This window comes from Dipodomys merriami, unplaced genomic scaffold (genome assembly GCF_024711535.1).
Source record: "Dipodomys merriami isolate MVZ:Mamm:240054 unplaced genomic scaffold, mDipMer1.0.p SCAF_372, whole genome shotgun sequence".
Classification (NCBI taxonomy): domain Eukaryota; kingdom Metazoa; phylum Chordata; class Mammalia; order Rodentia; family Heteromyidae; genus Dipodomys; species Dipodomys merriami.
Window position 1 is genome coordinate 471,363 of NW_027205293.1, and position 72,089 is coordinate 543,451.

General features: G+C 38.5%; 1 protein-coding gene across 1 annotated transcript; it reads right to left on the bottom strand.

Moving 5' to 3' along the window:
• Positions 1 to 42,860: 42,860 nt before the first annotated feature.
• On the bottom strand, positions 42,861 to 48,295 carry LOC138804771 (5-hydroxytryptamine receptor 1A). The gene has a single exon (XM_069989197.1). It carries the CDS (start codon positions 48,073 to 48,075, stop codon positions 46,807 to 46,809), a length of 1,269 nt encoding a protein of 422 aa, XP_069845298.1. The 5' UTR covers positions 48,076 to 48,295; the 3' UTR covers positions 42,861 to 46,806.
• Between the last annotated feature and the right edge of the window lie 23,794 nt (positions 48,296 to 72,089).

The following is a 72,089-nucleotide window of genomic DNA, read 5'->3' on the forward strand; positions in this document are numbered from 1 at the left end:
TGGTCTTAGAAGGGGCATCAATGTCACATAAGAGAGCTTCTCACTGCAGTCCCAGATTTGAACCAACTGCAACACAGACCCCAAAAATTACCTCCATGAGAAACACAAAGATAAATTTTACATACTTGGGGTTTATATCTGATTTCTCAATCCAACCACTTGAAAAGTTTGTCTTAATTTGTCCCTCCCAAGCCAGTACAGTAGACAAGCTAGTGAATCTAGATAAATGAATAATTACCTTTTCAACACATATCTAACTTGAACTCCCCAACTTCTCAGTGCTTTCCCTAGGGGCTTGCTTGCTCAGATTTGCTATCTCAGTACCCCAACTTTAGGCATACATCCCTTATGAGCAGCACACACAAGACTTTTTAGTGTCTACCTGGTGCCATCCTCACCTCTATTTTGACTATAAAAAGAACCATGTGGCTGGTAGTGATCAGCAATGAGAGCCTGTGTTTCTTACTGATTTCCATCCCAGTCCTCTGGCTCCATTACCTCCCGCTTGTAATCACATAGCTGACAGTTTCAGAGGGAAGGGAGATGGATTAGCCTGCCTAACAAGGGTATCGCTGGGCAGAAAAATGAATTTTTTGTGTAATGCCCAACACTTGCAATTCAGTAATAACAATTAGTAAGGCTTCATGGTACTTCATAGTAAACAAATTGACTGGTGTTTCTGTATTTCTTCTGTATTTCTTACATTTATTTCACTTTGTGAAGACCTCAGGTTTCAGAGGAGGGAATATGTTATAGTCGTGAGGAGAATAATCATAAATTCTTATTCTACTCCTTCTATTGTTGATCACCTATCAGTAGTACCAATGTCTTTCAGATTCTTAATTAGGTATCAGTAATGTTGAGACCAAGAGTACGTACGCACAACCTAGTCTAGCATTTTGAACTTACAATTTTTCAGTAAGAGCAAAAGCAACTAAGGAAATGTAGATAATTGTGCATCTTCAATCTTGTACAGGTGATGAAGTGTCATGATATATCTACATTAGTCATAAAATTCAATGTATATCCTACAATATTAAGAAAATTGAGGGAAGAGGTCAGGATGGGAGGGATGGGGAAGAATTTTGAAAGGGATAACATGGATCACGATGAATTGTATTCATAAACTGCTTTGTTGTATGGCAATGCCTTGGTACAACTACTTAAAGATAAATTTTTAGGAAAAAAACTTTGTTTTCAATGGATAATGAATATCCCAATGATGTGGGATCTTCAATCTATAAAATTTATCTCCTTGGCTCTTAGGGAGAATTAAAGTTGACCATCTCTTAATACTGTATGATTTAAAAAGAGATTTTTGGATTTTTGTTTTAACTGATAAGCATCTAACAAGCTTTAAACATTTTAGACAGCCTCTGCATTGTGGATGGCTAGGAGGCTGCACTGCCCAGAACTCTCTTCAAAAGAACCTGCTGGGAGGAGTGAAATGGCTGAGGGCCTCCAGCATTCGCATCTTTGGATCCACTGAAACATTCAGGCCTATGAACTCTTCCCCCATGGGCTGTTCCCAGGCAAAGAATAAGCACGGCTGAATTCTGGAGACAGAACTTTTCTGATTAGCACAGAGTTCTGCTAACAGGAAGTCTTTTTGTATACTACTGGCCACAAGTTTTTCAGAAGTACAGCAGCTCTTCCCACTCTGTCCTCTTTACTTTCACAGATGTCAATACCACATTGGGGTCACTGAAGGTTGTCCAGTACCACTGTCTTCTTGCTACGCCTGTCTCTCAAAACCTCACTAGTGTTTCTTCAATACATCCATAGACCTAATCTGGTTGACTTCTTAGAGAAGAGCCAAACTGACATTGGCAAGAATTAGTAGTTTTTGTTCTGTTTTATCTAAATTGCCACTATTTCCATGTTTAAATCTGCTACTGTTGAATTTTGTTTTACTTCTCACTGGGACATACTTGAAACTATTTTTGAGTCTCAGGCTAGAATTTCTTCTCTTAGCAGAGTATATTTTGGGTTGGTAATCAATCAAGTGTTACAAAAAGGAACAGAAGATTCTGTTCTGTAGACCTATTCCTTCCAGTTAGTATTGGTATTTGTTCTTAATCCTCTGTGGGCACTTTTGCTTAGGCTTACAATTCATTAAGGTCTGAATCCTCTTTAAGAATAGGAGAATATATTTTTTCATAATTCAGTCCTTGCTGTTCTATGTGTAAGATAATAGAGAAAGAGTGAGATCACAACCTCTAGAAAATGGGAAAACAGTCCTCTGTTGCTATCCTCCTACAGCCTTTAAAAACTACTGACCATAAAAATTGGTAAGCAAACACTTAATCTTGTTCCTCATACAAAGGAAAACAAATATCCTTTATAATCTCTACCTGTGAAACTTTTTTAAAAATTTTTATTGTGAAAATACCGTACAGAGGAGTTACAATTACATGGGCAAGATAATGAGTACATTTCTTATCAAGCATTTGGATGTTTTAAGGAATATTTATGTGTTATTTAAGGCTATTTCTTTTGTATTTTCTATCCACTTATTGGATATAAGCTCTACAGACATAAGATATCTGAAGGGGGACCCCCATTTCCTAACTCAGTAAACTTTATATTCATTCATAAGCAACTGCAGATAATTCATGGCCTACTTTCTATTACCATACACTAGATTTCTTCTTTCTGGAATATTATGTAAATGGAATGACACCACATGCACTATTGTTTCTGGATTCTGGGCTTCTTGTAGGTTTTTTTGGGACAGTCGTGGGGCTTGAACTCTGGGCCTGGTCCCTGTCCCTGAGCTCTTCAACTCAAGCCAACCACTGTACCACTTGAGTCACTTCTGGTTTTCTGAATCTCCATTCTCAGATCTCAAACACCTGAATAGCTAAGATTATAGGCATGAGCCACCAGCACCCTGCTCATGTAGTGCTTTTGAGATTCATTCAGATTGTAGCATGTATCAGGACATTGCTCCTTTTTAATTTCTGAGCAGAATTTTATTCTGTGAATATTCTATTACCTCTTCACCTACTGATGAACATGTAGCTATTATATTTTTCAAAGCTGCCCTGAACATTGGTGTATAAAACATTTTGTGCAGTGTACCTTCATTTATAGCAATTAAATTGCTGGGCTTAGACTAAGTTTTGGCTTTCTTGTTTTGTTTTCTTTGTTTTGTTTGACAACCAAATACACCAAGTTATTTACTTTCATGGCCATCCAAGATCATGCTAAAAGTACTTTTCTGGCAATTATAATACTCCCTCTAAATAAATTCCAAAGAAGTTATTTTGCACAATCAGTCTTCTGAGGAGCATTACAGCTATGTGTTATTTTATTATGCCTTCACACTTTAATGATATTTTCTTTGATATAAATTTCTAAATTCAAAGTTGTTTTCTCAGCATTTTAAAATTATCACACTATGGCACTTTATGATCATTATTGAAAAGACAGACAGCAATTTAGTTTTTATTTGTTTTAAAGGTAGTATTTCTAAAATTGTCTAGTAGGTTTTTTTTGTCCTTAAGTTTTGCTGTTTGGAGCAATCATGTGTTTTGCTGTAGTGTTTTTATTCCTCTCCTGTTATAGATTGTAATATTTTTCCATTTCTTTTTCATTCTTCTAGAGATTTTTTGTAAATATTCCCTCTCCTAATTCTTCCCAGATGTTTTTTCAAAGAGTTTCTCAATCGTTTCCATTCTGCTATTCTATTAATCTTTTGAATTCTTCATTTTTACTTTCCCCATTTTATTTGTCAGCTCTCTGCTTCCTCTTGTCTCATCCTTAAATACTTATTTCTCATTTACTTTACCATTCCATCATAATGAGTACAGTCACCTCTCCTAAATATATTGACTGTACTCATTATACACCTGTAATTTACGTCATCTCAAGGATCTATAATGAATATAGTCAAAGTACTAAAAGACATGAAAGCAGCTGTGTTGCTCAAGGGTTATTTGGCTAGTTGGTTTGGTTTGGTTCAGTTTTGTCTGAGGGACCTCCACCTTGCACTGCTCTACGAGGTGGTCATTATGCCACCATCGTCTCTATCAAAGGGTCAATCTAATTAAAATACTATATGCATGTGGAAGATGCCACAGTGAAAGCCCTTTGAACAATTAACATTATGTAAAAATGAAGGGAATGTAGAACAGTGTTGTCTGGGATGGAAGCCCTAGTGGGAGAAGGGAGGGTGAATGGAGAAGGTAAAGGAAGATGCATATGGTCAGAATACTTCATGTACATATATGAAAATGGAACAATGAAGCTTTCTTTGAGATTAATTTGGAAAGGGGACAAGGGGGAATGATAAGATGACAGAAGGGGTAAGTCTTATCAAGGTATACTGTATGCATATTGACATCAAAATGAAATGCCTTTCTCCAACTAATTGATGCTAATGAAAAGTGTTGAAAAATATTTTCATGGACTCTCCAACCAGTGGTACTATGGGGTACAACAGAATGTAGGCACTTTTTCTTAATTCTTTCTGCTGTCTCCTCTATGTCTTTGTAGTGAAGACTATAACACAAACCAGAATGTTTGTGAAATGTCCAAAATCCCTAAAGTGATCTACAGCTACAGCATAATTCCTATCAAATTTCCAATAGTATTTTTCACATAAGTAGGAAATTATGACCCCCAAATTTGTGTGCATCCACAAAAGGCTCTCCATAGTCAAAAGAAAAGGATCTTGAGCAACCACAAAAGTCTCATTCTCTTATTTATAACTATATTGCAATGCTAACATCATCAAAAGACTAACTGAGCATGGTAGCACACCCAGCTACTCAGAGGCAGAAAGACTGAGTTTGAGACCACACCAAGTAAATATTTCAAGAGAGCCTGTCTCAAATTTGGAACAAAGATTTCTATAAGCCAGACCTATCCAAGGCTGAGCTTACAATAAGCAGGCTTTCACTTGTGATTTTTTTTTAAAGTATTTATATCTCGAAAAGAGATCAAAAGTCCACAAATGTCCTTAGGGGAGGGAAGTAGCATAATTTATCTAAGCTGTGTTGTCAGGAGGAGGGGGAAACCCTAAATTTCCTAAGATCTATTTAGTATTTGGACATAAAATTATTAGTTATTTTAGCAAAAGCAGACTTTGGAGGTCATCCAGTCTAATTTCCTCATGTAAAACAAGCTCAGAGGATCCACATATTGTACAGACTATCTGTGCATTGGAGCACAGTCACCTAACTCCAGGCCTGTGTGCTTATCTCTAACCTACACATCTTCTCCAGGACGTGACTCATTGTCTAATCTGTAGAACCCATCACAAAAGACATAGGAAGCTGGTACATTCATTTCCTACTGACTGTGTGTTCCCAGCAAAGCTAGTATCACTTTAACAAGATGAAAAGGGCATTGCTGCAATGGTGCCTTCCTTGGCTAGCTTACTCTGTCAGCATTTCCAAATGTCCAAGTGTACTTTAAAAAAAAATAATAGAGTATATTATTGATCCATGGTTAGAGTTTAGCTTAGTGGTTTTCACAGGGAGCAGGTTTGCCCTCAAAGAGCAGTTGGAAATTTCCCAACCACAATGGGAGGTAGAGATAAGAGGTCTGTGATTCAAGGCTAGCTTCATGTTTCCCTCAAAGACAGAAGCTTCCAAATTATGAATGAAGATTGGTTGATTCCTGACATCATATATTGTTAATAGGCATGAGTTCAGACAAGGCCCAGTTCATTTTGCACCTGTTTGACAATAAACAACAACAACAACACAAATTAATCTACCAACTCAAATAAATCTCAGTTTATCTAAATCAGTTGAGAATAATAAAATTTCAGAAGTTACAATGCTTTGCAAGCAAGGCTTGTCAAGTCTTGTCAAAAGCAAGGCTTTTTCTTCACAAAGATCCTAGGGTGATAATGTTTTTCAAAGGGAATCTCCAAAGCAGTACAAGCTCTGCCATGCATGTGATGTGTTCTGTGAAGTTCTCTGAGTTCTGGGTGGGTAAGGAATTTACCTGAACTTCACAGAGTGGAGATCTGGCAGCCCAAACCCAATAACAAGACCATTTGATTCTAATGGAAGACACTACAACTTCCTATCTTACTCCATCCCAGGCATACAGAGTAACATCAGAAAATTCATGGCGGGGCTGGGGGTTTAGCCCAGTGGAAGGGCACCCGCCTGGCGTGTGCAAGGCTCTGGGTTCGGTCCTCAGCCCTGGAAAAAAAAAAGACAGAAAATACATGGCTCAAGAGGCTAAGATTCAAATGTACATTTCTCCCAATTTGGGAAAGAAAAATGGAAGATCCAAGAGGAACCATAAAAGTCTGCATCTCCCTCTGAGTGCCACTCTCCGCTGTTTGTCACTTCATTATAGTACCAGATGACTTCGTCTACTTTCTTATAGTGACAAAAGAACAAAAAAGTACAGCCACAGAAACAGCAGGACAAAGCATGAACTAATGCAACAATGATACTCACTAGACACTGTGTTGAAAATGAAGGAATGAAGAGGGGAAAATGGGAGGAAATGGAGAGAGCAACAGTATTCAAAAAGAAATGTACTCATTACCTTACCTATGTGATTGTAATCCCCCTGTTCATCACCTTCACAAGTGCACCCACACCAGTACTCAGGGCTCTTTCACTAGGCTTCTTGCTCACAGTTGGTGTTCTACCATTTGAGCCACATTTGTTCCTCTGACCTTTTGCTTGTTAACTGGAGATTGAGTCTCATAAACTGCTGTAGCTTGCTTTAAGTGGCAGTCTTCTAAGTCTCAGTCTCCTGAGCAGCCTTCTAAGTCTCAGTCTCCTGAGTAGCAAGAAATGCCGGTATGGGTGAAGTAAGCAAGACCCAAAGAAACATAGGTTCCATAGTTTCCCTTATTTGCAATAATTAGTATATGTCTGGGATAATCTTAGCAGATGAGCAAAATAGCTCAATAGCTATGTACATATGACCATATTAGAAGATGCTAAGCAAAATGAACTCCAAGATATGGACACAACAGGTTTTTCTTTATTGTTGTTTTAATGTACTATGTGATTTCTTGTTCCTTTTGTGTCTTGTTCCCCCTATGGTTTATCCCCTGTTGTCACTATATTTGATTTTGGCACCTTGATATTGTATATACATTCATCTGAATTAGGGAAGGGAATGGGAACAAAAGAATGGTGAGAGAAAGGACAAGGGGCGAGCCAGTGCAACAGCAATACTCACAAGACAATATGTTGGAAATGATCTGTACAACTTGGTGGAGGGGAATTGGGGGGAAGGGAAGAGGGAGAAAAATGAGGGAAGGGGTAGCAAGTTTGACAAGAAATGTACTTTATTACCTTACTTATGTAACTGTGACTCCTCTGTATACAACCTTGACAATAAAAAAAGAATTTCAGGTATGAGACATCAACAGAGGGATAAAGACATAAGCTTTAATTCCCCATCATTGGAACAAAATAAAAAGTGTCATATTCCAAGGCAATAATTCAAGTACCAAATCTTTTCAACATATGTTTGAAGATTCATGTTTCTTAATTCCAGATTTTTTTTCAAACTCATTGCAAGACGTATTTTCTGGAAATCAAAATGTTCTCAGTAGTTTGGATATATGACTTAGGTAGTGAGTCATGATTAAAGTTTCTCCAATCATAAGCAAAACTGAGTAAGATGCACAAAATTTTATTAGAAGATAGGCTACAGCATATGCTCTGAATTACCACACCATGTTAATTTCATGGTGTATGACTTCGCTCTTTGGTCTAATTAGTTATTTGGTCTATGCAAATATTTTGTGTCTAGACAGCATGAAAGTGTCATTATTTTTGGTATCTTAGTCATGTTGGGTAGCCCTGATTAGAGGAGATGTTTGTGATGATAAATAATGATAATCATCCATTGGGAAGAATATAAAGAGAATGAACAATAGCTAATAGTTCACCAGTATGTGAAATTGGAAGACACCATTATATAGCAAGGTTATTAGACTATGGGTACTAAGGTTCTCTCCTTGAAGGCTCAGTCATTTCTTTTTGGCCTTTATAGACTCCTGTAAGAGTTTCAGGTGTAAAATTGTTACTATTGTTACTATTTCATACTATTTAAGTATGAAACAAAATAAATTATACATTAAAATGAACATTATTGAATATTTGGTCTTTTCATGGTCTACTAAATTTAATTTGCTCTTGGATAAGTCCTACAAAATTTGATATTAAACCAGTTAGTCATTTGTCAGCTATTTCCCCTCAGTTTGGCTCATCTTACACTTTCAAGAATCAAACACCAAAGATCTTGAAAATCACCCTGTTAAAAATCTGAGTGTGAAATAATTTTCAAAAGTGCCTTACCTTCTGGTGACTGAATATACTTCACTAAATTAATTAAGCACATTTCTGTGTTGAACAACTGTTTCAAATAGGAAAAGTCTAATTATCCATGTAAGGTGATTAATATTTTAATAACTATAATACCACATTAACTGCTTGCAAAAGTGAAAACTCTAGTAAAAAAAAATGCAGTCATTCCACATTATCCCCAGCCACAAGATTTTGTTTCTAAAACTTCATTTGTCCTACCAAAAGCCCAATAGCCATTAATGAATTATCTTAATTAGAATAGAATGCCAGGCAATTATATTGTAGAGCAAGTCACACAGAGTAGTTTGAATAAATGGGACAAATGAGAATTGATTTCAGTAAGTAAAATAGTTTTCACAGTTTGCAATGCAATGATGCAAAATAATCAATGATTTCAATATTTTATGTTTTAGACTACATTATTTGGGAGGATTTTTTGAGTGTGTAGAGATAAAATAAACAAAAAAGATTCTCAAAGTAAAGTAAAATTTTAAAAGATAGTATTTCTTGCCTTCTTGTTGCTTTATTTATCTTCTACCTATACTGTGACTGATTAAAAAATGAATTTGTTAGGGAAAGCTGAAGTTAAACTCTCCCTCTTTGCAGATGACATAATCTTGTACTGAAAGAACCCCACAGACTACACTCCCAAATTATATCAGCTGATTTGAAACTTTGGCAAAGTAGCAGGGTATAAAATAAACCCTCAAAAATCAATGGCTTTTCTATTTGCCAACAAAGAGAAGAGCATGGCTGAAATCAGGAAAACAACTCCTTTTGTAACAGCCCCACAGAAAAAAATAAAATACCTAGGAATTAACTTAACCCAAGAAGTGAAGGACCTCTATGATGAAAACTTTAAAAACCTGAAACAGGAAATCAAAACAGACTTAGGAAGTAGCAAAACCTCTCATGCTCCAGGATTGGAAGATCAACATCATGAAAATGGCAATACTTCCCAAGGCTATCTACAAATTCAATGTGATACCCTCAATATTCCAATATCATTCTTCAAGGAAATAGAAGAAGAAATCCAAAAATTCGTATAGAACAATAAAAGACCCGAATAGAAAAAATGATCCTTAACATAAAGAATAGTGCTGGAGAAATATCAATACCAAATTTCAAACTCTACTACAAGGCCATAGTAATCAAAACACCTTGGTACTGGCACAAGAAAAGACCTCAAGATCAATGGAATACAATTGAAAACCCAGAAATGGAGGCTGTTTACAGACAAAAGGGAGATACAGGATTCTTCCCACCCCTCCCAAAAAAATCAAAAAAAAAAAAAATCAAAGAACTTTTTTTTTCTTCTTCCTCTTCTTTTCTTTTTTTTTTCTCTTTTTTTCTTTTTTTTTGGTACCTTATATATATATATATATATATATATATATATATATAATTTTTTTCCTTTTCTAAAAATTTTATTAATCTTTAATTTTTGCCTTTTTTGAAAAAATAATTGTTTTCCAGTAACTTTTTTTCCTCTTATAATTTTTATTTTAGGAATACAAGAATGTGCGTTTTCCTTTCTTTTCTTCTCTTCTTTCTCTTTTTCTTTCTTTCTTAACAATCTTTTTGTTTTCTTGTCTAGCTCTACTGAACTTCTGATCTTTTTTTCTCCCTTTCTAATCCTTTTCACCTTTTCCTCTCTTTTGATCTTCTTTATGTGACTTAACTCTTGTCCTGCACATCCTCAGATAAACCCGTAGTTAACTAGTAGACCCTATCCTACATTGTGTACACACTTAATCCACAAATTTATTACTCAATTCAAAACCTCTGAGACTTAAATTCCTTAATAGCAGTACTACCTCTTTATACCTATATAATATTTTAAGCATTTTCTTAAGTTTTTCACTTCTCCTCTATGTCCCTACCCTTCTATTAATATACTCACATTCCTCTCTAAATAGATGGTCTTTTAATCTCCATAATAATATTAATTTTTACGTTTCTATTTTTTTCTGGTCTCTTTTCATTTCCCTTTCCCTTTCTTCTTTTTCTCTCTCTCTCTACTTGCATCCTACCCAACCTATTTCCTGCATTGAGATTAGGACATAGTTAACTCTCCCTGTGCCTCCCCACACCAATCTATTCCTATTTTTTACCCACATCTCTCCCTAACCCTAAAAATTTCTGATTTTCCAAATTCTTCTCTGCGGTTCAAAGCCCATTAACATATAGTTTTTTGATGTTGAATAGATGTATCTGTTGAACTAGATTGTATCTGTAGACTATTGACTGTATAAATGCAAACGTTGGTTGATGGTTGCCTTAAGATAGTGTTCTTGCACAAAACTGGTGCTATTTTCATCTCAAATGGGCAGAGTAAGCCAGAAAAACACAATAAAAATGGCAAATTCGGGTATCTCAATTCCCAATCTTGATAATCAGGGGTCAGATCAGATAATGAACAACCCAGAGGAGAGTTCCCAAATAGTTCTACAAACACTGGTGGCAAACATGATGAATGAGAAGTTTGACAACTTACAAAGGACTCTGTATGAGCGTGATAGGGAGAGAGAGGAGGCATCCCAAAAGTTTATACAGGAATATCATAAGCGTGAGGAAGCTACTCAAAAACTGATACAGGATTTGCATGAACAACTTGAGAATACTCAAAGAGAAAGGGAGGAATGGCACGAACAGGCTGAGAACACTCAAAGAGAACTGCAGGAATCCCACGAATGGGAAGGAAGAGAACTGCAGGAATCCCACAAACCGGAGGAAGCTAATCAAAGAGTAATTCAGGAATTGAGAGACCAGGTAGAGAATACACAAAGATCACTAAAGGCATTCATGGAATCCATTAACAAAGAGCTGAAGGAAGTCAGGGAGACCACAAAAGGAATGCTGAATAGAACCCAACAGAAGGAATGGGAGTCCAAAGAAACCATAACCAATCAACTAAGTGATTTGAGAACAAACACTGAACACCAAATTAAGGAAGTAAAGAGATTCATACAAGACCTAAAACAGAGCTTCAACAAAGAACTTGAATCCATCAAAGCTGACCAATTAGAAGGAAAAGAGATAAAAAACAAAGTAGAGAGTCTTGACAGCAGGTTAGACCATGCAGAAGATCGAATCTCAGGGATTGAAGACAGCCTAGATATTATAGAGAAAGAACATACAACCATCCAAGACAAGTCCAAGAAATATGATAGATCTATCCAACACCCATTATCTAAGGATAATGGGTGTAGAGGAGCACCTAGAAACAGAAGTTAATGGTCTAGGAAATTTGTTTAACAGGATCCTAGCAGAGAACTTCCCAAACATACAAAAAGATAGGCCTATTCAGATACAAGAAGCTTTTAGAACCCCAAATAGACCAGACCAGAATAGGACATCCCACCATCACATTATAATCCACACAGGATCAACTCAGACCAAGGAAAAGATCCTGAAAGCTGTCAAGGAGAAAAGGTTAATCACCTATAAAGGGAAACCAATTAGAATCACCTCAGATTTCTCAGCAGAGACAATCAAAGCAAGAAGAGCCTGGAATGATGTATGCCATGCCCTAAAAACAAACAACTATCAACCAAGAATACTGTACCCAGCTAAACTCTCCTTCATAAATGAAGGCCAAATAAAAACCTTCCATAGCAAAGAAAAATTGAAACAATACATCTCCACCAAACCAGCCCTACAAAAGATTCTTAAAGATGTCCTACACATAGAAAACCAACAAGACCGCAACAAAGGCCAAGAAACTTCACCCAAACTGAGAATCCAAGAACCATAGCAAGAACCCAGTTTTCGCAGCCCCCAAGAAGGTGGATAACATGGCAGGAACTCCCAAATACCTCTCAGTCCTATCTCTTAACGTTAATGGACTGAACTCTCCAATTAAGCGACATAGACTGTCTAGTTGGATTAAAAAACAAGACCCTTCTATCTGCTGCCTGCAGGAGTCACATCTTGCCCGTAAAAACAAACACATTTTCAATGTTAAAGGCTGGAACAAAATCTACCAAGCAAACGGCCCTCATAAACAGGCGGGAGTTGCAATCCTAATATCAGAAAAAATAGACTTCGAATTAAAATTCATGAGAAGAGATAAAGAAGGTCGCTACATACTAATTAAAGGATCTCTCCTTCAGGAGGATATTACAATTCTAAATATCTATTCGCCAAACAATGGAGCACCCAAATTTATCAAAGAAACACTACATTCCCTCAAATCCCATATAGATCCAAAGACATTAATTGTTGGGGATTTTAACACACCACTCTCCCCACTAGATAGATCAACTCGGCAAAAACTCAACAGAGAAACCGCAGATCTAAACAGCTGCATAGATCAACTAGCCTTAACGGACATTTACCGAACACTTCACCCAGCAGCATCAGAATACACGTTTTTCTCAGCAGCACATGGAACGTTTTCTAAAATAGACCACATTTTAGGCCACAAAGCAAACTTGTCTAAATTCAGAAACATTGAAGTTATACCTTGCATTCTCTCTGACCACAAGGGAATAAAATTGGAACTCAACACCAAAAGCCACCAAAGAAAGTCTGGTATCACATGGAGGTTGAACAACACACTGCTGAATCAAGAGTGGGTCATGGAAGAGATTAGAAAGGAAATTCAAATGTTCATGCTATTCAACAAAAATGAACACACAAATTACCAGCTCCTCTGGGACACAGCAAAGGCAGTACTCAGAGGCAAGTTTATAGCTCTGAGCTCCTACATCAACAAATTGGAGAGATCTGAAACCAACAATTTAATGACACATCTAAACCTCCTTGAAAAAGAGCAGCAAGATAAACCCCAATCCAGTAGATGGAAAGAAATAATCAAAATTAAATCAGAATTAAATGAATTAGAATCCAAAAAAACTATAGAAAGAATCGACAAAACAAAGAGTTGGTTCTTCAAAAAACTTAACAAAATGGACAGACCCTTAGCAAATCTTATCAGAAAAAGAAGCGAACACACCCAAATTAATAAACTCAGAGATGAGAATGGAAACATCACCACGGAAACAACCAAGATTCAGAATATTATAAGGGAATACTTCTTAAAACTTTATGCTAATAAGTTTGATTACTTGACAGAAATGGACCTTTTCCTAGCAAATATTGACATGGCAAAACTAAACCAAGATGAGTTAAACCAGCTCAACAGGCCCATATCAAGCATTGAAATAGAAACAGCAATAAGAGACCTCCCAGCTAAGAAAAGTCCAGGACCAGATGGTTTTACAGCAGAATTTTACAAAGCCTTCAAAGCAGAACTCACACCAATACTCCTCCAACTCTTCAATGAAATTGAAAGAGAAAGCTCACTACCGAACACATTCTATGAAGCCATCATAACCCTCATCCCAAAACCAGGCAGGGACTCATCAAAGAAAGAGAACTATAGACCCATTTCTTTGATGAACATTGATGCAAAACTTCTCAACAAAATTTTGGCCAATCGACTTCAACAATTCATCCAAAAAATCATACACCATGATCAAACAGGATTCATTTCAGGGATGCAAAGCTGGTTCAATATACGCAAATCAATTAATATTATTCATCACATCAACAGGAGCAAGAATAAGAACCACATGGTTGGGGGAGGGGGGAGGCTGGGAAGGGATGTGAAGGGTAAACACAGGAGGAGGCTGCAATGCTTGGTAAGAAATATACGCATTATCCTGCCCATGTAATTGTAATTCCTCTGTACAGTATGTTCACAAATAAAATAAAATTAAATTAAATTTTAAAAAATGAACCACATGGTTATCTCAATAGATGCAGAAAAAGCATTTGACAAGATCCAACACCCCTTTATGATGAAGGTTTTGGAAAAATTAGGAATCCATGGAACATTCCTCAATACAATAAAGGCTGTATATGGCAAACCTACAGCCAGCATTATACTCAATGGTGAAAAACTTAAGCCATTTCCTCTTAACTCAGGAACAAGACAAGGATGCCCACTCTCTCCACTTCTCTTCAATCTAGTGTTAGAATGCCTAGCTACAGCAATAAGACAAGATGCAGACGTAAAGGGAATCCAAATAGGGAAAGAAGAAATAAAACTCTCCCTCTTTGCAGATGACATGATCTTGTATTTAAAGAATCCCATAGACTCCACTCCCAAATTACTCAAGCTGATTCAAAACTTTGGCAAAGTAGCAGGTTATAAAATTAACCCCCCAAAATCAATGGCTTTTCTGTATGCCAACAATGAGAAAAGTGTGGCTGAAATTAGGAAAGCAACTCCATTTGTAATAGCCCCACAAAAAATAAAATACCTAGGAATTAACTTAACTAAAGAAGTGAAGGACCTCTATGATGAAAACTTTAAAATCTTAAAAAAGGAAATCAACACAGAACTTAAAAAATGGCAAAACCTCCCATGCTCCTGGATTGGAAAGATTAACATTGTGAAAATGGTAATTCTTCCCAAGGCTATCTACAAATTCAACGCAATACCTATCAAAATTCCAACCTCATTCTTCAAGGAAATAGAAGAGGCAATCCAAAAATTCATATGGAACAATAAAAGACCCCGAATAGCAAAAACTCTCCTCAATGGAAAGAACACTGCTGGAGGAATATCAATACCAAACTTCAAACTCTACTATAAAGCCATAGTAATCGAAACAGCTTGGTATTTGCATAAGAACAGACCTCAGGACCAATGGAATAGAATTGAAAACCCAGAAATGAACCTACAGACCTATAGCCATCTAATCTTCAATAAGGGAGCTAAAACAATAGAATGGAAGAAAGACAACCTCTTCAGTAAATGGTGCTGGCAAAATTGGTTAACTACATGTAGAAAACTTAAGCTAGATCCTTATATATCACCTTGCACCAGAATCAACTCCAAATGGATCAAAGACCTTGAACTCAAAGCAGACACTCTGAAAACATTACAGGATGGAATAGGACAAACCCTAGGTCTCCTTGGCTCAGGCCAAAATTTTCTGAATAGAGACCCAGAAACACAACAAATCAAAGAAAGGTTGGACAAATGGGATTGCATAAAGTTGCAGAGCTTCTGCAGGACAAATGACATAGCTAGCAAGATCAATAGAAAACCCACGGATTGGGAGAAGATCTTTACTAGCCAAACAACATACAAGGGTCTCATATCTAAAATATACTTGGAACTCAAAAAATTAAACCACCCAACAACAAATCCTCAAAGAAACAACTGCCCAATAAATAAGTGGGCGAAAGACTTAAAGAGAAACTTCTCTGAAGAAGAAAGAAGGATGGCCAATAGACACATGAAGAAATGTTCAACATCCCTAGCCATAAAAGAAATGCAAATCAAAACAACATTGAGATATCACCTCACTCCAGTTAGAACAGCAAAAATCAAGAACTCTAACAACAACAGATGCTGGAGGGGATGTGGACAGAAAGGAACTTTACTTCATTGTTGGTGGGAATGTAAACTTGTTCAACCACTTTGGAAAGCAGTATGGAGGTTCCTCAAAAGACTTCACATAGAACTGCCCTATGACCCAACAATCCCACTTTTGGGCATTTACCCAAATGTTTACAAACCAGACCACACTAAAGCTACCAGCACAACTATGTTTATTGCAGCATTATTTACCATAGCTAAGATATGGAACCAACCCAGATGCCCCTCAGTAGATGAATGGATCAAGAAAATGTGGTATATATACACAATGGAATTCTATGCCTCCATCAGAAAGAATGACATTGCCCCATTTGTTAGGAAATGGAAAAACTTGGAAAAAATTATATTAAGTGAAGTAAGCCAGGCCCAAAGAAACATAGGTCCCATGGTTTCCCTTATTTGTAATATCTAGTATATGTATGAGTCAAGCGGAAAAGGTCAGATAATGTGATGTCAGGAAAATGAACCCTTAGATATGTATTTTAATGTTTTTTTTTCTTTCATGCATGTGTTTCTAACGCATTTATAAGATTATCTCTTTGTTGCTTTGTATGTTCCTCCCCCACAGTATAACCCCTGCTTTCACTATATTTGATGTCAGTATAATTTGTGGAGGAGATGGGGAAAAACCAGTTGTTTAAGGATACAGGTGGACCTGTTGCAACAATGAGAAGTACAAGTTGTCATGTCCAAAACGAGCTTTACAACGTCGGTGCACGGGGGGGGGGGGGGGGGGGGGGGGGAAGGATTGGGAGAGGGGGAGTGGGGAGGCTGGGAAGGGATGTGAAGGGTAAACAAAGGAGGAGGCTGCAATGCTTGGTAAGAAATGTACCCATTATCCTGCCCATGTAATTGTAACTCCTCTGTACAGTATGTTCACAAATAAAATTAAATTTAATTTTAAAAAAAAGGAAATAACAGAAAAAAAAGAAAACCCAGAAATGAACCTACAGACATATAGCCACCATCTTTGATCTGAGAGCTAAAAAAAATAGAATGGAAGAAAGACAGCCTCTTCAGTAAATTGTGCTGGCAAAATTGGTTAATCACCTGTAGAAAATTAAAGCTAGATCCTTATATATCACGCTGCACCAGAATCAACTCCAAATGGATCAAAGACCTCGAAGTCAAAGCAGCCACCTTGAAAACATTACAGGATGGAATAGGAGAAATCCTAGGATCTCCTTGGCACAGGCCGAAATTTTCTTAATATAGACACAGAAACACAACAAATCAAAGAAAGTTTCGACAAATGGGACTGCGTGAAGCTGCAGAGCTTCTGCATGGCAAAGGACATAGCTAGCAAGATCAATAGAAAGCACATGGATTGGGAGAAGATCTTCACTAGCCATACAATGGACAAGGGTCTCATATCTAAAATATACCTTGAACTCAAAAAATTAAGAAATGTACGCATTATCCTGCCCACGTAATTGTAACTCCTCTGTACAGTATGTTCACAAATAAAATTAAATTAAATTAAAAAAAATAAAAAATAAAATAAATTAAATTAAATCCTCCAACAACAAATCCTCAAAGAAACAACTGCCCAATAAATAAGTGGGCTAAAGACTTAAAGAGAAACTTCTCTGAAGAGGAAAGAAGGATGGCCAATAGACACATGAAGAAATGCTCAATCGCCCTAGCCATACAAGAGATGCAAATCAAAATAACATTGAGATTCCACCTCACCCAGTTAGAATGTCTATAATCAAGAACTCTAATAACAACAAATGCTGTAGGTGATGTGGCCAGAAAGGACCCCTACTACATTGTTGGTGGGAGTTTAAACTTGTTCAACCACTTTGGAAACCAGTATGGAGGTTCCTCAAAAGACTCCACATAGAGCTCCCCTATGATCCAGCAATCACACTTTTGTGCATTTACCCAAATGATCACAAACAAGACCACACTAAAGCTACCAGCACAACTATGTTTATTGCAGCATTATTCAACATAGCTAACATATGGAACCAACCCAGATGCCCCTCAGTAGATGAATGGATCAAAAAAATGTGGTATGTGCATATATATGTATATATGTCATTCTTTCTGATGGAGGCATAGAATTTCATTGTATATACATATATGTATATATATATGAGAACATTTCCTATCAAACTTTGTTACCTCCTCCTTTGTTTTTCCCCTACCATCCTTTCCCTCCCACCTCTACAACTAACCTCTCCCAACCCCCCTGTACCTCGACTATATTGTAAAGTTCATTTTTCAACATAGTGTCTTGTATATATTGTATATTGTATATATTGTATATACATATATATGTATATATATGTATATATATATACAATGGAATTCTATGCCTCCATCAGAAAGAATGACATTGCCCCATTTGTTAGGAAATAGAAAGACTTGGAAAAAAATTATATTAAGTGAAGTAAGCCAGGCCCAAAGAAACATAGGTCCTATGGTTTCCCTTATTTGAAATAACTAGTATGTCTGGGACAAGTAGAAAAGGTCAAAAGCTATATATGTATGACTAGATAAGATGATGTTAAGTGAAATGAACCCCAAGATAGGAACACAAGTGTTTTTTTTCCCTTGCTTGCTATTGTTTCTAACATATTTATAATGTACCATGTGATTTCTTTTTGTTTCTTTGTATGTTCCGTCCCTATGGTATAACCCCTGTTTACACTGCATTTGATGTCAGTGCCCTTCATCTTGTATATACACTTCTCTAATTTGGGGAGGGGAAGGCAAAAACAAAATGCTTAAATAGGGATACAGGTTGACCCATTGTAACAATGAGATGTACAAGATGCTATGTTGAAAAATGAACTTTACACTATAGTCGAGGTGCTGGAGGATGGGGGGAGGTTAGTTGTGGAGGTGGGAGGGAAAGGATGGTAGGGGAAAAACAAAGGAGGATGTAACAAAGTTTGATAGGAAATGTACTCATTACCTTTGTCATGTAACTGTAACCCCTCTGTACAGTATTGTTACAATAAAAAAACATTAAAAATAATTTGTCTGTGTCCTTGTGTATAACGGAATAAACAATTTTTAAAGTCTTGAGTCCAAGAATTGGATAAATGAAAAAAATCAGGAAAAAATGTAGGAAAAATAATAAAGCTAAGAAGTAAAGTTTACTGCTTAGATGCTTACTATGAATTAAGGTCTGACCTTTCTATCAACGAGAACAACAAGGAAAAAATTATTTATTATGTGACCTATTGTTTTCATAGATTTTTTTGAAGTCATCCACATACATAGGAATATTTCTAAAACTAAGGCCTGAGGGAAATTCCTCCCATGAGTCTTCATGTAGAAGATTGTAAGAAATGCAAGGAGTCGCATTCTCAACCACATCCCTGTAGGAAATACAAAGTAAAGAGACACTCAAGCCCACATGTCAATACAGGACAATAAAAACACAATGAAAAACTAAACAAAAAATTCACTTGAGTAAAAGCCCTTGGGATAAAATGTTGTTAGGATGATGTGATACAAGTAAGCAACTCTTCCTGCCTGGCAATCCATACGTCCACTTAATAGAGTTAACAAAATTGCATATATTTCAAGAAACACTTAACAAACTTTTGATAAATATGTAGTGGTAGTAAATTTAAGGTATCAACAATCCAATGTCTCTTAATATATATTTGTCTAGTTTCACTTATTTTTCTAAAGCTTCCCTAGAGATAATTACTATTCTTCTTAAGGGTTATGAGAAGAGCTTCCTCAAATATTCACCTCCTTTTCTTTCCTCTCTGTGTTAGAGAACTAAATATCCATGACATAGACAATTTAAGGGAAGAAAGCATGATTTGGGCTTATGGGTTCATAAGTTTCAGTCCATCATGGTAGGAAGAGCATGAGAGAGAAAACAGTTCATATCATGGTTGCCAGAAAACACACACACAGAGAGAAAGAAAGACACAGACACAGACACACAGACACTACACACACACACACACAAACATACACACACACAAACACACACACCACAAATAGATCAGCCATCACACCATCCTGCACATTGAGAAGATAAAACTATTTTAAAGAGTAATAGAAAATGAACAGTGCTATACTATTAAACCTGCCATCATTTTTTAACCCATAAATTAAAAGTAAAGCAACACCACAGACTAGAGTGTTCATCTCTGCTGTTCCTACTCCTTCAGCTATTTGGTATCAAACCTGCCACGTATCACAGTTCACAAAGCTCGTGGGACATAGGTAAGGGCACACACAAGATGTTTTGCAAATCCCCAGAAAATAACTAGAATTAACTTGGCATTCAACAGGCTGCACAACACTTCTTCTGCCTATAATCAATTATAGACAGGAGGGGCTGGGAGGTTGGCTCAGTGGTAGAGTGATTGCCTTGCATGAGGCCCTGGGATCTATTCCTCGGCACCACATAAGCAGAAAAGAGCCAGATGTTGCACTGTGGCTCAAGTGGTAGAGCACTAGCCTTGAGCTAAAAAGCTGAGGGACAGTGCCAGGGCCCAGAGTTCAGCCCGAATGACCGACAAAAAAAAAAAAAAGTGACCAGGGACTAATACCTTGGTAGTCGATTATAGACAGGACCACTACTATTTGTTACATTTTCATTCTGACCTAAGTTCAGCTCCTAATTTGACCCAGAACCGGCAATTAGACGTAAACTCACTGGGAAACTATTACTTTTATAATGAGCAGTAGAATGGAGGCTTAAACTCACTGGGCAAGTATTACTTTTATAATAAGCAGTAGAGTGGCTATTTTGGTTTGGTTGTTTTTGTAATCTATGTCCTTTCCCCTCTCATCAAGCTCAGGGTAACCAGGTTTAACAAGTTAACACTTTACTCTTGGAAAATGAGATCGAATTGGTTCAAAAACTTTCATCAAGTTTCTACTTAATGTCAAAATCTAAAAAGAGCCATAAAATAAGAGTAGTTTTAGAAGTTGATATGCCCAACCTTTGAGCCCCGTATTTGGAAACAAAAGCTTAGTGATTTATCACTTAGTGTCTTGGAAGGAAACAGAAGACACCTTCTGCTGATATTCTGAAGTTAAATTAAAAAGAGATTGTTTACAGAAGTAAGGCAAAGGTTAAGAGGACCAACAGAGAATGCTCAAGCTCTCAGGGATGAATTGTCAGGACACTGTTTCCACCTTCAGGTCTGAAAGATGCAAAATGAGAAAAAGGGCCTAAGTAATGTCCAGAGGTAGAATCTTAACAGGAAAAAAAAACGCTTTAAGAAGCAATACACAGAGGCCAAAGGAAAGTGGAGGCAGCCTAGCACTACCAGGACCTCCTCTTCACCTGGCTTTTTCATCTGCTGCAAAACCTCCCATTGGCTGAATCTAAAGAGTTAAGGCATAGTAGAGTCCAGCAGAAAGGAAAATAGCAGGAGGGTCAAGAATAATTGACATTCTGAACTTGCAAAAACTGGCACTTCCAGTGAGTCCATAATTAATGACAGTCTTGCAAGTCAAGGAGACTGAATTCTTGGGGCATCCACATAACTGGAATTTGCTACACACAGGCATCTGTGAGATACTCTCATGGTTTCATTCTCTCTCTCTGAAGAATGAAGAGACACCCTTATGCTGTCAAATAGTTTCAATTATGTTTCTTAACTAATTGTTCATCGAACCTCATTTCCAAAGGCAAGATTTTAACTTTTTAAATTTACCTTCTAGAATGATAAAACAGTATAAGAAACTATTAGAGGGGTAGGAATATCCGAAATGTGTTCCTTGTGGAACAGGAGAGAATAAAACAAACTTAATGAGGATCTGTAGCACTCTCCATTATGGACTCGGTTTCAACTCCTTCATAATCAACAATGCGCAGATAATTCCGTGCAATTATCAGGGAGTGAGGGAGGAACAAAAATAAAAGAAAGCAAATCTGCACGGAAGTGAGCTATCAAAAACTCTTCACCTATATACCACTGCTCTCCCAACTGAAATGTAATTTGCACATATTCAAGATAGCAATTTAAAGTAAATTAAGCTTAACCTAAGCAGCTGGACTAGAACAAAAACTGGGCTTTTGAAGTTAAATGTAAAGCTTGGAAGAATATTTCCTCAAACACCCCCACAGACAGCACATTGTTAGTGAAGATTCTGTCTGGCAATGGCAGTGGTAACAGCTTAGCATACATTAGCCTACACAGGAACAGGAAACTCAGGTCAACAACAATCATTTCAAATAATTAAAGCCTCAGAATTCATCCAGAAATCTTGGCATTCCTGGAATGACAATTGGACTGGAAACTGATATGTACCCCTTGCCATAGATGGCTGATTCAATGAGCATTCCCTGTGGATCTGTGTAAAGATTCATAACCTTGGAAAGTGCTGGTGGATGTGGCAACAGGAAATAAAACCTTAATTATATGGGTGTGGATTGCCACGGAACAGACAAAGCCATGTCGAGTACATCCTTTACATTTTTTAAAAAAATTACTCAGAAGGCACTCAAGTCTTCTCCCACTAAATTGGTATCCCAATCAGCAAGAAAACAAAGGACGCCACAAGTACTAAGCCAAATTATAGGAGTGTTTATTGTTGCCTCCACAGACCGGCAGCTGCACAGGGGTATAGGCATCCCAAACTGTGCAGCACCAAAACAGCTCAGAGTTAGTCAAAATCCACATCTGTTTTGGCAGGCAATATATAGGGCTTTTTAGTTTTGCAAAGCATACACAAAAGCAAAACTAATTATTATCAGTAAATTTAGATTTACTTCCTAAAATATTGAGCAGCTGGAATATTTGGGGTGGGGGAATTTTTTGTAGAACCTGCTGAGCAAACAACAGTTCTGGGGTCAGGGGCCTGTTTCCTTGGGAGGCAAAATGCTGTTACTTCTGCCATGCTTCAGTCTTAAGGATAGAACCTCCTTCAGTAGATGAATGACAACAGAGCCTGTAGCCTTCTAGATCTCAAGAAGGGCAGGGCCTCAGTCTGACTGCCACCTCTGCCATTTGCTTTTTGAGGAAAAATCATGCCACTGTGAACTTCATGCCTCTCACCATCTGTCAAGCTCATGTGCCATCTATAGCCCAAGCCAACAGATTGGTTTTGATGGATTTATCTACCCCAGCAGCCACACTTGAGTCTGTCTTCATAGACATCCTCTCAGGCTCCTGATCTTCAGAGCAGCAACATCTATGCGAGTTCAACTTCTACTCACAAGAGACCCACAACCCTTTTTCCTTCTTAGTCCTCCTTAGTTCGCTCTTTTTCACATACTAAAGCAAATTTGTTCTTTCTTTTTCTTGTTCTTTTTTGAGAAAATTAGATCTAATTGATCTGTTTACTCTTATAAACCAGTCACATGAGATTTTTTAATGTCCTTTTCTATTTCAGAAATCTCATACCAATCTGCTTGTGTCAGTAAAATGGGAGACCCTCTATGCATATGAAGGATTCAGATATTAGGAATCCCAAAGTCTGAATACCCTATTGAGAGAGGACAAACCAATTTCCTTCCCAATCAGTTTGCTGCAAGGAAAAACAGTGCATAATAATTTCTCAGAAGGTGACCCACAACACTAAATTAATAATAAACCTACTTGCTCACTCATTAACTTGAAATCTACTTATTGATTTCTAACTGTCTCAAGCAGTAGAAAACACATAGATAGAATAGTGCGAAAACAGGGTTGACCTGTCCATAGGAAGTTTACAGTCTTATTCTGAACAACGAATAACAAACTACCATAAAGCAAAATCACTGGGCTTCTCCCTGGAAAACAGAAAGAGTATCAGATACTAGCACTGTATTTAACAAATGTTTAAAACTAGCTAAGATAGTATGTATGACTATATAAAATTGTTAAACATTATGCTAAAAAAATAAACAAGTACAAATGGTAGCTTGCATACACAATACTAAATCTAACTGAATGGGGCTGGGGGAATGAGAAATAACTTCAAGAGGGGGAAGTAGAGCCAGAACCTAGGGAAGGTGGAAGACATTAGCAAATAGAAGAGAAAGAAGAAATTCCCAGCTACATCAGAGAAAATGCCTGCTAATTGAAGGAACATTTATGAAGAACAAAGCCATCAATTTAGCTTCTTTTATAGAAACCATCATTTCACTCCTGTAGAACTCTTGGCTGTGTTTTCATCTATCAGACATTTCATTTGCTAGAAAAATGGTGTCTGTCTGCTTGTTCACTCCTCTAGCTTCTTGCAATAGGATGAAGACTGACATAGAGAACCTTTCCTTCCTGAGCAGACACTTTGTATAATCCCAAGGGAAGACTAGATGGACATGAACCCTCTGAAAGGTAATTAGGCAATAAATATCAAAAGTCCAACACTAGAAAAGCCATCTGGCCTGATTGTATGTACTTCTAGGAATTTATCTAGAGAAGTCACCAGAACATTTCACAAAATGATGAGGAACGTTTACTGTTATATTTGCAACAGAAAAATAAATTTAAGACAACTTAAATATCTAAAGTTGTGGAAAGAGCTAAATAAGTTATATGTGTATAAAAGAATCCCTAGCTACCTGAAAAGTTAAGAATGAAAGAATGGTTTGAGGCCATCCCAGGCCGAAAAGTTTGTGAGATCCTGTCTCAACCCGTAGCTCAATACAGCAGCGTATGCCTCTTATCACAACCTATTTAGGAGGCTAAAATTGGAAGGATTATGGTTCCAGGCAGTCCAAGCAGAAAAGTCTGCAAGACTCTATCTTCACAGATGGGAAGCAGGACCCAGGGACCAGTGCCTGTGATTTCAGCAACATTAGGAAGCCTAAAACTAGTACAAGGCTGATGCTGGAGTGGGAAGCAAGATCTCACTCCCAAAATAACCAGTGGAAAATGGGGCTGGGGCATGGCTCAGTGGTAGAAACCAATCCAGCAAGTGCTTAGTACTAAGTTCAAACCCTCCGTACCACCAAATAAATTAAAAAGAATTATCCTGGGGGCTGGGAAGATGGCTCAGTGGTAGAGTGCTTGCCTTGTATGCATGAGGCCCTGGGTTTGATTCCTCAGCACCACATAAACAGAAACAGCTGGAAGTGGTGCTGTGATTCAAGTGGTAGAGTGCTAGCCTTGAGCTGAAGAGCTGAGGGACAGTGCCAGGCCCAGAGTTCAGGCCCCACCACTGACAAAAAAATAAAAAAGGTCTTGGTTCAGGTGATAGCACACTTTCCTAGCACAAGGCTTGGGGCTTAATCTCCAGTATTTCAAAAGAAGAGGGAGGGGAGATGATCGTCACAATATTTAAGGATGAAAGAAAATTCTCACCGGTAAAAAAAAAAATCATGCTGCAAACAGTGAATGCATGATACCATCTAGATATATGCAATATATTATGGTCATACAGAAAAGGACATTGAAAGGTTCGCATCTATTATTTGTTAATAGGAACATTACAAATGAAATATATCCCATTCCTAAAGTGTTGCAGTTTCTTCAAAGAAAATTCTAGTCTGAAAGAGATCAAATCCTTTGTGTTTTGAATCAGCTGGAAAACATCATTAAACACTGAACCTGTTTAGTAGTCAACTTTACACTTAGAGACATTAACCCCTTTCAATAACCCTTTTGTTTTATCATCCATTTGTCTAAATGGCATAGAAGGTAAGCTCTATGCCCTGAATGACAAAAAGAAAAGCTGGCTTTCACCAACAATATAGCTTTTCTTTCCTATCCTTCTGTTTTTCTTTCCTATCAGAAAAGCTGGCTTTCACCAGCAATATAGCTTTGCTTTCCTATCCTTCTGTCTTACTCAGCCACTAACCACCCACATTTCAGACACAGAAGCCCATTTCAACTTAATATACTCTTTTTAAGTCCTATATTCTCTCCTCACTTCTAAGCACAGCACTGACTTTCACCTTCAAGAGCCTACATCTATTGTCCAAGCCAAAATCAGATGGGTACTGACTTCCTTGCTCTCCTACTACACTATAACTTTGAGCTATCCTATTTGAGATCCAACACAGAAAGCAGCTGGCACTGGAAAGAGACACTTCCCAATTCTATGAGGAGATGGACAGAGGTCGAAAAATTACCATTCTCACATTAAACAATAGCAACAAAAACTAGGGCAAACTGTAAAATGGATGACCTCTCCTGAATCCAGGGTTGAAGTCACAGGGCAGAAAAATAGGTGAAAATTTGAAGAAACATTTTCCTAAGAGAAGAGACAGGGTGTAAGCATTCTTTTTCACCTAGAGCAGCTGTAGTCATCTATGGGAGCTGAAATAGTTAATGAACTACTAGAGACAAAGTATGAACTGACGAGAGTTTGTAGAACTCAGAGACACAGACAGGAGGGTTTTGCACCATATTGCTGCCTGCAGGGACTCTGACTCAGCCCCTCCCACTCATAGCCTGGCCTCCCATTACTTTCTTTGAAATCTAGGTGGAATTCTCCATGAACCCCCCACCTCATGCACTCTGCCTGCCTGCAAAATCAGCATCTCATGGAGAATGACAAGGTGTACTGCCAGTATAAGCAGTATCTAGTCCTTCTTGGACCACAGCTATAGCTGTTTTTGTATGCCTGGGTGGTGAGCACAGTAAGTCATCCTGGAGAAAAACGCATAGGCAGTCCTATGAGAGCCAGGCACTCAAAAGATTCTCAGAGCAAGTAATTTCAAATAAATTTACACTTTTTTTTCCTTTTACATCCTTGAACTTATGATGGGAAGGGCCTAACAAATTCCTGAGAAATCCTCAAGACACCTTTCCTATTGATCTGGTATAAAGTATTAGGCTTCTTTGAAAAGCACCTGCTCTCTTCAGCAATCATATCTTCCAAGGCTACGACTTTAGACATACTCCTTTTCTGGTCAACAGAAAGTTTTTTCACATACTTAAGCTATGATTTTTACTGGTTCTGACTGTCAATAAAGATAAAAGAATCCAGCAATATCCATGCCACTGCCTGAATGCTGTGCTGTGTTATAAATTCCTCTGACCAAATAATTAATGCATCCCCCTTAAACTCATCACAATGTCTCAGGGCATAAACAAATATTGACATTGACAAAATGTTGACAATGTCTTTGCTTAAACATGACATGTATGGTATCTAGTACAATTATTGACAGGCTTTTCATTTGCATCCTAAAATTTATGACTGGTCTTTATAGTTCACGATCCTATGAGCATCCTGGCCTTCTGAGTTCTCTTAAGAATCTCTCAGTAATCTCTCCCTATGGCTTTCTAAGCTTTATACACTTTTCTCTATTCTTCCCATAAGCCTGTTCCACAGTTTTGGAATGACTTCTTAATATGAGTAATCTGTTTGTCCTATTTTACTTCAAATCCAGAGACACACTCTAATACCAAAACTAAAGAGTACAAAACCAAAACTGGAAATAATATCTTTCATGAACATAGGTCCAAAATCTTCAACAATATAGGAATTAATTAAAATTAGAAATCTATTTAAAAGTAAAACCTCAAGACTAAATAGAATCTGTTCCATTAATATTTATCTGGCTTTTTGTATTAAAAATGAAATAGTGTAATTTATCATATTATTAGAATAAGAAGAAAAACACCATATGTGTACCTTAATAGATGTAGGGAAAGAATGGTAATGTTTGGCACCAGTTTGTGAAAAGGTACTCTGCAGCATTAATAATTAGGACAATGCAAATTAAAATCAAGATGAACTATAATTGCACGTTTATTAAAGTTGTTAAAACACAAAAATTCCTGATTATGTAAGTTCAATGAGAACAGGAAGAATGAGGAACAATGACAATTGAGTTGTTCAGGATTGACTCCAGTACCACAAAATCCATGCTGAAATTTGGCAATGGAGAAGTCTCCTGGGACCATTCTATTTTTGTGTGGCATATTAAGTACTGCTAATACAACCTTTGCATGTTCTAGCCTGGGCCATCATATTGGTCTCTGTTTTTCTCATTGCCCATCTTTTCATTTAATTCCTTAAACATAGAATAAATTTTCTAAAATGCTTCTTGTGCCAGGAGCCTTTGGCTCATGCTTTTTTGTTGTTGTTGTTGTTGTTTTGGTTGGTCTTGGGGCCTGAATTCTTGGCCTGTGCACTGTCCCTCAACTCTTCACTCTACCACTTGAGCCACAGCAACACTTACAGCTTTTATGTGGTGCTTAAGAATCGAACCCAGGGCCTCATGCATGCAAGGCAAGCACTCTGCAACTTGAGCCACCTTCCCATCCCTGGCTCTTGCTTTTAATCCTAGCTCTTCAAGAGACTATGATCTGAGAATCTCAGTTAGAAGCCAGTCAGGACAGGATGGTCTATGAGACTCTTATCTCCAGTTAACCAGTAAAAAATGAGAAGTGGAGGTATGGCTGTGCCAGCACAAGCCAGAAAGCCAAGGGAGAACAGAATGTAAGACCCAGAGTTTAAGCCTTGTTTCTGGAACACACAAAAAAATAATAATAAAACCAAACTTAAAAGAAAATAAAATGCTACTTATATCTGACTCATGTCTCTCCTGAAGCAATCAATTCCTGACTCTTATTCTATTGTAGATGTATACTGGAATTTGTGGGGTCTCTTTAGCTTACCATTTCTCTAACCTGTATCTTTTCTAACATGTAAACATCTGATTATACCAGCTGCTTCACTTCTTCTGTCATGAATCATTAATCTTTGCATACAAGCAACTCTTTTCCTGTGCTGAATCTGTTCCTACAAGCCTTAAAACCCAAGAAGGCAGAGTGAGTTAGTTGCCAGCCCCATTCACTTCTCCCCATGAGGATCTGCTCATGAGAACTGCACCACCTCCATCCCCCTAGAGGAGATTATTGATTTTTCATTTCATGCCATCTAATTGTGTCCTAGGTGTACCATCATCTCCACAACTAACATTATGGAAATAAAATTTTCATGGATTAAAACTGCATATGAAATGCATCCCATAAGCAAAAACACATTTGCTTCAGATTCTCAAAAGCTAAAACACACATAGTATGAATTTTCTACAGAAATATTTTATACAGGCTATTAAATTTTTCATTATTTTTGTCACACAAGTTATTAAAACTCCAGAGAGAATATTTTACAAAAGAAAATATTCTTATTCCCCCAAAGAGAGATCATTAACATTGTTAACAGATAAGTATTTAAGACTTTATCTTCTTCATATGGACAAATATTTCTTCACATACAAATGTTTTTAACTTGCTTTCCTTGTTAGCCAATATTATTTATATACCATATTACCCATATATATATATATATATATATATATTAGCATTCAAACACAGCACACATGAGCTTATACATCGTTTTGAAATACTGCATAGTCTTCATTGTATGGATTCCACAATTAATTTACCCCCAAATCCACTATTCAATTAACAACTTCCCAGTTTCTCTATGATTATCAAGAGTTAATCAGCAAGACTGTTCACTGCATTTCTATGAACAAATAATTGACCAGTGCTGTGAATTTCTACAGAATTGTTTAAAAGGAGAATTATCAAACCAAAGATATCCCCATTTATAAGGCCATAATAGATAATCACTGATTTTCCTCAAGGAAAATTTCCTTTGGGACAATTTATACCAATTTACATTGTATCAATGCTATACATGAGATTTCTTCCATCACATTTCCACTAAGGAGAAATGTTTCCCTCATTTTTTTTAATCCTCTTAAGGCTGGGAGCTGGTGGCTGGCATGTGTAATCCTGGCAATCTCAGGAAGCTGAGATCTGAAGGCAGCAAATGCAGAAAAGTCCTTGAGACTCTTGTCTCCAATTAATCACACACACACACACACACACACACACACACACACACACACACACACACACCAGTATTGGAGGTGTGCTCAGTGCAAGAGTACTAACCCTTAAGCAAACAAACCAAAGGTCCTGAATTCAAGAGTTCAAGACCCAGGAACCATCCCCCCCCCACACACACACACAAGTTTCATTAGATTTTTAATGTCTTGATTTCCTTCACTGGTGCTCTTTTCAAAGTCTGTAGCAGGGATATGACCGGCTTCTGCTCATTGCCTGCTTTGTACTCAAGCCTTCAAAGTGACTTCTAAGAATATTTTTTAGAGAACATGTTCAGATTAGCTTTTGTTTGCACAGAGACTCTATATGAATCAGTTTTTTCCAATGCTGTGACAAGTACCTAATAAAACAACTTGAGACTAGGGGTGGTGGCTCACATCTTTAACCTCAGATATTTAGAAGGTTCTGATGAGGAAAAAAATGAGAGAAAGAAAGAAAGAAAGAAAGAAAGAAAGAAAGAAAGAAAGAAAGAAAGAAAGAAAGAAAGAAAGAAAGAAAGAAAGAAAGAAAGAAAGAAAGAAAGGAAAGAAAGAAAGGAAGGAAGGAAGGAAGGAAGGAAGGAAGAGAAAAAGAGAAAGAGAAAGAAAGAGAAAAGGAGAAAGAAAGAAAGAAAGAAAGAAAGAAAGAGAAAGAAAGAAAGAAAGAAAGAAAGAAAAGAAAGGAAGGAAGGGAGAGAAAGACAGGAAGGAAGGAAGGAAGGAAGGAAGGAAGGAAGGAAGGAAGGAAGGAAGGAAGGACGAAAGAAAGGAAGGAAGGGAGGGAGGGAGGGAGAGAGGGAGGGAAAGGAAGAAAGGAAGGAAGGAAGGAAGGAAGAAAGAAAAAAAGAAAGAAAGAAAGAAGGAAAGAAAGAAAAAAGAAAGAAAGAAAGAAAGAAAGGAAGAAAGAAAGAAAGAAAGAAAGAAAGAAAGAAAGAAAGAAAGAAAGAAAGAAAGAAAGAGGGGGAGGAATGGAAGAAGGGAGAAAGAAGAGAGAGAAAGAAGGAAGGCGAGAAAAGGAGAGCGAGCGAGACAGAAAGACAGAGAGACAGAGACCTTCAAGCCAATGAATAAGACAGGCATGGTAACATCTTTCTAACCCCATACAAGAGGCATAGACAGGAGGATCTTAGTCCAACTCTATCTAAAAAGACTGAAGGATTAGGCTCAAATCATAGAGAGCCTGCCTAGCATGTGCAAAGGCCCTAACTTCAAACTCTAGTCTTGTTGGAAAAAGACAGACAAACAACAAAACTCAAGAGATTTCAGTGTGTGGTTGGATGGCGCCATGAGTTGGTCTGTAGGGACTGTGCCTCATGGCAGAGAGGACATAACAGAGAAGGGCTGCTCATTTCTTGATGGCTGGGAGGCAGAGAGGAGGAGGAAGCAGTCAGGGACAACATGCAGTTCCCAAACTCAGGTCACTCCCCTCCCCAGTTGCCTTCTTCCTCCAACCAGGCCCACCGTTCCACAGTTCTGCCACCGCCAATAGTTGATCTGAATTGTAAATCCATCTGTCCGGGTATTAGAAGTCCAGAGCCCTCCTAGCCACACTCAGCCCTGCACTTCACTCACCTCCTAAGCATCTCTCATTCCCTTCACGTTGACAACTGAGATCAACCAGCACAGCCTCTCTCACAGCCTCTGCACAGCTGATGGAATCTTTGTATTTTAATTCCTGTTTCCCTATTTCTAATTGACTCTATTAATGACTTAGGAAGGGTGAGAATTAAATGTGAGAACTCGAACAACAGTCAGAAACTAGAAAACCCTTCCATAGTTTTAAAGGTTTCCATTTTTAGTCTCAATAAATGAGATTTTAAGCAGGATAAGAACAATCTAACCAGCTTCTAGCAGCATCTATCAGGTGGTATAAGAGAGCCAGGACAGAGGCTTCAAGAAAATTACCCTTCCTCAGGGCACCATGTGTGGTGCTCAATTTCCCTTCAAGAATATTGGTTTGTCAAATGTTCAAATAACCTGTCTATGAACAGAGAATAAAAACTACATCAAAGATTTATGATTGCTGGAGATGAAAACTGTGCTGGTTGACACTCTGGCTACCATCATACCTTCTAGCTTCTTGTTAATATTTCCCAGTGTTCATGAGTTGCTCCATGGAATAGTTGTCATCTCCTCATTCCACAGCCCCAGACTACTGGTATATCACAAACTCAGATCATAAAACGTCTTTATGTGGCTACAGATGCAATTTCTGCTGGGGGGTGATGTATGTGGTGTGTGTATGTGAGTGTATGTGTGTGGTGTGTGTGGTATGTGGTGTATGTGTGTGTGGTGTGCATGAGTTGGTGTGTGGATACGTGTATATTGTATGGTATGTGTGTTATATGTATGTATGCATGGTGTGTGATGTGTGTGGTGTCTATATGGTGTGGAAGGGTTGTATGTGTGGTATGTGTATATGTGTGGTGTGTGTGGTTTGTGGTATATGCATATGTGTGTGGTATGTGTGGTTGTGGTATATGTATGTGTAGTGTGGATGCTGTGTGTTGGTGTATAGGTGCAGTGTGTATGTGGATGGTATGTGTGTTGTATATATGTGTGTGTGGTGTGATATGCATGTGGTATCTATGTGGTGTGTGTGTGTGTGTGTGTGTGTGTGTGTGTGTGTGTTACCTGACACTGAGCATTCTACCATTGACAGAGTGTTCTTGTTTTCAGAGAACAGCATTTAGCTTTTCAGCTTGGGAAACCATCTTCTCATTGTCACAGAACTTTAAACTGATGCATATGTAACATACTCATGCCTAATTATTGATCACTTTGTTTTAAAGTCTGCTCTCAGTTTCTATTATGCTGAGTTGTAACTCCAAATATCGCAGTCAAGGACATTCCCTGCAGGCCCCTCTGTAAATCAGGACACATTGCCAATGACTGTTCTAGGTGACTTCCTCATCACACTGCTGGATCTCATACACTCCGTGAGGTAAAGAGGCGACCAAGAGTGAAGTGATTGTTCATTCTTTACCAAGGACCAGTCTATAGACAGTACCAAATACTAAACTCTGCTGTAAGCCTTTGGTCCCAAGTTATGAGCATCAAGCATATTCTGTGCCACCCTAACCTGAGAAGCCATCCTAGAGTGTCTAACCCCTCTATGGTCCTGGTTTTGTGTGTTTTAGAACCACTCATTCAGGTCTTGCTTTTGTCTTGTTCTGCTTTGTTTTAAGAGTAGTTTCTCAGGCCTAACTCTAATCTCAATGAATCGCAGCTCTAGACAGGGATGCAGCCTCGCAAATATTTAAAACCTCCCTGCTAATTTGAACTTGGAGGCAGGATTGAGAATAACTGTTAAGATATAAGTACTAACAATTATTCTTCCATTTTATTCATACTACTTCAGTAGATAATGTGGCTTGTTTGCCATTCAACTAAATAACCAGCTTGAAAACACCCCCTGTGGGATCATATCACTTCCCTCTTATTCTTACTCTTTTTTCTCTTGGCTTTCTTCTAATCTACAGTCAAGGTGACACTTGCTTTATATTCTGTTATGTAGGCATTCTCTCTTTCACTGGGCTTTCTTCCTCTCCCCAAGAACTCCCCAGTCTGTAACCCAACTAATGAAATGTTTAACTGCAGAAAAATGCAAGAATCCCTCTGCCTCTTTATAGTATCCTCTCTGCTAGATATCTTACAGAAACTCAGTAAGTATACTAAGTTCACACAAATCCTCATTTCAATCTCTGCTAAATTTTAGGAGACCTTTGATTGACAGGTGGACAAGAAGTTAAGTGAATGTCTCTAACTGTTCCCTAGGCATTCTATTCATTTTCTTTCAAAGGCTTGTGAGATGTATTAGAAAGCATTTAAATGGCATTTATTCTGGAAGATTCATGTGTATATAATGATGATTTAGTCTACAGCTCTAGTTGATTTAAAATTTATTATCACAATCATTAGAATGAATGATGTTATCTCATAATGTTAACAGAGCTTAGAGATCTAATTCCTAGCCAACACAGCACAGAGTGATTTATGAGTAGTTTGTCAATGATATCTTCTTCTAAGTTAACTCTTCTGAATATCACCATTCTGAATATCACTGAAACCATTACCCAAGGTTAATATTGCAGTCATTATGAATCAGTATTTGTTCAGGCTCTCTTCTTAAATTTCTACCTTGGCTAATGGCATTCTATCATAAACTCATTTAGTGTACAACAGCTGAAAAGGTAGCATGACTTAAAACTTGCAGAGGAAAAACATGAAACACTCATACTCCTTCAATTGTTTGATTTCACCACAGCTACATGAGCAGAATTCATAGGCTCAATTTATTATTCACTTTTCTTGTATACAAGGATTAATGCTAAATGCAAATTAACTGACTATAAACTGTATCTGTAAATACATATACTCTAATTGAAAGATTGCTATGATATTCTTCTCATAGCATTTAGTAATAGAAAGGTGAATTATTCCTTCTTCTGAGGAGATAGGAGACAAAAAAAAGAATGATATAGGACATTCTGTCCTCTAGCACTAACAGCCTGATTTTCTTCTCAGGAACATAGAAGTAAGCTTGTTACTTTGGTACCTACAGTCAGAGTAGGAACAGAAATCACTAATCAGTCATGCAACCATTTGGATAATCACCTTAATTTTCCATGTCAGTTTTCACAAGTAAAAAGCATGATTATTTGGGAATAATAATAATAATTTCATTTCTATATCTCAGAAATCATTTAGGAATTATAAGCCATTCTATGTGTGAAAGTTTCTGGAAAAGTTAAGAAACATTTGGGAAATGCAATGAAGCTTATGAACTTTTGTTCTTGGGATATTCCTAAATGCACACATTACTGCTGATAATTTGTACTATTCTTTGTTGGGGGACCGCCTCATCCATTTTAGGATGTCTAACAGCATCCACCCAATATATGTCAGCAGCACCTCTCACTTGTGATGTGACACATTGTCATGTGTCCCCATCTCAGAAGTTTATTACAAACACATCAAACTTTACAATCAAACTTTGACATATCTAGGTATGTCAAATTGTACATTATATGCAGATATGCATAGGTAAGTATTCATGAAAATTCAGTGATCCAAGTAGCAAGCAAACCCTTATTGGCAACCTAGTTTAAAGTATGATTTTTGAAGGTCAGACTCATATTAAAGCAATCAGCATAAAAAGATACATCAAAAAACATCCAGGTAAGAACACACTAGAAATTCACACCAATTATATATGCTAATCAAATAGGATCACATACTGTATCATCACAATGTAAATACTAATAAACAAGCAGACAATTAGGTCAACTTAACATTAATTTTTTTCATACCTTGTAAAAACAAAACTTTATAATGTCAGCAGATGAAACCTATCAAACAAATATGCTTGAGATTACAAGTGGAGAAAACACCCAAACTCTCAATAATATGTAAATTTCCTAGTCAGCTTTTGAAGTCCCCATCATTTAGATTCTCTGTTAGGATTGAAATACAGCAAAAAAAGAAAATGTCATTTCTCCACATTTTATGAGTTTTATTGCTGCTGCTTTGGCAGCTCAACTAAAGTAGCCATCTGGTTTCTCTGGAGAGCCTTAATTAAACGTGGTATAACAGAATAGCCTGTTGTACAAACCATTGTGAACTGAAAGCACTGGTTAATACCCCTATTAGAGGTGAAGACTAGTATAACTCCACGCTGTACAGAGAGGAAGAGAGAAGAGGGAGTTACACATCAATGCCAGACAAAGGTAGAGGTAGAGCAAAGTCAAGGAGGAGGGATAGTACATTTTCTAGTTTTGTTTTGTTCTGTTCTGTTTTGATGAGATACCAAGCTCTATCTTAATGCTATTCTGTATCAACTTAATTCTTTAAAATAAGAAAAAGAAGTCCAGCACATGGACGATGGTAGTTTGTAGACATTCTTTTATTTCTTAGTAAAGCATTTGAAAAAGCCATTTTCAAAAAGGCCAGGAATAGAAGGTCACACTTGTGGCAGGTAGAGATAGGAGACTTGATGCCCAAGAACAATTAAGGCAAAGGATTCTATCCAAAGAAAGTAAAGCAAATGAAAAAAACAGCTGAGGGCATAGGTTCAATGGCTGAACTCCTGCCTAGCACGTTTGAGACCATGACAAAAAAAACTTAACTTCTACTTAACTTTTTTTAAATATATTTTTTATTGTAAAGATACTGTACAGAGGGCTTACAGTTATATGAGTAAGGTAATGGGTACATTTCCTATCTAATATTGTTACCCCCTCCTTTGTTTTTCCACTACCATCCCTTCCCTCCCTACCTCCCCAACTCCTCCCTCACCCTTCCCCCTTCCCCAAAGTTGTAAAGTTTGTTTTCAGCATAGTGTCTTGTACATCTCATTGTTACTATGGGTCAACCTGTATCCTTGCTTCAGCATTTTGTTATTTCCCTTCTCCTCCCCAAATTAGAAAAATGTATATAAAATATGCAGGGCACCAGAATCAAATACAGTGAGAACGGGGGTTGTACCATGCAGAAAGAACACACAAAAGAAACAAAAAATTACATAGTACATTATAGGTATATTAAAAACAACAGCAACAAAGATAAAACCTCTTGTGTCTCTGTCTTAGGGCTCATTTCACTTAGCATCATCTTATATAGTACATAGCTTTTGACCTTTTCTGCTTCTACTTAACTCTTAAACCTTACATTAAAAGTAAACTTCATGACTGTCTTAGGTATAACACCAAAAACACAAAACACAATAAAAAATTAAGCATATTGACCTTAATAGAAATTGAAAACATTTTATTTCAAATAACATGATGAAAGTGAAAAACAATTGAAATGGAAAAAAATCTTCAGAAACTATAAACCTAATAAAAGAGTTATAATTAAAATATATAATGAACTTTTATAATTCAATAATGAAAAGACTACCCAGTTCAACAATCAGCAAATAATTTAATAGATTTTCCTCTAAGGAAGATTTTCAAATGACAATAGACACTTTGATCATTAGAGAAATAAATACAAATGAATGCCACTTTGAAATACCAATACCTATTGGCCAGGATTTCTGTGCTTGGGGTTTTTAAATGTTGCAGCCACTCTGAAAAACAGTTTGGAAATGTCTCAAAAAATGTTAAATACCTGAGCAAGGCACCAGTGGTCCCTGTAATCACATTGTAATCCTAATTACTCTGGAGGCTAAGATCATGGTTCAAAGCCAGCCTGAGCAGGAAAGTCTCTGAGTCTCTTATCTCCAATTAACCAGAAAATTAAAAGTGGTGCTGTGGCTCAAAGTGCCAGCCTTGCGCACAAAAGCTCAGGGATATTGTCCAGTTCTTGAGTTCAAGCCCCACCACTACCAAAAAAATACAATAAAATGTTAAACACAGTTGTCTGTAGTGACCCAACAGCAGTTTCATTTAGGCAAATAACAAAGATTAATGAAAACATTCATCCACACAGAACCATATATGCAAATGTTCATAGCAGTATCATTCATAACAACTCAAAACTGGATCTCAGTGTTTATCAACAGACTGATGAATAAATAAAATATGGTCTGTCCTTACAATTGAATAAATTATTTGGCAATACAAAAGAAATAAAGTACCAACCCTTATTACAATATGGCACCAATACTTGCTACAACATGAAAGACCTTTGGAAACATTATGCCTGATAAAAGAAACCAGTTACAGACACAGTGCTATAGGATTACATTTGTATGAAATATCTAGAATGGGAAGATAAAAAAGCGGTCAATGGTTGTCTAGGGCTTGAGGTTAGTGAGAAGTGGGGAGTGACTGCTAACTGATATTTGGGGGTGGTGAAAATGTTCTAAACTTGTGATGATAGTGGCAAGTCCTATAAATGTACTGACTATCTATAGACTATACACTTAAAATGACTTCATAATAACCAATGTAAAGTATATCTCAACAAAGCTATTCCCAAAATGAAATTCTATAATATATCAAGATGGCAACACTTAGGGCCATAGGAAGAAATACTCAGATGACTTACTTACCAAGGCAGTTTTTACCCATGTAGAACATATGTCAGATTTTCAGGGCTGTAGAAATACATATAACCTGATACAACTTTACTGACAGCTTCCCAATAGCTGGTAGGCTGAAGAAGCTGAGTATTCATAGATTCAATATAAATGATACTCCAATCAGGAAATAGAAATATTCAAATCTGAAATTTCCCAGTATTTTCCTAAACTTTTGTGGTTTAAACAATAAGTTGCATAAAATTTGTGTTTTCTTCATACAAGTATGTTGTTTGTAAGTTTCTTTGTTTGCTGAGGATTTGATGTGAGTACCAGTGCCTAGTGTTTGCTTGGCTTGCTTGCGTGGCTGGTGCTCTACCACATGAGCCACACACACCTTTAGCCTGCTTTTATTGGTTATTTTAAAATTATTCCTCATACAATTTTCTCCCCAAGCTGGTAGAGAGTTGAACCATGAGCCTTTGCATCGCAGCCTCCTGAGTAGGTGGGATTACAGGTGGGAGCCACCAGTGCCCAGCACCACAAGTACTCATTTTCAACAAACCTCAAACACACGCCTATGATAACTTTTTCTAAGCATCCCCTGAATGCATGTAAGAACACTTATTTCTTGTCCCTCCTCGGAGCAGGGAGCAGGGGGGGAGAGGGCGGGGGGGAGGGGGTGGGGGACAAGAAATTTCTTGTGTTTCTCTGGCTAGATATTTTTCTCAGATTTTATTTTCTGATATAATACATGTACAACACAGAAAAAGAGAGTTTTGTTGTATATTTTCTCATGCACGTGAACATAAACTCCTTGAGGTCTAAGACTTTATTTGGTAGTTTTATTTTTTCAGTATCATTAATCCCTCCAAAATTAAAATAAGAACCACTTATTTAATTTTCTATTTGGACTGAATGAAACTGGAAGATCCTTCTGGTTCTGGCTGTGTTCGTGTTTGTGTGTACAGTCAGCGACTAAGTCAACCAGGATGTAGCTGATCCAACACAGTCTCAACTCAGATGACTCCTCTGCTCCATCTGGACTCTCAGCTGCCAGCTATTGAGTTTGTTCAATAACAACTGACCAGGGCTACAAAGGAGCAAATGGAAGAGGGCAAGGTCTTCTGAATTCTATGATCAGAACTGGCGCCATATCAATCTTATCCTAAAGATGATTCACAAGGCAAGCCCAAATTCAGGGTATAATAAAACAGCCTTGGAGCTGGGGATGTGACTAAAGGGTAGAGCACCTGCCTAGCAATCAGAAGGGCCTAAGTTCAAAGGACTACAACTGCACAAAACAAACAAAACACAAAAACATCAAAGTTGGGTTGGCATGGCACAATGGTTCAGATCTGTCATCATAGCTCATTGAAGCCATCCTGAATGACAACAAATTAGTAAGATTCTATCTTAAAGAACATTTTAATCCCATCAACATGGGATGTCATTTGAAGGCCAACCTGGGGGACAAAAGCACAAAACAATCCCTCCAAAGTAACTAAGATTAAAATGGCTCAATGACAAGCATGCAAAAGACCTTGAGTGAACCCAATGCTTCAAAAAATAATGATAAATCAGTAGCCTGGTACTGGTAGTTCATGTCTCTAGTCCCAGCTACTCAGGAGGTTGAGATCTAAGGATCCCAGTTCATAGTCAGCCTGGATAGAAATGTCCATGAAACTCTTATTTCCAATTAATCATCAGAAAGCTGTGAAGCTGTGGCTCAAGTGGGAAAGCAACATCCTTGAACAAAAAAACCTAAGAGACAGTACCCAAGCTGAGTGCAAGCCCCAGTACAAATAAATAAATAAACAAAAAACAAACAAACAAATAAATAAATGCCTCTATAAAACAACATATGTTGTTCTACATGCAAATCTCTTGTGTGTGTGTTGAAAACACTTCAAGGTCTATTTGCTTAGAAATGTATCTCATCTCTGGGTCTAGAGCTGATAAACATATTACAAAAGAGATAGGCTCTAAAAAAAAATCAGTCACAATGACAAACTTTCTAAACAGAGACTTCAGCTGATTTTCCCCTGTGTGTTCTGAGCATGTAACATGATGTTCACTTGTGACTGCTCTAGAGATATTGGTCACATGTAAGTGCAAGTCAGCTTTCCACTACCCTGGGACTGGTATCTTCCATAAATCCCCCTTTCTCTGATGCTTACATAAACAACACTTTTCAATGAATATTTACAGTGAGAGTGCTCTATTCTACTGTTCCTTTAAGGAGAAAATCAACTTTCATCTTCTGCATTTTTGTCTTCTTTAGTTCCTCCAAAGTCAGGTTAATTGCTTCTAGAGACCACAACGCACGCCATATTTCATAGAAATCTTTCCCTTCACGGACCTTGGAGAAGTTTCAAAACACTTTCCCATCCATCTCTATAGCTAAATAACAAGATCAGTGAGTTCCATTATCTTTGCCTTCCTTTCCTCTCTCCTTTCTGCTACAGCGAGCCTGTTTACCTTTCTGTTTCAAGGATGAAGCCTGCTTAAATAAAATAGAACAACTGCTTACCAAAATAAGACAGTACCTTGAAATCTTGGCCTGGGAACATTCTAAAAGGTTGGTGGGCTCCCAGAACACATAGTTAGACATAGTGGCATGGAAATGTCTGAAATAGTACCAGATACTGAAGTGGCTGTTGATAACTTAGCCTTGCTGCAACAATATAAAAATGTGTATGCCCTAAAATTTAAATGCTGAAATTTAATCACTAGTGTGATGGTATTAACAGGTATCTTTAGGAGGCGATTAGCATCCATGATAAAAAGATGCCCCAGATGCTTCTATATGAAGCAAAAGCCCCAAAGATGACCAAACTGTGAGCTAGGGAACAAGTCCACACCAGATACTGAACCTGCCAGCACCTTGATGTTCAATTTCTTGGATCCAAAGAGTGTAGGGAATGACATTCTTTTTTTTTTTTTTTTTTTTTTTTGTCGGTCGTGGAGCTTGAACTCTGGGCCTGGGCGCTGTCCCTCAGCTCTTCAGCTCAAGGCGAGCGCTCTACCACTTGAGCTACAGCGCCACTTCCGGTTTTCTGGTGGTTTATTGGAGATAGGAGTCTCACAGTCTCTCCTGCCCGGGCTGGCTTTGAACCGCGATCCTCAGATCTCAGCCTCCTGAGTAGCTAGGATTACAGGCGTGAGCCACCAGCGCCCGGCTGGGAATGACATTCTTTAATTCAGATACTAGTCAGTTTATCAAATATTTTCTTTTAGCATCCCTAGAAGACACTAATGGCTCTAGATTTATTTTTAGGAATAACCTGTATAAGGATCAACTAGGTCTCCTATGACTCTGATAGGAGGAATTGAAGAACACAATGGGTCAGTCCAATCTACCTACTTGGTCAACAGGACAGACCCAATTTTTTGCCTTCCTAACACACAGCCTGACACCATAGTTTAGGGTTACTATTCATTGAGAGGGATGGTGATATAGTACCCTTGTCAAAAAGTTGACTAGCATGTTTCACAATTTAAAGTTACAGTCATCTGTCAGGGAATTGATCGAACCTCTGTTTTGTGTGGTAGCATTCCTAACACACTTACTCAAATGGCAGATCGTTCAAATGCTGTGACATCAATCACTGTGTATTCCAGCAGGCCTCAGACATACAAGCTGGATCTTCTTTCTGAAGAAAATAAAGCCTTTTCAGATGAACAAATGAAGCTACAAAAAGAGAGATCTACAGCTTTCCCTTCTTTTGTCATTCACCTAAAACTCCTTGACTGAAAACCTCACCAAAATCTTTAACTCTCTCTTCTTCACAGACAGGGTGTACTTGCTTACCTTTTCCTCTGTCAGACTTCAACTTCCCATGCTTTGTCTTTTATTACTACACATAATTGAAATCACTTTCCAACAGAAGCCTTTCACTATTAGTGATCACATCAATTTGATATATTGTCTGATAGCTTTTATTTTTATTTTTGATGATGGTGGTGATGGTGGTACCAGGGCTTAAACTCAAAGACTCAAGATTGTTCTGCTGGCGTTCAACCACTGGAGCCATGCCTCCAACCCTGTTTTTTGCTCTTTTCCAGATAGAGCCTCATAGACTTTTCTGTCTGATCTAGAGCAGAACCAAAATCCTCCAGGTTTCAGCCTCCTGAACAGTTAAGATTACAATCATGAGACACCCATGCCTGTTATATAGGATTATTTTAGCCTGACATTTAATTGCTTCAAATGGTTTAAGCATCTTTATCCATATTTACCCACTACAATGCAAATATTCTACTGTCACTAAAAGTATGTAATTGGTATTTCTGGAGCAGATTTGGAGGTCCTGGTAGGGAAACAAAGCTAGTATACCTTTGACCAAAGAATGGTCATTTTCTTTACGAAAGATTATATACTTTGGCTAAGAAATCAGTTTTGAAAGGGTTACATTAAAGAGTAGTAGGGAGAAAAGGAGGATATCTACCTACCTAAGATCAGCCAAATCAATCCTGGCAATCAATCTGGTGATACATGTCACAGACAGATCACCCTAATGAGTGATCTTCTAATGGGCTACTAAGATCTGCTCTTCCCCACTTCAAATTTAGATGTGCTGTGAAAAATAATTGTCCAGATTGAAAAATTACTTGAGTGTAAATTACTTTGTCTTGTACCTTCTGTTCTCACTTCTGCTCTTACTATATTTAAAACATATTCCTCTTACTTAGTTTCCCCATTCCTCCTTCCTTTAGCTTCAGACCATAGACTCTCCTTCCTCCTGACCCCTTTAGGTTGATCCAACACATGGAAACTTTATGTGTACATCTTTCTCTATGTTTATTCCTTGCATATTAACCCAGGTTGTTAGCATCTAGCAATCCAAACAAAAATTCCATCACAGGCACTCACTTACCAGAAAATACGTTTTTTGTTACCTCCTCAAGCATGCCTGCCTATTGAGCCCACCCCTCACCTACCCAGACATCAGTCCCGGATGTTCTATCCAGGTTTCCCTGCCTACTCTTCCCAACTCATCCCAGGCAAGAGTAGTCTTTGTCCTCTGACTGACTATGGAACCAAATTTCTGCGATCCATCTTTAGGTAGCACTTTTATTCTGCAAAAAGTAGTTACTTAGGCTTAATAGATTATTCATGCATACCTATTAGTACTAATAGGTTGAAAACTCCACCAGAGTGACAGTATTTCATATTATTTTTAAGTTCAATTGGTATGTTGGTATTTTAATATTATCAAACAGTAGCGAGTCTTGATAGTCACACTGGCAGTGGCTGCTAACAATCCCCTCTCTTAGTTGTGGTGTTGACAGAGGCCTCCAGAAGGCCTGTAGGAAACAGCAAGCCAGGGTCCCCGAGGAAGAAGAAAAGCCAGAGGAGAAACACGGGCAACAAAAAGGGATACTCTGATTCCTAAAGAGATATGGGGTTACCTTTACATAAAACTTTTCAAATAAGAAACCTCACAGACTTGTCATTCTTTCAGTCCTCTTGATTTTACTTTACACTATTGAGATAATGTGTATACATTAACATGTATATGTCTCTATACATATATTACCTGAATCAACTTATGCTTGTTCTCTGCTATGGCCATAATTGCACTGACCTTGGTTTGCCCTTGAGATTTAATGGAGCTTTTATTATCCTCTAGCCATTGTTCTGACACCAGAAAGCAGTAGGTTTAACAAACATAATAGAAACAAGAAGTGTTACTGATGATTCCAGTAAAAAAATAAAAGGTAAATTAAGAATTATTTTAACAGATGCTCTATAACAGATGAGTAGATCAAGAAAATGTGATAGATGTATACAATGGAATTTTACTTATCTATTAGAACATTACTGTGTCATTTGCAGGGAAATGAATGGACCTGGGGGGAAATTATGTTAAGTGAAGTAAGTCAGACTCAGAGAAAGAAATAGCACATGTTTTCTCTCATATGTGGAAGCTAGATCTAAAGTACAAACATGCACGATAATAACATATACAGGGCTGTATGCATGAACACACAAACTGACTAATGGGTAGCATACTTTGGGGAGAAATCCAAAGGTGTAACTTTTCTGAATAAGTAATTAACTGTTTACTCAAATAAACAGAAACATAGGAAGCAGAAACATATTTGGGGAGGGCAATGAGTGGGGGACCAGAAGTAGAGCGAGAACAGGTGAGCAAATGCAGTCATTATATTCAATGTACATTACGTAAAGAGTGAACTATGTAACAGTAGAGTAGGGCTAGAAAGGGGAATAATGGGGAAGAACAATGAAAGGGGTAACATTGATCAAGGTACACTATACTTATAACCTGACTTATAGAGCTGTAATCTCTTCATACAACCACTTAATAATAAAAATTTTAAAAAGAATTACTTTTCACATAGTGAGAATCCATACGTCCAGAACCCCATTCTCAAATGAGACCAGCAAGAAAATATTTCTGAAGTGACAAAATCCTACACACTGAGGTGTTCCCTACTGAAACCATTTTTTCCAGCCAGCTGTTAGAGGGGATAGAATGTTACAGCCAAGCTAGGCCTACTGCTTTTCAAAGGTGGTGTGGGCCTAAGTTGCTCCCAGTAAATGCTGTATTTCTCCTTGGCATGTTTTCTTGCCTTGCCACAGTAATTAGACAGATGCCTAAAGCGAATTTTGCAGGGAACTAGATACACATAAGGAACATCCTACACTATAGGATGATTTTGTTCTTTAAGACTAATTTTGATTTTTAAGAAATAAATTAGAGGATGAATTTGGGTGTTGAAAACTAAATATTTGTAAACTATTTTCTCTTAATATTTCTGTGTGTCAGACCCCTTACATGTATAGCAGGATCTTCTCCTAATACTACATTTTACCTTTTTAAAAAAAATTATGCCTAAATATAGTCAGACACATTCAGATTCTGATAAAAGAAAGATACATGACTTACTTATATAAGTTTATTGTAGCATTGCCATTGTTAAAGTCCTTTATTGTGACAGTGGAAAGTGAAGGCCAATTTCGATGCATAAATAGTTTACCTTAATACAAGTTACTTTAAATAAAAAGGCTGAGGAGGGGTTCTCTTGAATTTATTTCTCTAGTTTCTTGGTTGCTTCGCAATATTACCACTGGATTTCCCTTCTCCATCTTGGGTAAATCCTCCAAAACAACAACAAATTTCCCAAAAAGTGTCCATACAATTTCCAATGTAATACTGCTAAAGGCATACTACAGAGGATTGAATTTAGGACATTATAATAATTTTTCAAATAGTTTAGTAAGTTTCATTGATTGTATAATTCTAGTTCGATTATTGTAAGCCAAAATGCAATTGAAACTTCAAGTGAATGCTACTTGTACTGGACTAGTCTACCTTATCTTCACAGAGCTCCCTAACAGTCTTACCTGTGTCTAAAAAAATCATCTTCAAAGTTACTTAATGGGATATGTTATAAAGAAAAAAAAACTACACCCACCACATGGAGGCTTTGTTCAGTTTGGCAAATAGCATGTAATGGCTTCCAGTGACACAGCCAACCTTCGGCCTTCTTTTTATAAACACAAACGACTATTTCATTGGCAACTTCTGCAATCTGTAAAAATGTAACACAGTTCTCAAAATAGCAGATGAAATCATTCAAATGGTACAGTTGAAGGGAGACGAACTTAAGAATCGCCAAGTTGGTGGCATTACTGGGAAATGAAACTTATTCATCCGAAAATAAGAGGTTAGACTCTAACTCCGACAAATCTCAATTCTCCATCAAGTTTGGAAATTTACATTCAAGCGCAGCACCAGAATTACTTCCCTTTCCGGGGACAGCAAAAATTCTAACAGGCTTCTCAGATGAAAGAAAAAAAAAATGTGGGAGAAAAAGCTTGAAGCATTCCACAAATTCAAAGGACACACACCACACAGTTTCCTCCTGTAGAACTGGCGTTTTAAGGCCAGGAAACAGTTTAACTCGAAGATTCTCAAACTCTGCAGAGACAGCACCCCCAGATTTGCCCTTTGGGATCCCACTTCTTAAAAGTCTATGCCTTTGAGATTTTAGAAAGTGCTAACCTAATGGGACCAGGCGTTTGAAAGCCCAGCATCCCTGCTTGGAAATGGAAATTCTGCTAATGTGTGTGCTGGATGTCCTTTGGAACAAACCCAAGTCCTGTTGGGAGGGGACAAGAGACAGCATTAAGAGGGAAAAGTCTGAAACCCATGGATCAAGTTGCCATTTCAAGTTCCACTGGGAAAGCTGCGGGAGTCTGGTTCTGGGAGCCTGGAAGTCGTCTTCCTTTTTGCCCCAGTCTCGCTTTCCCATCCCGTAGCACCCACAGCTTTCTTGATCTCTCTAGTTGGCAAGAGCTTGGTAGAATCCAGGGCTACCAGCTTGGCAAACCGCAAAGGGGCATCCCGGGCCATGAGCCGGGGTGACCCAGTCTGCGAAAACCTGGGCTACCTGGCGGTACGCGGGGCGGGACCGCATTAGAAGCGGCGGGGTGCGCAGATCCCAAGCTTTTCCTGTTTCTGGCGCGCGCTGTGCAGCTGTCGGGCGCCTCCCGCAGTAGCTTAGTGGCGACACCAGGCCTTACAGACGCTCCTGCAACCTACACAACCCCCAGGCCGCTCTCCCACAGTCTGATTGTCAGTTTCTTTGGTGAGTGCTGACAACAAGGCGGCGGGAGCAGACGAAATGGTCCTGGGTCCCTTCTGTCCCGCCTGCTAGCCACTCGTTTTGAGTCCAAGGAAACCCAGCGAGAAGGGACTGTGCACGGGGGGAGTTAGTCTGCGAGTCCGCGCAGGGAGATGGAAATTCTTGGCGCCGCTGGCACCCAGCGAAGTCCGGCCGAGCGCTTTGCCCAGGCTACTTCGGGAGGGCAACGGGGGAAAGCAGGGTGAGAGCCAACAAAAACGGACGTTTACAAGGCGGGAGGGACGGAACAAAGTCCTGACCCTCCAAGTCAAACCTGTGAACTGGCGTCTCAGGGACCCGGGTTGGGGGTGAGTGGGGAGGAGCCTTAGTGGGTGCGTGGCTGTGTGCACAGTTGATTTGGGGATCTGGGTTTTTCTGCCTCGGTTCTCTGAGGTTTAAACTTCCACCGCGGAAATCTGGGGTACGGAAGAGCGAGACCGGAACTGCTGGGATCACAACTGGTGCGTGGCCAAAGTGTGAGCATAAAGTGGCTTCTCTGACGCTGGAAATGTTTGGCCCCGGGGAATGCACAGCCGCGCCCTCCCGTGGCGCACGGGGGTCGAAGAAGAAGAGGAGGGGAGATCTGCAAGGTGTGCGCGCAAGTTGACAGAGTCAGAGGGAAAGTAGTGAGTTGGCCTAAGCTTGGATTCCGGAGGGCTGCTGGGGTGCAGACGGAAAGGGGGACCTCCCCCCCACTCCCTGATCCTGTTGGCCCCTCCTCGCCTGCTCCACCTCCTCCTCCTCCACCACCACCGTGCTGAAATCATCACCGGCGGCAGAACTTGCACTTGATGATCTTCTTAAAGGCATTTTGGAAGTCCTTGTTGAAGTAGGCGTAAATGATGGGGTTGAGCAGAGAGTTGGCGTAGCCCAGCCAGTTGATGATGGCGCCCAGCAGCTCGGGCATGTGGCAGCTGTTCTCACAGAAGGGCAGGACCAGGGCCACGATGAAAAAGGGCAGCCAGCAGAGGATGAAGGTGCCCATGATGATGCCCAGCGTCTTCACCGTCTTCCTCTCGCGGGCCAGGGCCATCTTGCGCTTTGCCTCGGCGTTCCGCTCGTTTTTCCTCTCGAAGGCGGCGAGGGCCCCGGGGGCGGCAGCCGCCTCCCTGGGCAGCGGCAGGTGCTCTTTGGAGCTGCCCACTCGGTGCACCTCGATCTCCTCCACAGCGGCGCCATCGTCGCCCGGCCTCACGGCGCCGTTGGCGCAAGGAGCCCCCGGCGCCTGGGGCTCCACGCCCGGCCTCCAGTCTCGGCTACCTGGCTGTCCGTTCACGCTCTTCTTGTGTGGCAGGGCGGGCGACGTCCCAAGACGAGGCTCGGCTCTCTTCTTCTCCACCTTCTTGACCGTCTTGCGGATGCGAAAGCGCGCCGCTCTGAAGATGCGCCCGTAGAGCACCAGCATGAGCAGCAGCGGGATGTAGAAAGCGCCGAAAGTCGAGTAGATCGTGTAGCCGTGGTCCTTGCTGATGGTGCACGCGTCGGGGTCCGAGCGGTCTTCCGGGGTGCGCCAGCCCAGCATGGGCGGGATGGAGATGAGGAAGCCAATGAGCCAAGTGAGCGAGATGAGCGCGGCGGCGCGCCGCGGCGTCCTCTTGTTCACGTAGTCGATGGGGTCAGTGATCGCCCAGTACCTGTCGAGCGCAATGGCGCACAGGTGCAGAATGGACGAAGTGCAGCACAGCACATCCAGGGCGATAAACAGGTCGCAGGTGACTTGGCCCAGCGTCCACTTGTTGAGCACCTGGTACAGAGCGGCCATGGGCAGCACCAGCACTGACACCATGAGGTCGGTGACCGCCAACGAGCCGATGAGATAGTTGGCCACATTCTGGAGGGAACGCTCTAGGGCGATGGCAGCCACCACGCACGCATTGCCCAGGACCGCGCAGAAAATGAGCGTGCCCAACAGCAGCGAGGTGATCACTTGGTAGCCGAAGGTCACGTCGGAGATGCCAGTAGCGTTGCCGCCGGTCCCGAAGGGCACCTGGGACGACGTGGTATTGTTGCCCTGACCGAGGCTGAGCGCATCCATGCCTGCCTGCGCTCCCGGCGGGGGAGGGGGAGGGGGGACAGCGCAGCAGAGTCTCTCCCTCGCCCCTCCCCCCCCCGGGGTCTTCCTCCTCGGGTCGGGAATTTCAGTGGGGAGGGGAGGCTGGGACTCAGGCAGGAAGTTCTTACTGCTTTGGCGAAGGCATCTGGCAGGAGTAGCTTCTTAGGACCCGAGCTCCCTTGGCTCCCGAGGTCCAGGGCGCTCAGAGGCTCCGGCTAGAAAACTGAAGGTAGCTTGAGATCCGCTCCCAAATCTCTGGGTGGCAAAGTGGAGGCTGTGATGTCTGCCTCTCGCTGTCCATTTTACTTTGCCGCTGCCCAACTAAGATGCCAGAGCCAGAGTCTCCCTCACTAAAACAAAAAACAAAAACAAACCAACAAAACCCACTCTCCAATCCCACGAAGTGTCTGGACTAGAGAAAGCCCATCCTCCACGCTCCTTCTGTGGCCTCTTCTTACTGCCCTCCCTACCTCCCTACCTCTCCTTCACTCTCCCTCCTGTTTTTCTCTTCGGATCTCCCTCCCTGCTTCATGCCACTAGCCGTCCCTTTCAGTAGCCTTCTTCTTGCTCAGCACCCTTTCTGCATTTCTCTAAGTGTTGCTCCAACAGCCACTCTCCCTTCCTCCCACGCTAACCTTCCTCTCCCAGCACTTCCCCAACCCCGAGTGTCTCCTTCCTCTAGGTCCCCGCCCTCCTCTCCTTCAAGCCCAGCTTCTTTACATTCCAGTCCCTTTTTGTTGACAGACTCAGCACACACACACACACACACACACACACACACACACACACACACACACGCACACAATCTGCAGGTCTGACCAATGTTGTTACAAATAAAAGCCTCCTCCCACCCAGCCCAACTCGTGGGAGATTATTTAAAAAACAACAACAACTCTCCTAACTTCCCATGGTTTTGTATTTCTGTCAAATTCTTAGTCAGCATCCCAGAGTGGCAATAGGAAATGAAAAAAGGAGACACATGGAGCCCAACTGGAAAACTGGACAGCTTTAGGTCAGTCTGTACATTACTGTTAATTGGTGGCCAGAGATGGATTTTGTGTGCTTCAGCCCTATGTGTGTTTCCTCATTGAACAGTCAGCCCATCTTCATGCTCTGGGACGAGGGAGTGTGGAAGGGTGTTGCCGATGATTGTTTTATTTATTTTTTGTTTTGTTTTGGGTTGTTGTTGTTGCTGTGGCTGCTGTCTTGGGGAATTGGGAGAGAAATGAATTATAAAGGGCAAGCTCAGTTAAGCAGCTGAATGCCAGAATAAGAAAAAATTCAAGTTGTTGCATGCTTCACACACACACACACACACACACACACACACACGCAAATATAACACACATGTTCTCACACTTTTCAGCACGTACATACACATTTTTCAGACATCAAAACCATTTTAATTATAGTGAATACTGGTCCCTTAAAGCTTTGTGAGTACATTCGGGAAAGGAAATATTGTGCCAGTGCATTACAAGTGAAGCCCTTCCTTCATTTTAGACAGACGTTGGCATCTTTTACTGGAACCTACCAACCTCAGGGCACTCAGTGGAGTCCCTGGACTCAGCCCCTACACGTCTCTCTAAACTTGCTTCAGCACCGAGGACAGTTCTCACCAGCACGGGCTTATGGCGCCACCTTCTGGCAAATGCTTTAGAGCGTCACTTAGAAATCCTTATCTTACATGTAGAAAACTTAAGCTAGATCCTTATATATCACCCTGCACCAGAATCAACTCCAAATGGATCAAAGACCTTGAAGTCAAAGCAGACACTCTGAAAACATTACAGGATGGAATAGGAGAAACCCTAGGTCTCCTTGGCTCAGGCCGAAATTTTCTGAATAGAGACCCGGAAACACAACAAATCAAAGAAAGGTTGGACAAATGGGATTGCATAAAGTTGCAGAGCTTCTGCAGGGCAAATGACATAGCTAGCAAGATCAATAGAAAACCCACGGATTGGGAGAAGATCTTTACTAGCCATACAACGGACAAGGGTCTCATATCTAAAATATACTTGGAACTCAAAAAATTAAGCCCCCCAACAACAAATCCTCAAAGAAACAACTGCCCAATAAATAAGTGGGCGAAAGACTTAAAGAGAAACTTCTCTGAAGAGGAAAGAAGGATGGCCAATAGACACATGAAGAAATGTTCAACATCCCTAGCCATAAAAGAAATGCAAATCAAAACAACATTGAGATATCACCTCACTCCAGTTAGAACAGCAAAAATCAAGAACTCTAACAACAACAGATGCTGGAGGGGAATGTGGACAGAAAGGAACTTTACTTCATTGTTGGTGGGAATGTAAACTTGTTCAACCACTTTGGAAAGCAGTATGGAGGTTCCTCAAAAGACTTCACATAGAACTCCCCTATGACCCAGCAATCCCACTTTTGGGCATTTACCCAAATGTTTACAAACAAGACCACACTAAAGCTACCAGCACAACTATGTTTATTGCAGCATTATTTACCATAGCTAAGATATGGAACCAACCCAGATGCCCCTCAGTAGATGAATGGATCAAGAAAATGTGGTATATATACACAATGGAATTCTATGCCTCCATCAGAAAGAATGACATTGCCCCATTTGTTAAGAAATGGAAAAACTTGGAAAAAATTATATTAAGTATAGTAAGCCAGGCCCAAAGAAACATAGGTCCCATGGTTTCCCTTATTTGCAATATCTAGTATATGTATGAGTCAAGCGGAAAAGGTCAGATAATGTGATGTCAGGAAAATGAACCCTTAGATGTGTATTTTAATGTTTTTATCTTTCATGCATGTGTTTCTAACGCATTTATAAAATTATCTCTTTGTTGCTTTGTATGTCCCTCCCCCACAGTATAACCCCTGCTTTCACTATATTTGATGTCAGTATAACTAGTGGAGGAGATGGGGAAAAACCAGTTCTATAAGGATACAGGTGGACCTGTTGCAACAATGAGAAGCACAAGTTGTCATGTCCAAAACGAGGTTTACAACGTTGGTGCGGGTGGGGTGGGGGGAGGAGGGGGGGAAGGAATAGGATTGGGATGGGGGGGAGGGGGGAGGCTGGGAAGGGATGTGAAGGGTAAACAAAGGAGGAGGCTGCAATGCTTGGTAAGAAATGTACGCATTATCCTGCCCATGTAATTGTAACTCCTCTGTACAGTATGTTCACAAATAAAATTAAATTAAATTAAAAAAAAAAGAAATCCTTGTCTTAGAAAAATCAAGTGTTCAGTGAGAAATCTGTCGGGGGGGGGCGTAAAAAGGAAGAATATTATACAAGGAAAAGGTTTGAATTTTGTCTTTTAAATTTTTTCTTCAAAAATTTCTTTTAAAAATCTCGTTTAGTCAAAGGAGGAGGTAACAATGCTTGATAAGAAATGTACTCATTATCTTACCCATGTAATTGTAAGCCCTCTCTATGGTATTTTCACACACACACACAAAATTCGTTTAGTGGCCTATTTTTCTCTTAACCTGTGTACTAAGCCTATACATTTTCAGGTGTCTTCTGAAAGCCTGCCCACCTGTCATTCAAGGGTTCTATATTAAAACACGCTATTAATAAAACTATGCAACACCTTCACCTGTGTTAGTTTTGTGTTTCCTTAGCATATACTTTGGAACTCGCATTTATGGAGGGGTGGGAAACATTATTACATCTTCCAAATGGAATTTTTCAACATTGAAAGTTTTTTTAAAAAAAAAGTTTCCATGGACTTGTTTTAAATCATTTTTATTTTTACCAAGAAAACCACATTAAATTCCATTTGGACACAGGTAAAGAATAAAACTAATGTGTAGAATAAACATGAGTGGTCCACTTATAAGTTTTGACTACATACAGGAAGTGAAGGAAAAAAACAAAATCCTTTAGGAAAAGGACAAAATCCTTTTGCAATGCCCAAAGCAGTTGATTTTAGATAACATGATACATTCATGTCTATTGTGTTCAAATACAAGTTTTGGACATCATAGATTTTTTTAATATTCTAAGACTGAACAAAAGAGGAATCACCAACACATCAAAGCAAACCTAATTGGGGCAGTATACACTACAGGGCAACATATTTGGAGGACTTGAGCTGGGCACATTTCCCACTGAATAATTTCACATCCCATCATAATGAAGCTTCTGTTCACAACAACTTATAGCATGGAAAAGAAAGAGGTAGGCATGCATAGCAATGATGTCCACAGACACTGACAAAGTCATTTTAAGATTTGTGAAGCTATCAATTTCCCCTTTTTAAGTCCCACCCAAATGTAGAACTAAATAATTTGTTTAAAAGGAATAAGTCCAAAGACTAAAATGTGAAAATACTTAAAATCTGAGCTTTGTAAAAAGGAAACTTTGAAAATGCAATCCCGAGTATAAGCAGTAAGAGAAGATAAACTAAAAATCTTAAAAAGCAAATCTAACTTCTTTGAATAAGAATTGTGTCAATAAAGGTAAATATGTAAGTCACAAATCAGTAAATAGATCAGATAGCAAATGTACAATCATCCTATGGAATCCCAAATGTTGTAAAATAATGGAAAATTTTATTTTTCCTTTAAATCTAGAGTTAATGTTCATGAGGTTTAACATTTGATATTTTATTGAATATGCAGCATTTTTATCCAAACTTAAGAAAATCTCAAATAGTTGAAATTTTTCTTCAGAAATAATGTAAGTAAAGTTATGCTTTAAAGATTTTGATTTTTAAGTAGTTGAAACTAGGATAGACATTTGAAACAAAAAAGTATTATGCTAAATTTAATTCTCCCTTATCCTTAAAGACCAAAGCAGGAGGATGATTATCGTTCTTCCAGAACTGAGAATGTTGATTGGAAGTCACTGTTTTGTAAGAGTAGGGTGTGGGGAGGACTTAGATCAGTTATGAAATATGGCCTTCTAGTTATTAGTGGAAGTTTACAAAAAAAATCGATCAAATTAAAGAAATTTCAGTCAAATTCTTTAAAACCGAGCAGGTTTCTGTGTGTGTCCAATCTTCACCATCCACTTCCTCCAGTGATATTACTCTTTCATTGTTCTTTCTCCCTGTAAGGTATTCTGGCATTTCAACAATGAAACAGAAAACAAGGAATACCTCAGACTCTGCTCCTGAAATCTGTAAAACACAGCATATTAAGATTGAAAATCAGAAGTTACCATCTATTCACTGTGTGCGAAAGACTGGACAAATTAATTAACTCTTGTTCCTTAAAACTTAAATGGATATGATTATTGACTTGTAAATATTACATGATATAATATGCATTGGCCTATAATGACTTTCTATGAAGGTTAAACAATAACAGTAATTGTAATGCAAAGTAATAATATTATCTCTCTACTGATATTATCCCCTAACTGGAGAAAAAATGGGGTGGATAAAAAGAGCAGAAGGCTGGACTAAACCAAATAAGGCTATATAGGAGACTCTAATTTGAAAGTGGTTTTCATAAGAATCTTACATGCCTCCCATTCCTTAAAGCATTTATTGAGTCTCTAGGATATTCCAAGTAAAACACAAATGGGGGGAAAAAAGTGAACTCTGCATTCTGGAACTTCTTGACTTAAATCAGAAGTTACTGAAGAGAAGGGGAACATGCAAACAAAAGTTCAGTAACTTCTATCAGATAGGGGTCTGCTCTTTCTCTGAGAGTTCAACCATTTGTTGAAAAACATGAAATAAATAATGGAAATATATAGCTTCCAATAATGAGTGCAAAAGTATGGTAAAAATAAAAATACACTATTTTCACTATGAGAAATCACTTTATCAAATTTATAGTGACAGGTGTTAATAATACTTTACAGAGTTCAATTCTCCTATAATGCTGTCTTTCTCTACATATTTTTCTTTTTCTTCAAAAATAGAAAGAAGACATTTGAGGTGAGATAAAACTATTTATCAAAAATTAAATTCAGGGGCTGAGAAGGTGGCTCAGTGGTAGAACGCTTGCCTTGCATGCATTAGGCCCTGGATTCGATTCCTCAGCACCACATAAGCAGAAAAATAAAAAGCTGGAAGTGGCACTGTGGCTCAAGTGGTAGAGTGCTAGCCTTGAGCTGAAGAGCTGAGGGACAGTGCCCAGGCCCAGAGTTCAGGCCCCACGACTGGACCCCCCCAAAAAATTTAAATTCAGTCAAATAATTACTTGAAATAAAATTCAGTTGTTGCACTAATACAACATTCATCTGTATTGATACATGCTTATATAGCTAATTTATTTTCACTGTTGTGAGGCTTACAATTGTCCTGGGACTGGTGCTACAAATTATGTATCGATTCTCTGGTTTATGAATATTTAAAGCACTACAAAATTTTGATCTTATAAACAGTACTTCTATGGGAATTTTATGTCTATAGTTTTGCAATCATGTAACTTAGAGCAAAGGAGATCAGGACTCCCCAAACAAATCACATAGGGTCCTTATTTAAATAAAAGTCTTCACACAATGAGTCTGGAGTTGGGTCCAGGACACTTTATTTCTACAAAGATTATAGATGATTAGACTGAAAAGAGTAAGGGACTGCAAATCCACAAATGAATTTGTTGGGCCTAAAGTATGCTCAGATTTAATTTTACTAGATACTACCTAATTCTGTTCCAAACTGGTCATATAAAATTTCACAACTACTAGTGGCACTGAATTATGTCAATGAGTTGTGAGGATAAAGGATAAAGGGTTCACAGGGCCTATGAAAGTGAACTTATTTTGAAATATACTTTGCAGATGCAATCAAATTAAAATTATATCATTATGGATTAGCATTGACTTTAATCCAATGTCATATTCTTTTAAAACAAAAGCTATATAAAGCTGCCAAAGTAATCCAGAGGAAGAGCATTTGACTAGGACGCCCAAGGCCTTGGTTTCAAGCCCTAGCATTGAAAAATAATTAGGGAAATTTGAACAGAGAAATACCATGTGAAAAAAAGGCATACATATCTAGAATGGGAAGATGCTATGTGAAAACAAAGGCAAAGGCTATAGTTATGAGACCACAATCCAAAAAATAATAGGCATGGTTGATCAAGAATGAAAGGGAAAGGCTCAGAAAATAATATGAAGGATTACAACCAGAGGCTTACCAGGTGTGTTTGTTCATGCCTGTAATGCCAACTACTTGGAAGGCTGAGATGAGGGATAGTTGTAGCCTGAGCTCAGCCAAGGGCAAAAAAGTTTGTAAGACCTATTGCAGCAGAAGAAGTGTGGCATGGTGGCACATGATTGTCAATGAATCTATGGCATCTGTTGCAGGGAGCATAAATTGGAGGATTGTAATCCAGACAAAAGACAAGACTCCATCTCAAAAATAACCGCAGCAAAACATGTGCTGAAGTTGTGCCTTAAGTGGTAGAGCAAGCCAAAGCCAGTGCCAAAATCAAAACAAAATGCACAACCCAAACTGAGACACTTTGAAAATATTGGAAAGATCATTAGTCATTCAAATAGTTTAATAAAATGAGCACTTAAAAAAGAAAATATAATTTAAAATTCATCATAGAATAAGAAAAACAATTTTTCTAAAGAAATGCAATTGGCTAAAAGTTAAATAGCCATGAATACTTCAAAGCTAAGGAAAAAATAAAATAAAATACTGAGCAAAGGAATACCCTTTTCTGAAGTTCGTATGACATTTGGTACTGGTATGAATGTAGGGAAGAAACAGAAAGGAAATATATAAAAACCATTTTTCTAAGAATTTTTTATTATCTTTAAATAATTGTATAAAGAAGTTGCTATTTAATAAAGCAGCTTATGAATACAGTGCATGTTGATCATTGTCACCCCTTTCGACCTTGAGCAATCCCTTCCCTTCCCTTCCTTAATTCTGTAGTACATGCAGTGAAATTGTTGGGGGTGGGCTTGAACTCTGGGCTTGGGCATTGTTCCTCAGCTCTTCAGCTCAAGGCTAGTGCTCCACCACGTTGGCCACAGCGCCAGTTCCAGTTTTCTGAGTGGTTTATTAGATATGAGTCTCATGGACTTTCCTGCCCGGACTGCCTTTGAACCTCGATCCTCAGATCTCAACCTCCTAACTAGCTAGGAGCCTGGCTTATGCAATGAATTTTTGACTGTATTATCCCCATTTTCTCCACTTCATTCGTCTGCCTCCTCCTCTTGGCCCCACTCATGGCAAGTACTCATGAAAACTTAGAACCTCAGCTTGTTTGTGTCTTAAATGTTTGAGTATGTTGAGGAACCTGGAAAACTACTTCCTATAGTTGATTACCTGTTGTCCATACCTCATGTGTTCATTCATTCAAGATTCCTAATTATTTCGAACATACTGCTTAGTAATAGGCAATCAGAGGAGAATAGAGGTACTGTAGGTAGAAAACCCCAAGTCTTGAAAACCTGCATTTGAAAATATATGAAAATAAATTCTTAGTAATGCTGAACCAAGAAGATGGTCTGAACACAAAAGTTCAAGACCAACCTGGTCAACAAAGGAAAACATTGGCTCAGATAAATAAGCAAATAAATAAATAGAAATATTGAAAATATTATTAAAAATGGGGACAATTTAACCTCAACTCTGACTTAAATTTCTGCAATTGAGTATTAAATACTGAATTTCTAGTAGCCAGTGTCTAAAATAAAAGTATCTTTGTCTAATGAAAGGAAACATAAAATTTTAGTTGGAGAAATAGACATATTAGTGCCAAAAATGAAAGACCTTTATTGCATTACTCATTCCCAAATAAATTAATAAGTTATATACTCCCTACCAATTTACAAATGCTTGAGAGATATTTTTCAAATGTCATTTCATAAATAGTAAAGTTCTATGTTAATAAAGCCCTTCATCAGAAACTAAATAGCTGGTACACAAACCCAAGTACATTGTTTTCTAGTAATAAAACTTCATAATGGACTTTCTAGACCTACCGGGCCTTCACACCTCAGTATACATATGGGTCATATTTCCTTCAACTAGCACACTCATCCTGATCTTTTCCATCCAAGAAAATCTTACCCTAGAACTATGTCTAAGCCCAATCCTGAGTGCTGTAAGGTATTGGTTCTATTCCTAAAAGCTCACGTTTTCTACACATCCAGATACCACCTCATACCAACTGAATCAGAATTTGTAAAGAATAAAGCTTGAGTTTTGGTATCTTGTAATCTGATAGGTGATCCTAATGGAGAAAGAAGGTCAGGAATTACTTAGAAAGGTGAGAGCCGCCTTACAGTTGGGTGCCAATAGAATTCATAGCTTCACATTTGCTATATGGGTCAGAGGACCCATATAGCAACAACAAGCAGAATCTGCCACATGAGAGAAAGTCTTTGTGGTCACCTACCAAAGTAAGTAAATGAGTAATTACCTCCTTGACCTTGTATTTAATGAGGAAAGTGCATAGCAAATCTGCTTTGGTTCTGGCTTTGCTTAATGTGGTACAGAAATAGACACTACAGTAAGTCCTTTTCACCTCCTCATTGAGAAACGTGGAGAAAATATTATAGAAAAACTTATAAAGAGGAACAGATTACAGTAGTGTTTACATCGTAGTGTGTATGCTACTCCCCCAAAAGAGCTCAGTGCAGACTCCCAGGCTGGAACAGCCAGCCATCCTGACTGAGAAGCTCTGGAGTGGGTGAGTCCCAGGGATCTGTGTATTCACAGGTTCTTTCTATGTTCTGATAGCAGAGTTACACAGGTCAACTGAAGCCAGCGTTTAGAGAAAGCTACCGCTTTTCCTATAATGCAAAAATCTTTCTTCTTCATTCTCACACAAACCTTTTGACCACTTTCAAAAAGAAACGAACTTAAGAAAAATACACATTTTATGATAGATTTCCAAAGCACAGGGACTCCAGGTGAAGAAATAAGTAAGAAATGGGAAATGCAACCCAGATCACATCTGGCATTAGAAAGGGACTTGGGTGAGAAGCCAAATCTGGATTGGAGTAAAGAATTGTGCCATTCATCATAGCAAACTCTCTGTTGTAAGCATGCTAGACAATAATGGTCCAGCTGCTCTCCTGGAAGTCAGATGTAATAATTCTCTCTTTCTGAGGTGCAAGTCCTTATAATCAAGCTGTAGAAATGTACTCACTTTTGTCTGCCATTGTTGGCCAATGGCTAATTTGGTTATACCCTGGGGCTTCAATTCTCACATCTTTACCTGAAACTGACCTCTTCACATTTTAGAAATAAGCTACAGGAAGTTCACTTGTAAGTACACACTGGGAGAGGGTGACATGGGGAGAACCCAGCAATCTTGCTACTGTAGTGAAGCCGTGGAATTAGATTGTGGAATTCTATCATTCTACCCATACGAGCTAGCACAAAGTAACAGAGTTCAATGGGGTGCCAACTACATACAAGAGTCATTTATTCCTTTACTCGCCATCTCATTGGTTTATACACCTTATTCTCTATTCAGGTTCTCCACTGGTAGAAAGATAACATGTGTCTACTAACTAAGCTCATATACACACAAGCATCCTTTCCCCTCCCTTGCTTAATCCCATTTCCAATGTCAAGTTATCAAAGGTTTGAAGGAAAGAATTGAAAGTCAACTGACATGAGTTGAAACCTACACAGACTTCTGTAGTTAATGGATGCTAAACTCTGTTGGGAGAACGAGTTGGAATTTTTTGAGTGTCTACTACAATATGCTCAGCACCTGTTAAGCTATAAAGATGAATAAATCATTCTCTCTTAGAGACTTCTGGGAGTTCTTAGTATTGTCAAGACAACAAAAAGAAGATAACTTTCCATGTGATAACTGCTAAAGGAACAATAGCTGAACTATGCTATTAGAAAACTGAGTGAACACATGAGTTGGAAGGACCAATTAATGTTACTGCCTTTTGGAAATTTCCTTAGCCCCGAAACCTGAAAGTTACACCATTTAATTTAGTTATCTAAAAAGAAAAATACATATAAGCCAATAAAACTGAACCTGTTCAGCTTTCTTCTAATTGTGGTAAGGATGGAATGTGGCTCACTTATACCTGCTATCTCATACCCTGGCCTTGCTACACTTAATCAGCTGCTAAAGCAGGAGAGAAAACCAAAATAATATACTCTGTACCTGTCTACATGTCTAAAGAAAAATAACTTCCTCCACTATCTATTAGAATTTCAAAATAATCTGATAAGAAAGTGATATTAGTTTTCTAAATACCTTCATTTTGGCTCTGCATCTCAGACCAAACTTCTTGTCAAGAGGCTGTTGTTAGGGCCGGGAAGGTGGCTCAGTGGTAGAATGCTTGCCTTGCATGCATGAGGCCCTGGGTTCTATTTCTCAGCACCACAAAAACAAAAAAAGCCAGAAGTGGTGCTGTGGCTCAAGTGGTAGAGCGCTAGCCTTGAACTGAAGAGCTGAGGGACAGCACCCAGGCCCAGAGTTCAAGCCCCACAACTGACCAAAAAAAAAAAAAAAGGCTATTGTCTCTCATAGCAAAATGCATTCCATGTCTAATAGAGCAAAAGGCTAGACTTCAACTTGGCACTCCCCTCTCACAACTAACAAGCTCTTCTGCTCCATTTCCAAAGAATCTGGCTTTGTCCAGAGCAGACTCATATTGTCATGTCATCATCAATTCAAGTTCATACAATCCAATCCAGTCTACCAAAGACAGATAGAGATAACCAATTGTTGCTTTCTCTGGTTATCCCTCTTGGTTGGACTGAAATGTTCTCAGGGGTTAGCAAAGCCTCCCTCTGAGTGTGTTTCTGAGGGTATTCTCAGACAGGATTGAGTGGGGAAAATCTGCTCTGACTGTGGGCAGCACCAACCCATAGATTGGATGTCCAAATGGAATAAAAGCGGGGGGGGGGGGGAGAGAAAGCCTGTACATCCCAGAACTCTCTCTCTCTGTCACGAGGTGAGCTTCTCTGCTCTTCCATGCCTTCTTTACTTTAACTGAGTGAAATCTCTGAAACTGATTAAAAGACATAATTCTTCCCTTAAGTTGTTTTACTCAGGTTATTTTGTCACAGTGATGAAAAAAACTATTATGCTGATAATTACATCTCTCCTGGCCCAGATCTGAGATATTTGAAAGAAGTAAAAAGTTCTTACCAAACTTTGCTATGCATATTTGGGGATGTCCTATAGGAAAGTAACTGTCAGCTTTCACGTTATGCAATGAACTCCACAGGAATGCCACAAAATCTCCATCTTGAAGATAAGGCTTTTTTTGCAAAATAAAATCTTGTAAATCCAGGTTTGTTTTCCTGAGGAAAATGTCATAAGATACATATGTTCTGCCTTCCCCTTCCCTTTACATCTGTTTCCTCTGTGTGGTGGACAGTAAAAACATCCTCAGCTACCTTTCCTCAACACTCACCATACCAATGCATGCTAATGGTTTCTTACTGCCATCATCCATCCAAGTGAAGGCTTTGTCTGGCTGTAAGAACTACAGCACAGCTATTTTACTAGGTAAGTTCAAAATGCCCACTCTCAGCAAAAATGTAATTAATTCCCAGCTTCCTTTGAGTAGAACAACTCTGAGAAGTGTTCTACGCAGCCTTTTAGAGATCCTTTTATCAGACGTGTAGGCCTAGTTGCTTGTAATGATAAAATAACCTTCCTTAGCCCATAGCCCTATTCCCCAACCAGCGATTACTGGGTTAATATTTCAAAGAAATGATTTCCACTTAAGTTTTTGTCTCATACTTCAGTATTTGCTTCTGAAACCCCAACCTAAGACATGCTTCCATGAATCCACAGTGTATATTGTTGTCCCACAGTGAAGACCAAAGTCACTCATTATTTTACCTTAATCTAGTATGTCAGGTTCTATTGATAGGATCTTCATCTAGACTGATTAGGTTTTTGGCTATTTGTTCCCAAGATTTAAATTCACTTAGCAATTTCCAAAATTCTACGAAACCATGAAGAGAACAGTTAAACTGGCCTGATTAAAGTGAACTGAAATAAACATCCTAGGTAGCATGAAATGGAATAGTATGTATGATCCAATGAAATGTAAACCATGAATTTGATATTTGGGAAACACCAGGCTAAACTCTGATACTAAGTAATTCTGTAGTCTTGGAAAAGTTACTCCATTTCTTTAACTCGGGTTTCTAATCAGTAAAATGGTTGGTCACTAATCAGTTTTCTAGTTGTAAGGAAAGCTATTTGGTGCTGATTCTAAAATAGGTCCATGTGATTCAATTGTATCACATATGTATTTTCCTAAATTTTTTCTTAGAAATTAAGACTTAACTAGCAGTGTCTTTTCTTGGCCTACTTAAGAGTTCAAAGTAAGTGCTGATTCATCAGAGACACATACATTTCCACAAGTGTTTCACTCTGATCACGATGGCACAGACATTTTAGGTATTCTTTGCACCTAGAATCATTTCGTGATTGCACTAAAGATCTATGAATTTTATTAATCCTAACATATAGACTGAATCTTTTCCACTTACATGAGGGGTGTTACCTAGAACAGAGTTTTCCCATGAAAAACATCTGAGCTGAGAAGTGAAATTGAGCTTTGAAACTAGTTTCTTTTGAAGAAAACATTAATTCAAAGGAGAATTTGAAATACAATTTTTATAAAGGAACAAAAGAAAGAAAAGGAATTAAATTAGTAAATGTTAGAGTGCAGACACATTAGATCTTGAGAAGGAAAAGGAGCCTTCTATCTTCTACTTTTGGAGGATGCTAAATTTGGGAATGCCCTTGACAACAATGTCATTCCTGTTGGGTTCCTTTTGGATCCAAATTTAGGCCTATAGACTTGGATCACATTTTTCTATTTGTCAAAGTTAATGATTTTTCATCAAAGAAAACAAGGAAGATGGGGAGAGAAGAAATCACAGAAATCATGAACTGTGTGGTAAGAAAAGGTGAACAGCATTGCCATGAGAAAAAGTTGAGAACAATGTAGTCCTGCTGGGCTGCTTGCTTTAGACATTTCTGATTTCATCTTGGAGGGTAAACCAGATGAGTCATCACAGTGAGTTAACAATTGCCATTAGGCTGGGAAGGTGGCTCAAGTGGTAGAGTGCTAGCCTTGAGCTGAAGGACTGAGAGACAGTGCCTAGCCCAGAATTCAGGCCCCACAAGTGACCAAAAAAAAACAAACAAAAAACAAACAAACAAAAAACAATAGCCATTATTGTCCCCAAAATATACCAAGAGTAGAAATTCTTTCCTTTTAGAAGGGAACATGAAAATTTCAACTTAATCAAGGAACAGACCTAAAAGCCAAGGCAAAATGTAAGTAAATCTCAGTTCAATTGGAATGACTCTCTCATTTTGCCAAGTCAGTTTATGATTATGAAAGGCAGTAGACCACAGAGCAGTTATAGCAGGCCTCAGTGATGTAGGCTAATTCACTGAAGAGCTTTGCTGATCCATTTGGCCTGCTATATGCAAAGTCACAGCTAACACCTGCACAGTAGAAAAGGTAAAATGAAACTATTAAGGGAAATCAACTTTCCAATATATCAGAAAATACAGTGCATTTCATTTTACTTGTGTATGTAAAGCCTGGCAAGATATAATCTCTAAAAAAAGAGATAGCCAAGGAGACTCATCCTGGTATGGCTAAAATATAATTTTCCTTAAAAAGTCAAATTCTAGCTCTTATTTTTGGTTCAGTCATTTGACTATGTGATCTTGGACAAATTATTTAATGTCTGTGAGCCTTGATTTCCTTTCCATGTAAAATGAGGGTAATAATCTCTTCTTTGCAAAGTTAAGTAGAAGGAAGATGTCAGAGTACAGCTGGAGTAAAGGTCTATTACATGGTGCCAGGGTGGTAACAGGAATGAGACCAATACATTTTTTAATGTTTAGAAATGGTTTTATTGTTATGATTTTGGATGTGCCATTTTCACATTTTTCTAGTGAATGTATTACCTCTTTTATAGACTGAAAGATCGTGTGTGTGTGTGTGTGTGTGTGTGTGTGTGTGTGTGTGTGCGTGTATGCACACACGTGCGCACGAGTGCCAATCCTGGGGCTTGAACTTGTGACTTGGGTGCTTTTTTGCTCAAGGTAAGAACTGTACAACTTGAGCCATATCTCTACTTTCAGGGTTTTTTTGGGGGGATGGTTAATTGAAGATAAGAATCTCATAGACTTTCTTGCCCAGGCTAGCTTTGAATCACAATCATCAGATCTCATCATCTTGAGTAGATAGGATTACAGGCAAGAGCCACCAGTGCTGAGAGACTATTCTTATATTTTTCAAGTGATTTTTTTCTGACTCTGATTCAGTGGTGAGGGAAGAAGGAGAATACTTGATACCTCATATCTAATAACTAATACCTCAATCTACAGGATTCCTAAGATTCATTTAATTAACTTACCTTGAGATCAGAAACCTTTGATTCAGTATTCAACGCAGGAATCATGAGAGATGAGAGATACTTAGCTCTTTCTCCTGAAGGTCTCACAGTGAACCAAACCCTGAATCAAAGAAACACATTGTAGAATTTTTACCTTATGGAAAGAATGTTGCTCTACACATTTTAATTACACTTGAATATTATAAGGGATAAGTTCAATTTCCGTTTTAGGACAGTCTTTGTTTCCATAGTAAACTTATAGTATTGCATAACTGATGTTTATAGTGTCCCAAAGGTAAAAGGGAGCATTTTCTAAAAATGCCAGCTGGAGAACAGGAGTAGGCAGGATACTGACAAATAGAAAATAATCTGTAGAAGATTGCAGCAATTCAAGTTCATTTCCAGAATGACAGAAAATCAAATGATGTAGTCAAAAAAATGAGAGGAGTAGGTCTTGGAGGCCTCTTCAACTGTAGGAACAAGGGAGCATTATTTGAGCATTAGACTGATCAACAGAATTTGTCTGAAAGTTACAAGAGTCTTGATTCCTTGGATGATAGGAAATATGTAATGAAAAACTGGCAAACTGGCCTCATTCTGCTATAGAGCATACAGTGATGAACTCAAAACCCAAGCCAGACAGGACTCTCCTACCACAGACCAGCATTATTCAAAGACATTTAGAAGTATCGCCCAGAGAATTGTGACGAAAGTCCTAGAGCAGAAGAGATGCTATTGAGAGGTGTCTTTCCTGATTCTAAAACACGTAGTGATAACTCACAGCTAGCTCAGTGTTCAACACAAACAGCTAAGAGGGGGCTAGGCCAGGGCAGAAACTGTCATTAAGTGAAGCATGACTCATCTGTGCATTCCCATTCATCCTACATTTTCTCATTTTGGTTGTTCTATAATGATGAGGGAAAGGAAACATTTGCCTGTGTAATCACATTGTAGAATCTAGAACATTAGGATGCATAGTTTATGTTAACTTAGGAATCTCTCTGGATGCCGTTTGGCTATTCAGGATGTAAAAGAACATTTCAAGGCTGTAAATGCATAATGAGGCATAACTCACTGCCTCCTAAATATATTAAAAGAGAAATGTATCATAACCTAACTCATGTAAGTCCTTATCACCAGCACTGAGGTAGTGTGAAACTAGGTAAAGGGTCAACATGGAAAGAAAATTCTACTTCCTCCCATCAGAAGATCTCACTCTAACTCCATTGTCCCTCCAAATGGACATATGGAAATAAGTTGTAAGGCTGAATTTTAAAAACATGTTAGAATTCTAATATCAAAATTCCTATTTTTTTCTCTGAAGAAGTCACTTTGGTATCCCAAAGTGCTAATTTCACAAGGCTACCCAGATTGTCCGAGTCAACAATTCCTTCTGTGCTCCCAAGCCCTACTCTGAGTACTGTGTCACATAGATGCAGGGGGCTTGCAGCCTTATTTGATGTGGGTTTATGTAGATTATTGGCTCTCTAGACCGTCATTGCAAAAGTCTGACACTGAAGTTAGATTAAGCAAGAACAAGCTTCTCTATCTCAGAATCTCTGAGTCATCTGAAGAACTCAAACTGTGGCATTATTTAGAAATAGATGGAACTTAGCCATGTAAATCAACAACTTAATCAACAACTTAAAAGTTGTTTTTTGCTCTAGATTTGATCAAAGGACAGTCTTACTTTTCTATAATAGAACCTGAAAATATCAAAGAACAGTTCAATTAGAAGCAGGAGTCTAGGTCTAGGATGTCTTATTTTTATATTACAAAAATAATCTCAGTTTTGCATTGTATAAATATATAGATGTTTGTTTAACATTATAGAAATAGTTTAAATATTACTATTTAACTTACCTTTTGTGTGCTAATACTGGGGCTTGAACTCAGGACCTGGGCTCTGTCTCTTAGCTTTTCCACCAAAACCTAGCCCTCTACCATTTTGGCCAGAGGTCTACTTCTGAATTTTTTGCTGGTTTATTGGAGACTCATAGACTTTCCTTCATGAGCCGGTTTCAAAACGTGATCCTCAGATTTCCCAACCTCCTGAGTATCTAGGATTACAGATATGAACCCCTAGCACTTAACCAAAGATCTCCAAGTAAAACAGGGCTGAGAAGGTGGCTCAGTGGTAGAGTGCTTACCTTGCATGCATGAGGCCCTGGGTTTGATTCCTCAGCACTACATAGCAGAAAAAGCTGGAAGTGGTGCTGTGGCTCTAGCACTAGTTTTGAGCTGAGGGACAGCGCCCAGGCCCAGAGTCCAGGCACATGACCACCACCACTACCAACAACAACAACCAAAGAACCTGATAGGAAATGGACTCATTACCTTACTCATGTAACTGTAACCCCTCTTTAAAGTATCTTTACAATAAAAATATATATTAAGAACAAAATAGCACCTACCACACCTTAAGGAAAACTTGCCCTATGGCTTTGTGTTCCTTCTCATCAGCTTTGCTACTCAGAAATATTCTTTGACGCTTAGGGTAACATTGGAGGCAAAGGGGAAGAACATAGAACATGAGAGGAAGACAGTAAACCATTACACACAGGGAAGTTTCCATTCATAATATCAGCCACGCAGCTTTCATTTTCTGATATGTTCTTTTTTGTTTGTTTGTGTTTGTGTTTTAAGCATTGTCCCTGAGCTTCTCTTTGCTCAGGGCTAATACTCAAGGCACAACACCATTTCTGGCCTTTTCTGTGATGTGGTGCTGAGGACTCGAACCCAGGGCTTCATGCAAGCACTCTACTGCTAATCCACATTTCCTGCCCCTGATTTGTTCTAAAGTCAGGCAGAAACCAAAGTAAAAAAAAAAATCCAAAGTAAAATGAAAAAAATCATGTCTTTGTACCTTGTTTCCTTCATATTCCCTGCTTGTCATAGGTCAAAGGAAGTCAACATCATCCATCTCAGGAGAATCTTAACTTAATAATCAAAAAAGCTCAAAACTCACTTATTAGGATCAGATCAAATCAATCCACATAAGGTAATTCTATTCTTTTGGTGAAGAATACCCTGTATCAAAAGGCAATTGAGATAAAGCCTACTATGAAAAAAGGAAAGGAAACTAGAATAAAATCCTACAGGAGGGTCATGTCAAGATTTTTAAAGAAGCAAAAAGTAGTAACGCTTCTGTTTTTTTTTTTTTCTTTCATAACCTTAACATTTTGTATCAGAGGATGCTATAAAGAAACTGACAACTCCTGGAGTTGTTCTTAAAAAGTGTATCACTTTAGAAACAATCTGTCAATCACCTGACTCTTGTTTAATGAAATATTTGAGTAAGATTTTCCCCGAACTTTCTTCGGTCTCTAGTATTGATCTCATTTGCAACAATGTTGAAGATTCATAAAAAATCTAAAGCAATGTTAGATTATCCCAAAGTCTCCTACATGGCCCTTAAATCGGGAAGGAAGAAAACTGTATTATAACTTAGATTGATGAGGTTTCCCTCATTTGTAATAATTAGTTTATGCCTAGGATAGGCCTGGCAAAGAATCATAGCTCAAAAGCTATGTACATATGACCATACAAAATGAGGCTAACTGAAATGAACTCCAAGACATGGAAACAACAGGTCTTTTTTTTTTTTTTTCAGATGTCAACCTTGATGTCGCCAATGTACTGTATCGGGTTCTTTCTTCTTATTTTATTTCATTTTTCTTTTTCCATTGGTTTATCCCTGGCCATCTCTGTCTTCGATTCTGGTGCCCTCCATCCTGTATATACATTTATCTGATTTGGGGAAGGGAAGGGAAATAACAAAATGATGAAAGAAGTACAATGAATGACCCATTGCAACAATGATACTCACAAGACACTATGTAGGAAATGAACTTTATAACCTCAGGGGGGCTGGGGGGGGGAAGAGGAGTGGGAGGAGGGAAGGGATAGTGGGAGAAGAACAATGGAGTGGGTAACAATGTTCAAAAAGACATGTACCTTGCTCATGTGACTGTAACCCCTCTGTACAGAATCTCTTACAATAAAATAGAATGTTTAAAAAATTAACTACAAAACAAAAAGTAGGAAAATAATGATAAGATTCTTTGAAATATTTAAAAAGATAGTACAGCGTTGACATACTCAGGTACACTAGCCAATTATTCATTGACTTCCTTATATTGCATATTAGTATTCATCATTTTATACTTCTAGCTTTATTTAATACTAGTGAATTCTGGATGTTTTCACTGGTCAGACTATCATCTTTCACTGAAACTATTGGCTTACTACAGAAGTCTTACAGAAGTCTGTAGTAATTTGATAATTGTATAATATTTAACAGCTGATAAATCCTCACAATTCTGGCTCCTAGACAGAGAAAAAATTCTCCAGAGAAGATCAGCCCTTGCTCCATGCAATCTGATCTGAATGTCTCTTGGGAAATCTATTGATACGGACATCTTCCAAAGCAATCTTCAGCCTTGAAGACTAAATCAACTCAGTCCCCTCTGCATGAACATCTCAAATCATATATTTTTTAAAAACTTCTTATGGTGATACTCTACATGAGCAGAGCAGACTCTACCTTGCTGGTTTTCAACAGAAAGGTAAGAAAAGGAAAAAATCATCACAATCACTCTAGAAGGTTTTTTTAAGTACCTGTGCCATGGCAACTAAATGCAATGAGTGATCTTGTTAAACATATTTATAGAAAAGATTTAGAGATGAAATGGAAAATTTGGGAATTTACCGTGTATCAGAAAACATGAACTGCTTGCTATGTTGACAAACGAACTTTACAACTTTGGTGGGTGTGGGGGGGGGAATGTAGTCATGGAGATGGGAGGGCAGGGATGGTAGAAGAAAAACAAGGGAGGAGGCAACAATGCTGGATAAGAAATGTACTTATTACCTTGCTTGTGTAATTGTAACCCCTCTGTATGGTATTTTCACAATAAAAATACTTATTAAGAAAAAGAAAACCTGAAAATATAAATACTAAAATTCTTAGTGTTTAAATAGTATTTGAATAATATGTGGTATTATTCTTATGTAATACATGCTTAATTGTTAAGAGGCATTTAACTGCTGTTGATAATTTACATTGAAATGAATTTGTTTACAGTTTCTGTTCAGTAGAAATCAGATGTTTTGATCTTTTAAAAGAAACAGATTGGATGTCAAGAGCAGCAGAAAAATAGAACAGATATTTAAGTGTGATATTTATAATATAAAGAAGAGTCTTTGCACTAATGTTTCCAACTTCTGGCAGAGGGAACAAGATGGAAGGGGAGAGGCCTAGCAAAATCTGTAACACAGTCTTTATGAGCTGCTTTAAAATCGATACTAAATTCCCTGAACTTTGATTATGAAGAATCTAAATAACTCAGAAACATCAGGAAAGAGGAGGTGAAATCCAATGATCCGTACATTTATGTTGAAAGGAAAATAGAAAGCTCAGAGAGGTTCCTGAGACAGTTAGAAAATGACTAAGGAAGTAAGCCTGAAGTAAAAATAAAGTGCAGCAATTTTTGCCATCTGTAAAAATGAACTAGCTTGCTTTTTGTTACAAGAAACTGGCCTCAAATACTTAGAGTTCTTTAATTCATAAAAAAGATAAATAAGCGTGGAACCCACCAACCTTCATCCATATGTGCCAAGACATTAGTAACCCCTTTCAAGATGTCTAACAACATGCCACATCCAGCTCAATTCTTATTCCCTGCCTACCTCTTACATTCATGTTGAATAATAATAATAACTCATAATAAATTCATCATGTCAGACATATTCCTGGGCATCTTCTGTGTTACCCATCTTCACAGAAACCCAACAACCATCCTACAAAGTAGTAGATACTGTCCCACATCTTTTCTTTTATTTTCAAGATGATGTACAGAGGGGTTACAGTTACATTTCTTATCAAACTTGTTACCCCTTCCCTCATTTTTCTCCCACTTTCCCTGCCCCTCCTAACCTTCCCCCACCCCTGCCTCTGAGTTATACAGATATATTTGCAAACTATGGTCTTGTGGATATTGCTGTTCATTGGTTCTCCCTTTATCATTTGTCCACCATTCTGTGTGCCCCACATCTCACAGCTGAGGAATTTACAATTTACGTACTAGTTTGCTCTCTGTGCTTAAGTCCACTAAACTGTCTCCTGTATGAAAATTTAGACTCCCATATCATCCAACTTCCTGGCTTTCAGGTAACAGATAGAAAACTTGCTTGACATCCCTCATTTGCCCTGCTGCCCACAATCTTTCACTGACAGCACTCTACAGAAACCCTTAGCTTCTCATAGGTAAGGATTCTGATAATAAAGGGACTCCCTGCCCCTCAGGCAGCAGAGAGCCTATCTTTGGAGGACACAGGCAGCAAGGAAAATCAATGTTTTAGCATGCCCTTCTCCAAATATGCTTGACCACAACTGTTTCTATTAATCTTCCCTACATAATCATATCTGATATGCTGTTTTACTGTTTCAAAAAGGAGACTTAATAGATGATAACTATAATTTTCCAATTAGTTTCTTAATAGCATTTTAATAGACAAGGATAATGCCATGGTCATACTTTTCAATAGTTAAGAACATTTTTCCAAATAAACTCAAAATGCCTCACTTGCCCTCATAAATCCTTACAAGGTATTATTTTAGTATTAAATGAACTATCAGATCAAGTTTATCTACACTTTCCAACTCTTCTTAAATTTTATTAATTACCTCCCTATAGGATGCATTTCTTTTTTTTTTTTTTTTTTTTGCCGGTTGTGGGGCTTGAACTCGGCCTGGGCACTGTTCCTCAGCTCTTCAGCTCAAGGTTAGCACTCTACCACTTGAGCCACAGCGCCACTTCCTAGGATGCATTTCTTTGCCAATGCCATACACCTGGTTAAACTCAGTCACTTATCTTTAAATATTTAACGCTCCTCTTACCACTTTGTAATAGTTTGCTTTTTAAAAATACTATTGACCTACCCATGCCTAGAAGTGGTTAATTTCCAGCCAGATTTTCAGAGTTAATTGTATAGGACATGCTTGGGGAACATGCTCACTCCCTGCCATTTTCTTGGGAAGTCTTTCTTACTTATGGTTTTCAGTGAAGTGGTAAGCTGTGTTTTGCTCTTGCTTTAGCCATCTATGTCTGAATCAAAACTGAACACTTGTGGGAAACAACCATAAGCTTAGCAGTTGGCACACCAAAGTTACGAAGGAAAACTTGAAGAGGCTTCTAAAAGAACAAGAACGGTGCAGATCTACAGAGAGAAGCAAACTGATAGAGACAGAGATGGTGTCTATTCATTTCTCTTGTTTCAAGAGGCTTGGCTCGGCCTTTAGCAGACCGACATTTGTTTCTTCTGTTGTTTTAGTAGCTTTCCCACTCATTACATACATATAAACAGAGTAACAAACATCTGTGCCATGTATGAAGAATACTTGCAGGGTTAGATGGCAAGAATAAAACCAATGTGGCTGCAAAAATCTGATGATGGTCACAGTCAGGAAATCAGTCATTATAAGGAAAGAGGTGTTCTAAATTTAAGAATAGAAAGTAGTACGAGAATATAACCTTAATAATAACAATGAATAGAAAGTAGAGACTGTATAAAAAAGAATAAACATTAAAAATATTAAAAATGAAAGTAGAGACTATAGTTGAGGAAACAGCATGGATTTAAAGGAAATGTGTAGTAGGTATGTGTAATGGAATCATATGTGTATTATAGAAGGAACATGTAAGCCATGCCAAGAAATTGGTTAGCAAGGGTTAGGCTCTAGGCCAAAAGTACAAGAAACACAAAACACTAAAAAAATCTAATTAAGCAGCAGATATTAAACATAGAATGGAAGAATTGGAGGGATAATGAAAATTATAATTGAGGCAACTGTTCCAGAAAGTTGTTAGAATTATCTTTAAAATAAGAGAACATTTGCTAAGGCCAGAAGAACACAATTAGAACAAGATGAGGAAACAGACCTGTGGTTAGGAGTTAAATGTATAGTGGTAAGCTTCTAGCAACTTGTGTGTGTGTGTGTGTGTGTGTGTGTGTGTGTGTGTGTGTGTGTGTGTGTGTGTGTGTGTGTGTGTGTGTGTTGGCGGAACGGGGCTGGGAGGGTGAAGAATGCTCTCTATTAGTTAATGGGAGATAACTGGCTGATTCAAGCAAAGTTCTGTGGCACCAGCCAACAGTCAGATAGAAGAGTGGAGTCCATCTAAGAATGATCAGGGTTAACATTGAAGAGATAAATCAGACAATATTACCAATGTGATTCATACAGGGGAAGTGGGAAAAGAGAAGGGCTGGTAGATCTCAAAGCTTATATGGGAACCAAGTAGACTCTGTCTCTCTGAAGGAATATACGCCTTCCATGTTCCATGCACCTGGACCCCCTCTCTCCATCTTCTAAGTTTGCTGAAGCCAGAACAAACAGCTTCCATGTTAGCTCTAAGACCTAGCATTTTGCCTTGGTTATCCCATCAACACTAACCCTGATAGATTTCCCTGCTTTCATCTCTTGTCAAGGAGCAACTGTTCAGAAATACGTTGAGCAGATAGAAAAAGAACATATATTCCAGACAATTAAGATGCAGCCTCTTTCTGCCCACTTTGACACATGAACCAGGATTGTCACAAACTGGAAAGTGAGAGCCATCAGGGAACTCAAGTTCTAAGGGGGAGAAGTTAGAGACAGAGAAACACAAGCAGGAGGTGACAGCAACTTCCTGACCGCATCACCTCTTACTACATACCATA

Excerpts from the sequence above, each read along its gene's own strand:
- LOC138804771 (XM_069989197.1), bottom strand. The coding sequence starts at position 48,075 with ATGGATGCGCTCAGCCTCGGTCAGGGCAACAATACCACGTCGTCCCAG.